This window comes from Nicotiana tabacum, chromosome 7 (genome assembly GCF_000715075.1).
Source record: "Nicotiana tabacum cultivar K326 chromosome 7, ASM71507v2, whole genome shotgun sequence".
Lineage (NCBI taxonomy): Eukaryota > Viridiplantae > Streptophyta > Magnoliopsida > Solanales > Solanaceae > Nicotiana > Nicotiana tabacum.
This window is the reverse complement of record NC_134086.1, coordinates 173,142,309-173,213,274: the sequence shown is the minus strand read 5'-3', so window position 1 is coordinate 173,213,274 and position 70,966 is coordinate 173,142,309. Positions and strand designations below refer to the sequence as shown.

The 70,966-nt window shown below is 35.3% G+C and overlaps 5 protein-coding genes, 1 long non-coding RNA gene and 1 other non-coding gene across 11 annotated transcripts; 5 read left to right on the top strand and 2 right to left on the bottom strand.

The window, feature by feature from the left end:
* Positions 1-1,621: 1,621 nt before the first annotated feature.
* LOC107805877 (pseudouridine kinase) lies at positions 1,622-6,565 on the top strand. 2 transcript variants are annotated; one of them, XM_016629975.2, is made up of 9 exons: positions 1,622-1,775; positions 1,873-1,998; positions 2,839-2,941; positions 3,539-3,586; positions 3,783-3,880; positions 3,967-4,081; positions 4,831-4,913; positions 5,526-6,090; positions 6,257-6,565. In XM_016629975.2, exons 1-9 carry the CDS (start codon positions 1,716-1,718, stop codon positions 6,313-6,315), a joined length of 1,257 nt encoding a protein of 418 aa, XP_016485461.1. In that variant the 5' UTR covers positions 1,622-1,715; the 3' UTR covers positions 6,316-6,565. The 2 variants fall into 2 exon arrangements, with proteins under 2 accessions (XP_016485461.1, XP_016485462.1); XM_016629976.2 differs by having other exon boundaries at positions 1,636-1,775; positions 1,869-1,998.
* Positions 6,566-6,860: 295 nt separating this feature from the next.
* LOC107805873 (uncharacterized) lies at positions 6,861-7,490 on the bottom strand. Its single transcript, XR_012711420.1, has 2 exons — positions 7,365-7,490; positions 6,861-7,184 (listed from the first exon to the last, which is right to left on the bottom strand). It is a non-coding gene; the product is annotated as an uncharacterized LOC107805873 (long non-coding RNA).
* Positions 7,491-13,830: 6,340 nt separating this feature from the next.
* LOC107805872 (deSI-like protein At4g17486) lies at positions 13,831-17,915 on the top strand. Of its 2 annotated transcripts, XM_075218155.1 has the most exons (5): positions 13,831-14,161; positions 14,814-14,896; positions 15,659-15,911; positions 16,750-17,037; positions 17,163-17,915. In XM_075218155.1, the coding sequence occupies exons 3-5, from the start codon at positions 15,701-15,703 to the stop codon at positions 17,411-17,413; spliced, it is 750 nt and encodes a 249-aa protein (XP_075074256.1). In that variant the 5' UTR covers positions 13,831-14,161; positions 14,814-14,896; positions 15,659-15,700; the 3' UTR covers positions 17,414-17,915. The 2 variants fall into 2 exon arrangements, with proteins under 2 accessions (XP_075074256.1, XP_075074255.1); XM_075218154.1 differs by lacking the exon at positions 14,814-14,896 and having other exon boundaries at positions 13,832-14,161.
* Positions 17,916-20,949: 3,034 nt separating this feature from the next.
* On the top strand, positions 20,950-24,739 carry LOC107805876 (putative NAD(P)H dehydrogenase (quinone) FQR1-like 2). 2 transcript variants are annotated; one of them, XM_016629974.2, is made up of 3 exons: positions 20,950-21,639; positions 23,969-24,248; positions 24,420-24,557. In XM_016629974.2, exons 1-2 carry the CDS (start codon positions 21,137-21,139, stop codon positions 24,225-24,227), a joined length of 762 nt encoding a protein of 253 aa, XP_016485460.1. In that variant the 5' UTR covers positions 20,950-21,136; the 3' UTR covers positions 24,228-24,248; positions 24,420-24,557. The 2 variants fall into 2 exon arrangements, with proteins under 2 accessions (XP_016485460.1, XP_075074254.1); XM_075218153.1 differs by having other exon boundaries at positions 23,969-24,739.
* A 449-nt stretch (positions 24,740-25,188) lies between these two features.
* On the top strand, positions 25,189-32,684 carry LOC107805875 (dolichyl-diphosphooligosaccharide--protein glycosyltransferase 48 kDa subunit). Of its 2 annotated transcripts, none has more exons than XM_016629973.2 (13): positions 25,189-25,344; positions 26,328-26,464; positions 26,740-26,865; positions 27,498-27,551; positions 27,651-27,764; positions 28,220-28,275; positions 28,358-28,399; positions 29,662-29,737; positions 29,910-29,981; positions 30,072-30,197; positions 30,281-30,385; positions 31,486-31,569; positions 32,234-32,684. In XM_016629973.2, the coding sequence occupies exons 1-13, from the start codon at positions 25,296-25,298 to the stop codon at positions 32,279-32,281; spliced, it is 1,089 nt and encodes a 362-aa protein (XP_016485459.1). In that variant the 5' UTR covers positions 25,189-25,295; the 3' UTR covers positions 32,282-32,684. The 2 variants fall into 2 exon arrangements, with proteins under 2 accessions (XP_016485459.1, XP_016485458.1); XM_016629972.2 differs by lacking the exon at positions 25,189-25,344 and adding an exon at positions 25,816-26,246.
* A 2,793-nt stretch (positions 32,685-35,477) lies between these two features.
* On the bottom strand, positions 35,478-35,618 carry LOC142162500 (small nucleolar RNA snoR83). The gene has a single exon (XR_012693760.1). It is a non-coding gene; the product is annotated as a small nucleolar RNA snoR83 (small nucleolar RNA).
* Positions 35,619-49,261: 13,643 nt separating this feature from the next.
* LOC107805874 (adenylate isopentenyltransferase 5, chloroplastic-like) lies at positions 49,262-64,433 on the top strand. The gene is made up of 3 exons (XM_016629971.2): positions 49,262-49,478; positions 49,558-49,812; positions 63,905-64,433. Exons 1-3 carry the CDS (start codon positions 49,262-49,264, stop codon positions 64,336-64,338), a joined length of 906 nt encoding a protein of 301 aa, XP_016485457.2. The 3' UTR covers positions 64,339-64,433.
* Positions 64,434-70,966: the final 6,533 nt, after the last annotated feature.

The following is a 70,966-nucleotide window of genomic DNA, read 5'->3' as shown; positions in this document are numbered from 1 at the left end:
TGAAAATTTCTTCATGCAAAGCCCATTTCACTTTAAAAGGCTCGCCAACTGGGCCAAAAAATTATGGTAAATATCAGGGTTGCACAGATAGCCATTTTTGGGGATGCTATTTAGAGATTAGCCAATATTTATTTTGTCTTGAAATTTTAAACTCAAAATCTTAACTTTAGGACAGTTCAGAATAATTTTGTCCCGAAAAATAATGCTGAAAACTAAAATTCAGGACACACTGTCTAATTCTTATTTAGCAGCCATTTGGAGTGACTATCTGGTGGCAATTCTACTAATATATCATGTAGATTGTACAAATATCCACTTTTTAGTCTATGTAATCGAGAAATAGCCATTGTCTCCACGATAATGTTGCATATTTTTCAATTATAGGACCGTGAAGTTACTAGTTGACACTATTTTATTAAATATGCCCAAAAACTGTGCTAATGAAAAAAAATTACAAAAATATGACACCGTAAGAGATGATCTTGAATTTGTATCCCCCACTTGTCCTATAGACAAACCTTCAAGATCTAAAGTCAAAATTTTTGCCTATTTTTTAAACTTGAAGTTTTGCCCATGAGGCAACTGGGGTTAAAATTTTAAGGCAATCCATTTCCAAGGCTATTCTTGTAAATTAACGGTGCTTATCAGGATCTTAGACTTTGAATCCCAATAAAAGGCTCGCCAACTGGGCCGAAAAATCATGGTAATATCAGGGTTGCACAGATAGCTATTTTTAGAGATGCTATTTAGAGATTAGTCAATATTTATTTTATCCTGAAATTTTAAACTCAAAATCATAACTTCAGGACAGTTCAGACTTCAGAATAATTTTGTCCCGAAAAATTAAGCTAAAAAACTAAAATTCAGGACGCACTGTCTAATTCTTATTTAGCAGCTATTTGGAGTGGCTACCTGGTGGCGATTCTACTAATATATCAGGTAGATTGTACAAATATCCACTTTTTAGTCTATGTAATTGAGAAATAGCCATAGTCTCCACGATAATGTTGCATATTTTTCAATTATAGGACAGTAAAGTTACTAGTTGACACTATTTCTATTAAATATGCCCAAAAACTGTGCTAATCGAAAAAAATTGTAGAAATATTACACCGTAAGATGATCTTGAATTTTTATCCCCCACTTGTCCTATAGACAAACCTTCAAGATCTAAAGTCATTTTGCCCATTTTTTAAACTTGAAGGTTTGCCCATGAGGCATCTAGGGTTAAATTTTTAAGGCAATCCACTTTAAAAGCTATTCTTGTAAATTATCCGTGCTTATCAGGATCTTAGACTTTGAAGCGCAATAATAACACTCTATTTCGATAAAATAGCACGGGCCAGCATAAGTTCGAGCATAATATACTAGAGAATGGACCATTTGTATATGAACTTCCAGTATATTATACTGGACCGATATATTATACTGAAACTCTAGTATATTATGCTGGAGTATTTTCCGGATTTTGAACAATATAATCATTCAGATTTATCTTTACATGAAAAATGGATAAATTTCGATTACTTTTGAAACTATGGCTATTTTTGAATGATCATTTGTAAATCTGACTATTTTTGAATTTCTCCCCTCTATTTCTAGTACAATTACAATAGAAGAGAAAAGGGCCCAAAACGCTAATAGATTACAGAAGGCCCAATATCAGACGGGAGTCCGATAATTTTGCGAACCTCAACGGAGATTAACATTTTCAGATGAATCGTTTTCCCGATAAGAATTCACCGGAAAATGAAACCCTTAGTTGCATCCAATCGGTGAGAATGTTTTTACAAAATCTTTATTTGGTCACTTTCAATTACTGTTCAACATATTTTTGGTTCGTAATTCGTACTTCAACTGTGCTCAAGTTAGGGTTCCTGCAAAGAGGGGCAAGCTAGAAACTTAATAGTAGAGCCAGTAGTGATTGGGGGAATGGTGTTGGATGTAAATGCCACATCTTCCATGCCTGCTAATCCAGGGACCTCTACTCCTGGAAAGGTATCAACTTTTTGACTTAATGCTTTTTTCTGGATCATAAATATATTAATGACTAACAATTTACTGCTTTAGTATATAAGTGTAATGCTTGATGATCAGAAATTGTAAAAATTCTTTCATATAATAGAAAAAAGAGGTCATAATTCATTCTAACAAAAAAAAAAGAGAGAGAAAGAGAGATCATAAAGAACACAATGGACAAAACAAATGAAAGACAATTACTTCATATATACTCATATGAGGCAAAAGGAAAGGTTTCTTATTTCTTTTATTGCAAATCAATCATGCGTAAAATAGTCCCTAATTTGTGTCTTTGTGATAGAGTTACATAATGACCATCATATTATCATGAGTTTATTACTTGAAATCTCTCCCTCTATCTTAGAGAAACTAAACTAGCCATCCTTTGGTTTCGATGAACTATAGAGGAATTAATATCTCAAATATGAATGAAAGAAAATGAAGTAGTCAAAGCCTTGGTGGACAAAGTTACCACAGTACATGTGCTGGTGGGAGGTAGCAAGTACCCATAGAATTAGTTGAGGTGCACACAATCTGGCGTGGACACCACGATTATCAAAAGGAAAAAGAGAATGGAGCACATGGGAAACACTCATGAGAGATTTTGTACAACTGTTGTGCCATTGCTTCTTGCTTTAGAAAGATTGTTTGTTAGCTAGGCCGTTTTCAATAAGGCTCACGCTTGGCACTGCTGCACAGAGTATTTAAATTCAAACAGAAGTCCAATCTGTAAAAATAGGTTTACAACTAGTCTTCTTTACCAGCCTCTCTGCAACATGCAAAAAGGTTCATATTTTATTGTGCGACTCTGCTATTCAGGTTATCTTTTCATTGGGTGGTGTGGCAAGGAATGTTGCTGATTGCATCTCAAAGCTTGAAGCAAGACCATTCATGATAAGCGCCGTTGGATTTGACATGGCAGGTGAGTTCTCTATATGGTTAGAGCTGTTCTGCTGCAACTCTTCCCACATTTTATTGAGTAGGTCTTTATTGGTAATAACTGATAAGTTCTTAACAACATGATGCTTACACACTTTTGTCATTCCTCACAAATTGGATTTGTGGTCTACTTTCAGAAGGGTTTTATCCATGTCATCTTTACCAAGAAACCTCAACATTTAGCATGAATAATATAAGCAAGTTATGTCCTCCCCCATCTTATGACTTGAAGTATCCTGTCAATTGAAAGCAAAGGCTGCAAAAGCAAATTAATTTGAATTTCCACCTTCTGAATGTTACAGGCAAATCTATTGCTATTACCTTATTTATATCATCTTCATTCGAGTGCAGTTTTACAGGCATATATGTGGATTAAATGATATAACTTGACATTGCTACTTTAACAATAGGATAGCATCATGTTTTCAGATAGTCTATAAAGAAAGTTTATTTCTAGTTTTTTATCTTTTGGCAATATTATTGTTGAATTTTCCAATTCTCCTGTGAGTACAAGCTTTTCTATCTCATTTTTCTAGAACAGCAAACAATTTAGTTGAGGAGTTTCATCCTCTTTTTATAGGAAATTTGCTACTGGGACATTGGGAATCTGCTGGATTATCCACAGAAGGTAACCTTTTTAACCTTTTACCTCTTTTTCCTCCCCATACCACATTCCCGAGTGCTTGGGAAATAATTTTGCCCACTCTGGACTGGAGCGATGTTTTCTGCATACCATGTAAATAAACAACTAGTCATGTCTTGAAATTGGAGTCTCCTAATGTTGAAAAGATCATCTGCAGAATCTGATCATTCATCCTGATTAGGTATTCAGAGAAATCGCAATATTGAGACTGCTGTTGTTTGCTATATCTTTGATGAGAAAGGTGAAGTGGCAGCTGGCGTAGCTAGGGTAGAATCAATTGTGAGTTGATTTCGAAAGATCAAGCAGTTAAAAGGTAATACTCGCTGTTACCTACTATTGATGTGCGTTTAATGCCTCCAAAACAGGAAAAGTTTCTCACACCAAGGTGGATTGAAAAGTTCAAGTGCAAAATAAGTTCTGCTCCAATATTGATGGTGGATGCAAATTTGACTTCTTCTTCTCTTGAAGCATCTTGTCAAAGTAAATACCTTCCTCTATACATGTGACACAATTTGCATTTCTTTGTTTGGGAGATGCTAAGTTTTTCATTGTATATACGACTATCCATCAAGTCGTGATATGCATAGCAAAACTTAGTGCTTCTCAAGGTATCACATATATGCTCTTCATTGACCAAAAAGAACATATCACACATATGGATAAAGTGGATGCACACGCTTAAGTTGCTTCTTCGAAAATACTCTTGAAGCTTAAAACTGCAAAGCATATTTTCTTCTGCTCGAGCAATCTATCTCTCTACTACCGATCCATTAATGGTTCCCAAGGAATGTATCTATAGTAAAAAATGTACTTAAAGTTACTTCTGGCTGAGTTCCGTACGTGTGTTTAATGTCTATAGGAACTTTGGCCTAAATAAGCGCTGGATTATATATGAAGTTTATCTATATTAGAAAGAAAATTTTGCATAATATTGTTATGATTAATTTGCAAACTTCTTAACTAATCCATTAAAACTTTTACTGGATGTTCATCTGCTCTGAGTATTTGGAGTCTTGTCTTGAATGGTCATCTTCCTCAGTGAGAGTATCTATTGGATAGGTGCAACCAATCCATTCTAACTAGAAAGAACGAAGACCTGCTTACTGCTTGCAGGCTAATATCGCTTGTTTGTAAATGGCATAAGATACTCAGTGTCGCTGTTGTCTTTATCTGCTACTTTTGTAACATGCGTAGATACTTATGAACCATTTCAAATATGTTCCTCTCAGTGGCTGCTCAGTTTAATACTCCAGTCTGGTTTGAGCCTGTATCAGTCGCCAAATCTAGAAGAGTTGCTTCAGTTGTCCAGTATGTGAGTTCTTCAGATCTTGTGTATATGCCTTTTCATCTGGATTTTGAATTTCAGACTTAACAAGAGGAAAGTTTACTGCATCTTTTTATTATTAAAAGTCTGTTTAGAAGAACTAGCTCTGCTGGTATATGAAATTAAATCCTAAACCCTTCAGCTGTACTTTCAGATTTCTACCTTCTGAATGTGTAGATCCATCTGGAGTGTGTTTTCTCAAACAACATGTGTAGACATTTCTGTTAGACCAAAATCTGGATCTTTGTGGATGCTTACATTGGACTTGAGCACAGCAATTTTGAATTTGTTGGAACAAGAATTAGTCATATAGAGGTGATTTCTTTTACATTCTAGAGGCAAAAAACTCTGGAGAAAACTTATTATACTCATGTTCTATTGAAGAATTTGCTAAAATATTCTTTATCATGCTGAATATTAGAACATGAAGCTTCAAACATAAAGGCGACTCATAGCGATTTGGCGTAAAACACTTTTAGCAGAAAATGATGATGTTGAATTGTTCTAGCATTGGGAAGTTCCATGAGTCAGGAAGAGTCTTTTTGAATTTAATTACTATAATATCATTGTTATAGCAACTAAATAATAAGGTTCTTGCAGATAAGTTTTGCATCACCTAATGAAGATGAACTTATTGCCATGGCAAATGCCATATCTGGCAGAGACATATTTCATCCAATTCGGAAAGATCATGGTACTATAAAGCTGTCCACGGAATGTTTGTTCCAAATGCTTAAACCTGCAATATGGCTTTTGCTAGACAAAGGTGTTAAGGTAGTTGTTGTAACGCTTGGATCACATGGGGTATTCTTATGCTCCAATGCAAAGTCCAATCTTGAGAAACTTGCTTTCAAGGAAAACCAACCTCCTCACTTCAGTAAACAGTTATATGAAGTTGTTAATACAGTTTGCCCAAGGAATCAGTTTTTTGGGGCTTCAAAGTGTGGGCCGATCTCAAATCTTGTTGCTGTCCATTTTCCTGCACTTTCTGCATCAGTAGTGAGGCTTACAGGTGCTGGAGATTGCTTAGTTGGTGGGACGATAGCTTCGTTGTGTGCTGGTTTGGATGTCATGCAAAGTGTAGCAGTTGGGATTGCAGCTGCTAAAGTTGCTGTTGAAGTAGAAAGCAATGTCCCTGCAGAGTATTGTTTGGCCAGACTAGCAGGTATAATTCACGTTATGGTTAGGCCTGTATGTGTGACATTATTCACATTCTCCATTGACCTTACATGCAAAAATACAACGCATATTTAAAGGATTGCAGTAAGCTTTATGCTCAGAAGGTCTATTTATGCTAATATTGGCTAACATCAGGTGTTCTTATCTTGCAGATGATGCAAGGTCTGTCTACTCTGGTGCCACGATGCTTCTGTGTCAGTCCAAGTTGTAGTTCACTGAAGTTTGTGAATTCCATTGTTGTAATCTTATCACATGTTGATGCTGTAATCTGAATGAAATAACAAATCTTTGGATTTGTGCCCTCATCTTTTTCTCCCCCTGGATTACTTTGAATTATACTCAATTAAAGCAGATCAAACATTCCAATCGTTCAAGAGCAGCGATGCTTATTTCAAAGAAAAGCCAATGTACAACTATTTTAATTCTTTACATTCCAGTTTCGTCCATTCTTCCAGGAAAAATCTTCTGTTTCTTTTTGTCATTTTCCTATTTATTCGCAACACTACTATTTCCACCCAAGTACAATGTTCAATGAAACATGATAGCAGTTTTCATCTATTTAAAGACTTTTATCTACCAATTGTCCCGGACTTTTACTTAGCATATTAATTCTACAATACCAATTCGCTGTTGAATAGTGAGGTGTGTGCAAGATGGTCTGGACATCACCATTTATTTGTTGGGTGGTTTGTGTTTGTGTGTGGGTGGGGGGGGGGGGTGTTAAAAATCATTAATGACACAAGTCGCCACAGAAAGTTTCATCCAAAAGGATAAATTAAAACCTTCTACAGATTGTAAGAATAGTTTCCCCAGTGTATTTGAAATTCTGTGAACACATCATTCATTTACAGGTGTTGTTTGTTTACTTTTCAATTGCAAGAGTGGGAGTGAATCAGAATCTCCATCATCATCATCATCATCCGAATAGCAATCTGGAGAAGAGTTGAACTCGCTCGATGATTCTGAACTAGTCTGGTACTGTTCTTCATCGTCATCTTCAAGAGATTGTGATTTCCCATCAGGGTTCATTGATTCAAGTTTTGAGATTTCATCCTTGCTATATTTTTGCTTCAATTCTTGCTGCTCCATTAAAAAATATTTACACAATCAATATAGTTTAACATATCATAGCATGTTAACTCAGGCTATCAATTAAGTTTCTTATAAAAATCTGTTCATAACTACCTTATAAGGAGTAAATGTTTTTATATAGTTAGTGTATAGAACTTAAAATCATAAATAAATGAATAGACAGCTGACCAGCAAGTTCTTGTTCTCTCTTTTAAGTCGCATGCAAGATTTTGCACTCTTCTTCAATACACAAGAGAATGTGCAAATTTCCTTCTTCAATTCTTGTATCTTTGCTATTAAAGCATCAACATTCTCCTGCAAGGGTGAAAACAATCGATAAGAAAACAATAACAAGTACTACAAAAGATATGAAAAACTAGTAATTATTTCTGTTTTTTTTCAAGAAAATGAACCAATGTGTCTAAAGTACAGATGATAAGAAAAAAGGAGTTGGGGTCAGATTTTTGAAGGAAATATGGTTAAATTTCAAAGAGAGTTGTGCTTTTGCAAATGTTGATAGAGTTTATGTTCTGTACACTGACAGTGTAATTTTTTATTTTTTTTGGAATATCGAGTTAAATTGACCTATAATATGAGTAATTCACATGAGCATGCACTTACACTTTGGTAAGCTTTTGAAATATCTTCAGCAGCTGATTGATCATCATTCTCACTGTTAAAAAATAAAAAGCCAATTCAGAATTAATTGAGAAAATGTGAGATATTACAAAGAGTGCATAACCAAGGAACTGAATGAATAAATTTAAAAAAAATTCCTATCTGTCTAAAACTGCACCTTTTTGAAGTCTCAGTATTTGCAGGACATGTATCTGTCTTAACACGTTCTGCATCTTCATGACTTCTCTCACTTTCATTCCTCAATTTCAACTTCAGAAATAATTCACTTTGTTCAGATTTTCCAGTTTTCACCGCTGCATCCTTAGAGAGCAAAAAAGGAAACGTTGATAGAGGTTCAAAAATCCTACATCGTGTTTAAGTTTTATGCACTGATGGTAATTTTTTTCTTTGCAGATTAATTCGCCGGCAAAGAAACAAAAAATACAAACTTTGCCAGGTTAATTTATGCGTGATCACTAAACTATACGGAATTATATCAGTAAAGTCACAAGACTAGTTCTGGTACCCGTTATATCAGTAAGCATATAAAATTTTACTACTTTTTACTGATACTCAACGGGTAAAGTTTAGTAACTTTAATAATGGATTTCATTGATACAATATGTAAATTTCAGTAATCACACGTGAAATTAACCTAACTATGCAAGGAAAATTTTTATAATCCCAACTTTGCCACTTGACCCTTGTTTAATGACCATAACAAACTTTTGGTTATATCATGTTCACTGCAATAATAAGATACTAAATTTAACAGATTATGGAAAAGAAACAACTAGAAGAAGAACATTAATTTTTCAAGGAAAAACACAACAGGAATGTAAAATATATTTTTTGAAATTGAAAAGTTAAAGAAACAAAGAAATATATAGCAGCTTTGTAAGAGTAAAAGGGCCGTGAGCTACCGGAATCTTGACGGCGATCATTGTTCAAAATCTCTGCGGAGCTGTATAGTATATATATATATATATATATATATATATATATATATATATATATATATATATATATTATTAATTGGAAAAAATAAACTGCAAAATTTTGTATAAAGTGAACCGAAGAATTAAAGAGCAGAAATTTAAAGGGCTGCATTATATATGGCGTCAAGGGAAGAAGAATTATGATGAAATCTGCGCGGCACAAGGAGTTCTTTTCCAACTCATATTCGATTTCAAATTTTAACCGTTAAATATAATTAGTTGTTTGATCAGTGTAGGATTCTTAAAAAAAAATAGAGTTGAAGGATTCTGATATAGGAGTACTATTTTTTAAGGAGTAAATCCCATTTAATCTCATAATCCTTTGGGATTTGGGAAACTATATTCCTTCCACCTATTGGTTGGAATATAAAAGTACTCCTTTAATCTTGAATTAACGGTCTAAATTAACCTGACATTGCTAGTATTTTCAAAAGGTCAAATATGACCTTCAATCACTGTGGAATATTTAAAGAAATTCAAAATGAAAACAAATTACCAATAGTATTGTAAGAATGTCATGAAGCTTTTCAAGGTTTTACCACAAAACTCATAAGCTAAAGTAAATTTTCAATACTAGTAGTAATCAAGAGCGTATGTATTGTATTAATGACGGGTTCAGTTGAACTCATAATTTTCGATACAAAGTAAAAAAAAATTATGTAAAAATTCATTAAAATTGTAAAAATAGTAGATATGAACCTATAATTTTAAAAATATAATGAGTTTAATGTTAAAAACCTTAAAAGATGAACTCATAAAGTTTAAAATTTTGGATCAGCATCTGACGATAATACAAGCAACTAAAGCATAAGGATCAAGATACATACATAATTTGAAAATTACAAATATAAACCCATGAAGCAACCAAGTCATTGAAGATTAAAAGAAAACTAAAAGACAAACGAGAGGAGTAAAATTCTAATTTATATACATCGGATTGACATTTTAAATCATTCAGGGAAGACCAATATCGTGACGGATGCTCTTAATAGAAAATTCACGGGTGACTTCGCTTATTTGGTAGCATATAAATGACCTTATAGTTTAATTAAATTGAAACTACGAATTGTAGATGATGATATTAGTGATGTGACAATAATTCATAAAAATAGGATCTTTTGATATTTTGATAGTTCCTCAAATGATCATCCCTTTGGCATTTATAAATCTTACTATATGATTAATAAACAGAGACATAATTTCGAGATTGAGTAGAATAAATTTGCCGTATTAGTTTAAAGCATAAAGTTTATGTTAAAGAGAAAAACCTTAAAAAAAACTAAGAATACTAATCCACCCTTTAGTAATTGACCGGTCATACGGACCAGTCCAAGATTCCACGCCTTGAGCTTTATTAATCTGGTCAGGACTCCGTACCTATGGACTAGGGTCAACACAAAAAGACAAAAATAGGAACAAACAAGAGCAAATTAAATTCCATTAATAGACAAAAAATTCCTATTTTTATTTATAGTAGTCCCTTTTTCTGTTCTTTTTTGAATTTGAGCATCTGATTGAGACGCAAAAATTAATACTTCCTCCGTTCATTTCAAGTGAACCTATTTGATTGATCACGAAATTTATTTATTTTTTTTTTTAAATTTGTGTATACAATAAGGGACATATACTTTGTGTCACAATAAAACATTGCATAAAAGTAACTATTTTCAAATATGAAAATGAATCATTCTTTTTATCATGAACCAAAATAAAATAGGTTAACATAAATTAAAACGGAGGGGTATTATCAAGTTAGTGGCCGAACTAAAAATTGCTACAGCTCTTTAATAGTGAAATGTTCTTCCTATTTACAACTTATTTATAATTTCGTAGAGAAAAATATTATTTATCCTTTGATTCATCCGTAGCTGTAGCGCTCAAATGACTAGGTAAGTGTTTCTGTGTTTGTGACAACATTTAATTAATAAATAACAACAATAACAATAACAATAATAATTACCCATTGTATTTTCATAAGTGAGATCTAGAAGGGTGAGATATACGCAATCTTACTCCTACCCTAAACTGGCGGAGAGGTTGTTTATTTAATTAATAAATATACTAATAAAATTATGACATGAGAATAAATATACGTAAATCACATTCCAACATTTCGTTTATCGTACCAACTACTAAACTACATGTATATGGATTGTAATGCGATACAATATATTATTTATTTGAAATTTGGTAAAAAAAATCCGATCCCTGGACTTAGATCTTTCACATTGTAATTAAGGGCGTTGAAGTTATTTGAGGGCTTTATACTGTACACTAAAAATACTCACTTAACTAATATATTACACTAGAACTACATAATGTAACGTTGCATGCGTAGATAAAAAAAGATTTACACCATCATGCACCTTAAAAAGCAGCAACAACAACAACAATAACAACATACCCAATAAAATTTCACTAGTGAGGTTCGGAGAAAGTAGAGTGTATGTAGACCTTACTCCTACCCCGAAAAGGGCAAAGAGACTTTTTCCAGGAGACTCTCGGCTCAACACGAGAGACAATAATATCAGAAAAGAAACAAGAGAAAAGACATGTAACAACAAAAGATACCAGAAAGAAAATAACCACAACAAATAAGTGAAAGGACAATAATTCAAAACTATACAAAACAACAATGTGAATACAACAAAGACCGCTAACAAACCTAAATGAAACTCTATCAGACTACCCGGTACAAAAAGGGAAGAACTCCCGACTATCCCCTAGCCTACCACCCTAATATTCGACCTCCATATGTTCCTATCAATAGTCATGTCCTCGGAAATCTGAAGTTGCGTCATGTCCTGCCTGATCACTTCGCCCCAATACTTCTTAGGCTGCCCTCTGCCTCTTCTCGTACCTGCCAAAGTCAACTGCTCACACCTCCTAACCGGTGCATCTAGGCTTTTCCTCCGCACGTGACCAAACCATCTAAGTCGCGCTTCCCGCATCTTGTCGTCCACGGGAGCCACTCCCACCCTCTCCCGAATATCTTCATTCTGAATCTTATCTAGCCTAGTGTGCCCACACATCCATCTCAACATCCTCATTTCTGCTACTTTCATCTTCTGGATATGTGGATTTTTGACTGGCCAATACTCAACTCCATACAAAACATGGTCGGTCTAACCACCGCTTTATAAAACTTACCTTTGAGTTTCGGTGGCACATTCTTGTCACACAGGACTCCAGACGCTAACCTCCATTTTATCTACCCCACTCCAATACGATGCGTAACATCCCCGCCGATCTCCCCATCTCCCTGGATAATTGACCCTAAAAATTTTCTTTCTTGAGGATGACATATGAGCCAAACCTGACTGCCACATCTGCTTCCCCGTCACGTCGCTGAACTTAGATGCACCTTAAAAAGCAAAGGCAAATAATTCTTTACGCAAACAGTAATTGATAGCCTTTAAAAAATGGATAAGAATTTTTACACTAAATTAAAATATACCGATAGTGTAAAAAAATCTTTAAACTATCGTCCATGTCATATTATGAATACAAAGCACTAAAAGGAGTAGGATACACATGCATCCAACAGTATTTACTACAACCTTTATTAATAAACAACGCCTAAAATTCTTGTTTTGTAGTTACAGAAAAGGACCAAAACTGTTCTTGTATAACTCGAAATAGAACAATTATGCCCTCCTTTTTAAAGTTGGTAGTAGTATTGCCCCTTCTCCACTTACGAATCATTTTTCTAGAATTTTTAAATCCCACAAATTATTATTTTTTAAATCCACCTGCACTTAAATAATATCCACCCCAAATTTCTTTTTCATACCCCACCACTTCACCCCCTCCCCCCCCCCTATTTTACTATACCGATCTATTTCCCATATATGAGGACAAATCTACTCCTGATCGTATAGTATCGAGTTATAAATGATCCAAATTAATATTTGTAAGCGTATCTCTAACAATATTTATGATTTTCTTAGACACATATTTAACAATCAAAGTATCCCAACAGAGTAGCTCAAGCATAAACACAACATTCAACTAAAAGGAATATCTTTAATGAACCATCGAACAACAACACAAGGCTTGAACACAAAACAAAAGTCGAAAAAACAAACCAAACTAACACTTATATTACATAGTATTATTTTCCCACCAACTAACGCTATCATTACATATCAATCTCCCTGAGGCAAAAAAAATACAACAAAGCAGCCCAATTTCACAAATATGAATATCCACATTGGGACCATTTTTTCTCAAATTAGCTATTTTTCAGTATCAATCACATCTTAAGACTCTAAATCAACCACTTTTGTCATCGAAAATATTTTTTTCCAATTTCTAAGCCTCTATTCCTCCACGATCAAATCATAATATTTTCAAGATCAACAACTTTCCTTTGGAAAGTATTCCTTTCACGAATAAGAGCTTCTTTTTTATTCTTTAAACTACATATGAGACTTGCAACTCTCATAGGAAAGTCTTCATCCTGCAATTTCTCATTAGCAACAAGTCCATAGTGGCACCTTCTATTATTTAGATATGCGCCTACATGTATTAATTTGATCATTTATACCCCTGTACTATATAATCATGAGCAAATTTGCCCTCATATATGTGAAACATGGGGTAAAGTAAAAGGGATGGGGGTGGGGGAGTGGTGGGGGTATGAAAAAGACTTGGGGGAATGGATATTTTTAAATGCCACGTGGATTTAAAAAATGAAAAATATAATTTTTGAGATTTAAAAATTCTCTGAAAACTGATTCGTTAGTGGCGAAGGGTAAAGATGATGCCAATTGGTCATGGCAGGGCAATATTACCACAAACTATAAACGGAGGATATAATTGTTCAATTTCGTATAGTACAAGGACTGGTTTGGCCCTTCTCGATTGTAATTATGATAATAATTGGTGATCGCTAAAAAGGAATTGTATTAAAAACTTTAAGTAATAAATAATATTCTAAATGTCAGCAATCTTTTGTGTTAAGCAAATTGATGTCTTTGTCATAATGGAGTTTCTAACTTTTTGTCAAAAGGTACAAAAAAATGATCATGAAAAGAATTTTATCGTAGTCTCACTTCTTGGACCTGTAAAATGGCAGGTCTTAGTATGAAAAATGAAAAAGAATTAAACTTTGGATCCTTTATAAATCAACCTTTCACTTACCTTTTCCTTTTTCACTGAAGGGTTTTGAACAAAACCACAACAGTCCCTTAGACTCTTTTACCTGTCTGATTCCCGCAGCTTTAGTATTTGTCAATCAGTCACTACAGGCTGGAACCGCAGAACAATGTGCATATTTCAAGCTCAAATTCTCCACTTTTTCCCCTGAATATGGCTATCCTTCAAGCTCCACTTTTTTTGCTGTGATGAGTGTCATTTCCAGAAAAGGTATTTGGGTTTATCTGTTTTTTATTTCTATTTTGTGGGGTTCTTGAATTCTCAAGGTATCTTCTTGTTTATTGCATTAATGTATATGGTGAGCTGTTTTTTTTTTTTTTTTTTGGGAAAAAATTGTCGTTTTGGGCTTCTTTTGCAAATCTGATCTACTTGCATCCGAGATTCATCAGCTCAGTATAGTTAAGTTTTCTGTTCAGATCCAACTATGGTTCTTTAACAAAAATTGACAATGAGTAACCCCATCATGCTTGTTTGCCTCGTGGAATTACTGCAAATTGCTGAACGCATGAGCTCCTCCCCCCCCCCCCCCCACACACACACACACAACCACCACCACTATCCAATGAACTCTCTTTGTCACCAAGCTCTTTTTTCTTGTTAAGTTGGTGTTAAATTAGAAATAGTTCTTCACTTATAGTATGGTGCTCTCCTTTCTGATTTTTTTTTATGACTGGTGGTGGTGTCCGGGCCAGCTTATCCCTCTCCTAAAACAGTGTTACAAATTGCTGAATGCAATGTACTTATTAAGCCCTTACCTTTGAGCAGTATTGAGGTGCATAGATTCATCTGACCTATTTGATAATTAAGTCCTTTAGTATAGCTCTGCCTCGAGAATTTTATTTCTCCTTCTCTGAAACTGCAGAGGCTGAATCCTAAACATAGATTTGAAAAGGTTCACGATCTGGTTCTGTGTTTCGGAGTAGGACTTGCTATCCCTCTTTGAAGGTGACTGGTTTCAACTCTATTTATTGTTTTTTGAGTTTCTTGTCCATTATATCCTAAGATATCTCATCTTTAAAGGTAATTCGTTTAGAAGTTAACTTTTCATAGATCTAAGTTCTGTAATATGTCATTTTACTAGTATATGAATTGGACATCTCAAACTGAGTAAAATGCAGCTAGCCTTTAACCAAGTTGAGACTACTACAACAACAACATACCCAGTATAATCCCACAAGTGGGGTATGGGGGCATTCCTCATTGACGTCGGCGACGCATGAGCATGCACGACCATGTCCAAGACGAGCACGACTATCACTTTAACCAACTTGAGACTCAATTACTATATCTTTTGAAAATGCTGTAGTAAACACTTTCAAATATCACATGTGTCATGTTGTCAAGTAGCATGAATAACGATGACCCCAACATTAGAAGTTTGTAAAGAATACGTTAATCAATTAGGAAGTCTTTTGGCACAGCAAACCTTGTTTTTAGTTCCATCAGTTCCACAACCATACCACCAGAATTCATCCTCTGAAGCCTTCAACAAATTTTTCGGTGAACTTGCCCATCTACCTTTTCTATGTCTAATTTGAACCTGATTCACCACTTTATCTTCCCAAGGATCATGAATGCGGGCATATTTTAGCTCCAAAAAAGAAGGAAGAAGATATTTATGGAACATTTGTGTGTCAATTTTGTGGATATGCACATCTTATGTTGGCTGAACTAGAAGTAGTTGACACTTGATTTTCTTTGTTGCAGGTAGAAACTAGGTATTGAAGCATTCCTAGTTTTGCCTTGAACATGAAATCAAAATTAAAGAATGGCTTATGTTCTGTGGTGCCTCTTCATTTACAAGGTGAATCTGCAACACGTTTTTGCATGTTCCCCAAAGTGAAGTCAGCTTGCTGTAGTCCAGGCAACACAGCTGTTTACCTTAATGTATACGACTTGACACCCGTTAATGGCTATTTCTACTGGGCAGGCATAGGTGTCTTCCATACAGGGGTGGAAGGTGAGTTCACGCTTAATTTCTTATATGTATGTTTTTGAAATCAAAACCTTATTCTGGTCTTGCTTCTAGGACATTTATCTGTTCTTGTTTGGAGCATCTATTCTATGTTAATTTCTCGTTGGCCTAAAAACTGTGCTAGAGCCATCCCTGGCAAACTCAGAATCTTAAATGGTTATCAAAATTTAGAGCAACAACAAAAGTATTAGTGATAATGACGAGTGAAAACAACAGAAGTGGTAGCTCACTGCAACTCTCTCTCTTGTGTGTGTGCACGCGCATAGCATGTGTTTATCACATTGATTACACACACTGACAATTAAGATAAACACTGATGAAATAATGGCATGACAATTATAGTGATGATATTACAATAGAATTAAGTTATTGCATGTCATAGAGTCAAAGCTGAAACATACTCCTCTCAATAAAGGGGAAAACATGGTGTTGGATCCATAATTTATGAAAGGCTGAAAAAGTTCAGTGCAACGCTTTAAATTCATTAGTCATTTGATTTTGAGGTGCTTCAGTTTTCAAAAATTCGCTGGAACGTTGGGTTGACCTTGGTCTTTGGCATACATATCATGCTCAAAAACCGACATAGGAAGAATCAATTACTTATTGAAAAAATAATAGAAGACATACATAGGGAGAATGCATCTAGCCATATGTTGTATAGCACTGCAAAAAATTGGAGTATTAGTTATCTAGGAAGTTCAAATTTGATTTGTTTTTTCCTTGAGATGATGAGGCAACAGTATTTTCTGGTACAAATATTTTCTCAAATGCTCTATATAAATGAAATATTATATTTTTTCAAATGCTTTTATCATATGTGCAGTTCATGGTGTTGAATATGCTTTCGGAGCACATGACTATCCAACAAGTGGTGTCTTTGAGCTTGAACCTCGTCAGTGCCCTGGCTTTAAATTCAGAAAGTCGGTGTTCATAGGAACAACATATTTGGATCCTATCCAGCTTAGAGAATTCATTGAGCGCCAATCAGTAAACTACAATGGTGACTCATATCATTTAATTGCCAAGAACTGTAATCATTTCTCCGATGATATCTGTTACAGGTTGACTGGGAAGCGGATACCTAAATGGGTGAACCGGCTAGCAAGAGTAGGTTCGTTGTGCAATTGCATTCTTCCGGAAGCCCTCAAATACTTCTCAATAATCAAATGCTTAATAAAACTATATATTTCTTGTCTTCTAAAGTAAAACGAACTTTTTTTGGGGGTATTCCTATAGGTTCGTTGTGCAATTGCATTCTTCCGGAAGCCCTCAAAACTTCCACGGTACAACATGGCACAAATGTGCAAAACTATGACAGTGAGAAGAGGAAACTAAGAAGCTCTTTCAATTGTTTGTCTTCAATCTCAATGCGTCAAGGTGAGAGAGAAGTATCAATGTCATCGCTGTTCTTGCACTCTCACTATAAAGGCTGCCTTCCACCTTGGGAATCCAAAAAATCTAGAAGCAGGTCTTTGAAGGAAGGATAAGGTCTTTGTTATTCTCTATATGCACATCCATTGTGAATACTAACATAATATTACTACGTATTGCCATCTGTGAGTGTGTTGAATGGCAAAGTCGCACATAGTGCTTGTTGGCTGAGATTTCATTTGGCTTGCCGGTGTTGATTTTTGCCATTCTCTGAGTTCAAATTCTGGTGTTACAAGTTCTGCTATCCAGTTCACATTTTCATCCTGCTGGAAGATCACATCGCTACGTCAGCATCTTGAGTCACAGAAATGTATTTGTTTGTTAGTTCTCAGCCACTTTCTTATTTGATACTGAAAACAGAGAGGTTCTTGTTTTTTCTCGTGTAGAAATGTAGGAGCAATTTGCAAATCTTTTTCTTACTCTTGGATTTTGTAGCTTATTATCACTGCAACATGAACTATACTGGGAAGACACAACTGAGAGACTAGCTTATTTTGAGCTTGAAAAAATTAAGTGGTTACTCTTTCAGTTTCTAGTAAATTGATCATTATAACCTTGTATATCCCTAGTAAATTGGCTATACTTGACTGGGTATATCTCGCCGATGTAGCGAGATTTTGATGCATGTCTAGACAGGGACAACAAGAAGCCCAGTAATTTCCGACAAGTGGGGTCTGGGTCTAAGGTCACATAAGAATTCTAAAATATGTGATCACATAAGATAAAGAAGATTATGTGAAGACTGCAACTACAGCGTCTATGCCCTGTAATGTACAGCTATTTTAAGTGTTTCCAATTATAAGAGGAAAGACATATGGCCAGCTAAAGTTAATTAAAGGACTATCAATTTGATGTAGAACATGTGCTACAAGTTCATCATACTCTAAAACGTTAGCTGTCTTCAAATAAGCGTATCAAAACAAAATATTTGAAATTCTGTTCTATTCAGCATGAGTGATTGCTGATCTTATTATCGCAACCATTTAAGCTGGCAACTGGCAACTTGGTCGTAGGCTCATAATAGGAAATACTTAGTTGTTATCGTTTTCGACCCTTTATGATGCCCTTTCGCTGTAAGAATTCTGAAATATTTGACTCAGTTATATGTAGTTAATTGTTTACTAATAATCATTGCACAGTTGGTCTTGGACCAATTAAGAGAAGAGGATTGCACTGAGTTAACGGACAACTTGGTCCAACTTAAGTCTAATTTGGATATTGATGCATAATTAATTGATCCATTACATTTCAAAAATTAAAAGAATATTCAGTTAACTAAAGATGGATGGAGCCTTGGAAAATACTGACATCCTGCACTATAGTCCTCAAGCGCTCACGAATTCATAATTTAGACGTTTTGAGTTCGACTTTGAGAGAGTATTGTTTTAATTATATAACACTTTTAGGGCTCGTTTGGTACGAGAGATAAGGAACAATTAATCCCGAGATTAAATTTACGAAGAGTTTATCCCATGTTTGGTTGGGAGAAAATTATGATATAATTAATCCCGGGATTACTTATCCCGGAATTGTAGTATTTTTTATCCCCATGAAAAGGTGGAATAACTTATCCGGGGATAACTAATCCCAGGATAATTAATCCTGAGGTAACTTATTTCCAACCAAACGACCCCTTAGAGCATATATATAGAGTTGGGCCTCAAAACAAGTGCCAAATAAGGTAATTATATGTCGGGGTATTATTATTTTACCCCGCGCCATAAATTATTTACATTTGGTAGCGTATCAAATATTTGTATAACCTTTATATATAAAATTACATTCCTACGTCATATAGTAAACTATATTACCCTCCATGCTTAACTTTTAATATAATTACCTTTTATATACCTAATTACCATTTATGTACATTTTAAGGGTTTTAATGGTATTAATTAGTCTCCTAATTTAACTCTACCGTATATTCCCACTCCCCCCAAGTTTCTCTCTCCAAATCTCATCCCCTCACCCACGTATCAAACCATACCCCACGATTTCCTCTTCAATCACCCATTATTTCCTCTTCTAAAACCAGCGAAAATCTGTAACCCCTCCACCATTGACAACCATTAAAAAGCTTTGAAGCTTTGAATTCGAATTTGGGTTTTCAAAAGACATTGTTTGTTTGGATTTGATGTTGTTGCAAGGAATTGAGAATTCTCTCTCTATCTCTCAATCCCAAATTTAAGTAATATAAAGCAAAAGAAAAGAGAGCAGCAATTCCACCGTCGACAGCCATTAAAAAGCTTTGAAGCTTTGAATTCGAATTTGGGCTTTCAAAAATCATTATTTGTTTGGATTGAGTGTTGTTGCAACTAATTGAGAATATTGTTTGGAGTTTATATCTCAATTTTGATGGAGTTTGGTGAAGATTAGACTTGGTTTTGGCTGAATTTCAGATTGAAACTCGAAGAAGAAGAAGAAGAAGAAGAAGTTGTAGTTGTATTTAACTAGGTAGAAATAATGTGTGAAAGTTGTAGATAAATTGTATAATATATAATTAGTTGTATGGAATTTATTTTTTATTATGTATAAATCAGATACAAAATATACAAAAGACATATTGTATAAATTTTGTATAAAAATTGTATTTAAGTTGTTTTTAATTGTGTAGAAATAATGTATAAAAATAAACACGTCGTAATAGCTGTTGGAACTTTGAAAATGAAGTTAGCTATTCTATTCGTATTTGCTAAGTAAATGGTAGTAGAAGATATGATACAATACAACCAAGAGAGGGACCATTATTCATTAATGAAAACTCAAATCCATTCATTTGTCCTCGCGAACTTATGGAGACGTACGCCTAACTCAAAACTACACTAACATTACACATAAGTAACCATAGTTTCTATTAACAAAAATCAGTGTTAATAAAGAAGAGTTTTTTTTTCATTTTTAGCAGCTTCAAAAATTCCTGGGTGAAAAAGGAAAAGAATGTTCTCAAAATTCAGAAAGAAAAAAAGAACGAACAAAGCTGCGGTTGTTTCTAGGAGTTAGCTCCAGACAAAAAAGGAACAACCTCCTAGTAATTTTGTATAAAAAGATAATGGAAGATCTAGAGAGAAAGGGGAGAGAGGAGAAAAAGAAAAAGAAAAATGGTGTAACTAAATTCCTTAACTGAAGACATTAATAATGGATTGTGAGCCTTTTAAGGTGGAATGTATATATTTTACAAACAAAACTTGTGTATGTAGGGTAATTTACTAAACATGAACATTTAGGGTTATATAGTTTACTAAACAAAACTTTTAGTTCTTATGTCATATAGTAACTATATGACATAAGAACTAAAAAATAATATATATATATATATATATATATATATATATATTACTATAATTTTTTTAATAACGGCTATAGAGTAGTATCATTTTCCCTTTTATGTCATAATCAAAGATGCCCAGTACTATGTAGGAATTTGTCACCTGGGAGATAAGTTTCAAAATTCATTTAAATCGTGGAATCCACTTCGAGGTTGACAGCAAGTCAGCACTTGCCATCGAAGCTTCTATCAGAAAATTCTAAATTCAGATATCTAAGAAAATTCCAAAAAACCTCAGGAATTCTAGTCAACTCTACTTGTGATAACCCCAATTGGAAAAATTAACCCAAGATATAATCTCAAATAGCTAAAAGTGCTTACTAAAATCCTCTATTCAAGAATTGCATACAATCTGTTTGGAGAAAAAACTGATAACTTAGTCTATTACAGATGATTCACAAGTCATAATTAGATAAAGGGTTGTGAGTTTGTGACAATTTTTGGTTTCTTGATTATGGGTAAAGGAGGAGGCTGTATGCCAAGCAAGAAGAAGTTTCCTATAAATGAATCAGCAGAGAGACCAGCAAGTCAAACTGAAGGAACTGATGTTACAGGCTCAGAAACAGAGGGGTCCAAGAAATTGAGAATATTTATTGTGTTTTATTCAATGTATGGACATATTGAAAGCTTGGCAAAGAGAATGAAAAAAGGGGTTGATGTGATTGAAGGTGTTGAAGGGGTTCTTTATAGAGTTCCTGAAACATTGACAACAGATGTTTTGGAAAAAATGAAAGTCCCACAAAAAGATGATGAGATTCCAGTAATATATGTGGATGAGCTAGTTGAGGCTGATGGATTCTTGTTTGGATTTCCTACAAGATATGGATGTATGGCAGCTCAAATGAAGGCATTTTTCGACTCGACGGGGAAGTTGTGGAGAGCACAAAAACTTGCTGGAGTGCCTGCAGGTTTCTTTGTGAGTACTGGTACACAAGGAGGTGGCCAGGAGACCACTGCGTAAGTCTAATCTTCTGTCATTCATTTACTTGTGTTTACACTATTGATCATTTCTTTTGTCATTGATGATGTTTGATAACTGTGTGAGCTGAATTTGCAACTTTCAGTTGGATGTTAATGTATTTGGCGAATGTCAAAGGTGTATATGACATATATGTAAAACAAAGAAGAATAGAGTAGTAATTTCTAGTTTGAGACAACAAAAGGTGACACAAAATGATGGATACCCTTCAGATAATTGCTCCACCTTGTTGCCGATGAATAGACAAAAGAAATGGAGAACACAAGCAGCAGGGGCGGATTTAGGGGCGCGGAAGGGGGTTCACCCTTCACCAGAAAATTACACCATATACAAATATGGCAAAATTCGTTTTGTGCCTATATATATATATATATATATATATATTATATTTTGAACCTCCTTACCACAACCCAATCAATTGGAGTGCATACTAATGACTAGTCTTAAAATTCATTTTGCCAGCCCTACAAAATCTGCATGTAGCTTTCCATAGTTCCCGAAGTATTATCGTTAACTAGTAGTGATAATGTTAGAGTACCCCGTGATTTCAATGTTGGCTTGCACGGAATCATTGAAGAGGAAGGCTCTAGAAACCCCAAAAATACAGTTCTGATTAATCCTCCAACAAATGGCTGAAATACTTGAGAAATTTAGTTTATTGATCTTCTAGTAGGCCTATTAAGGCATCAAAATCACTCACCAATTGTCAGTACAGAATCAGTTAGCTAACTTGTTGGCTGCTGTACTAACTATCCATTATAGTGACAGAGATCTGTAGCTCTAGCCACTACTCCATCAGAACATCATCTACCTGTCAATCCAACCATATTAGGTCAGAAATCATTTTGGAGGAATAGGAATCTGATATTTTTGATATAATTGTAGTACCTCCCTTGGACTAATAGGTCTCTTGGCTATTTTATGTTTACAGATGATGACTATACATAATTTTGATGTTGATATGCATGCTAACATAAGATCACAATAACACATGTCTTATATATCAAAATTACTTAAATCTTGAAAGTTATTATTCTCCTAGGGAAATAGCCCTTCTGTGGTTCCTATTAATATAATGTTATTGAAGCATAATTATCATTTCGTAATTTGCAACCTTGGGAAGTCATGGTGCTAGTGGATAAATGAGCTTAAACTCAAAGAGGGAAATTAGATGCTGGTTCTCTTCTTTTGTTCTTTTTCTCGTCTTTTAACCTTTTTCCCTGTTGAATGGAATGGGCACAAATAAAGCCTCATGATTAAAACGGATTTGTACAATTGAGATTGAGGTGTGGCTGATTGATTGAATGATTCTTTTTTCTTTTCCCTTCTCCCCTCTCTCAATTCTGTGTGTTGCAGGTGGGTTAAGACTTGAGAAGATGACTGAAGATGCCGATAGTAGTAGGTTGATGGCGATGACTTCTGGTTGAGTGGCTTCCTGAATTTAGTGTAGAAGGATGGTTGCAGGATCTACAGATGAATTGGATGGTTATTAGTTATTTTATAAAAATGGCTTGCTCGTATATATAACAACAACAACAACAAAAAAAGATCCAGTTTAATCTCATAAATAGGGTTTGGGGAGGCTAGTGTGCACGCAGACCTTACCCCTACCTTATAGAGATAGAGAGGTTGTTTCCGATGGACCCTCGGCTCAAGGAACATTGGAGATAAAGCAACCAAGTAGCAAGGAATAGTAACAACAATGTAATATGTTAATGGACGCGAATTCCACAACATGTAATAATAAAGAACCATGAATAAGAAATTACAAAAATAGTCCTAGTACTACCGGTAAGCCTAGGAGGAACACACTACTATCTGTCAACCTACAACTCTAATCCTCGATCTCCACACTTCCTATCGTGGGTCATATTCTCGGTAAGCTGAAGCAATGACATGTCCTGCCTAATTACCTATCCCCAATACTTCTTAGGCCTACCTCTTCCCTTCCTCATATCCGCCATGGACAACCTCTCGCATCTCTTGACCGGAGCATCTATGTCTCTCCTCTTCACATGCTCGAACCATCTCAGCCTCGATTCCCGCAACTTGCCCTCCACAGATGCCGTGGAATCTTTAAGCATGATATTTTCTCCACAAATTGACATTGTCTATGAAGGACTATAGCTGTACTCTTATGCAATCTCTATTTCCTTATCTTCTGTTCTCTTTTCTTCTTTCTGATGATTAATTTATATTCTTCTTCCAACATCAATCATGCAAGTGAGTTGAGGGACAGAGCTTGGTCGACGACAATCTGCTAAATCCAGTGGTCCATATTCAAATGTTTCTTTTTTCGTATTGCAGCTGGACAGCAATTACTCAATTAGCTCACCATGGGATGGTCTATGTTCCAATAGGATACACATTTGGAGCAGGGATGTTTAGAATGGATTCAATAAGAGGAGGTTCACCATATGGAGCTGGAACTTTCTCAGGAGATGGTAGCAGGGAACCTAGTGAACAGGAGTTGGCGCTGGCCGAGCACCAGGGAAAGTACATGGCAATGACAGTTAGGAGAATGGCTCAGCACCATTCATTACCACCAGATAATCACAGCTGCTGACGCTTTTAGAAACGGGAAAAGGTCCAAATTTACCCCTCCACTATATGAAATATCTTAACTGTACCTTCTGTGAAAGCCATTCATAACCCTTGTCACTAGCATAATGTTTCGTATTTGCCCTTGCTTTTAATATAACTCCAACATAGAGATGGTGAATTTCACGTGTCAAGATTACCTTATGTTATACTTCAGGTTGGAGTTGCTAGAGTCGAGGACAAATACGAGACGATTTGATAACAACGAGGATATGAATGGCTCCAAAGTATAACATAGGAGATAATTAAGATATTCCATATAGTAGAGGTGTTTTTTATCCGTTTCCCTTTACAAACACCCTACATGTAATATTTGTACATTCTTTGAAAACACTTTCTACACTGTATGTATCAAAATCTGTGTGTCTCTGGAAAGTCATGTCGTTTCATTTATTTGTATTTGATCTTTAGATCCTACGTGGGGGTGGAGAGGATGAAAGTTGATGTGCTATAAATACTGAATTATGGTTTCTGATCCATTTGTTGATATGTTTTTGCCTCTTGTTTTGAAGGGGACTAGCGAACTCTTGGTCATTTGAAGGCATTAGGGCATCTAAATGGGCATTGCTTGTTGCTAAAATCTGAAAATAAATCCAATAGTTCTATTCAAAAATTTGACCATTAGAAAATACAAATTGCTTATGATAACGGGAGAAAGAGAAGTGTTTGATGAGCAGAGTATATCTGGCTCATGGATAGTGCCTTGATTGGTTATAAATTAGCTTCAAGACAAAGCACGTTAAATTTTTTTTTAAAAACAAAATCGTTCTATTAGATAAATAAAAAAGTAGGTAATTTTTTTCAATATAATGCTCAAAACCTAAAAATCGAGTGGATAAATCATAATTCATATTTCGTTAATTAATTGGATTAATTTCGGGAGTAGTTACTAACTTTTGCTTTATTGCATTATGTGATGCCATGACGGAGGGCGAACCGATGAGGGCGGGTCAAGCAGGACTGGTAGGCTTCTAGGCTGACAAGCTTATAAAGAAGGGGTGCACATAACACCTTAGGCGAATCCCACATCGGAATGGGAGAGGAAGTGAAGAACTTTATAAGGCATGACACAAATTCACATGGTAAGCGCGCTTTTCAAGGTGGCATAGTTAAAAAAAAATTTGTGTTGACTTAGGCCCAAAGCGAACAATACGTGTCATGAGCTTGTATCGTGACAAATATGGTATCAGAGCTGAATTCATATACAAATATGGATATATTTTTATAAGGCACGACACAAATTCATATACAACTTGCACTTTTGGGGCTTCAGGTAGCGTGACCCAAAAAAAATAAATCAATTATGGTCTTGGGTCGTGACACATCACATTCATTCAACTATTTTTTATATACCAAAAATCACAACTTTCTCTAATACATTTTCATTATTTTTTGCCAGTACTTTCTTCCTATGTTATTTAGTCAAAGTTAAGCGATTTTTTTATTTTAAAAATTATAATTTATTGAGTTTTATTTACTTAGTTAAGATTGAGGGACTTTTTTATTATAAAAAATATTTTAATAAATTTAGTGCAATAAATTGAGTTAATATCGATGTGCCAAACACAGCAGCGCGTTTTACCTGAATTGTGTGTGTAACTTAATTCACTGGACTCAAATACCACGTTGGAAACCAAGGACGAAGACTGAAACTGAAGGCATCTTTAAGCTTCAAATCGGGCAAAACCCTAGCAGTGCATTTTGAAGATGTCTCGAGCACTAGCTTTGCTCGCGCTCCTCAGCTCCTTTCCATTTCTCGCACTCCTTTCCAATGCATTTTCTCCTGAAAACCCCACAGATCGGAGAGTTTTAGTTTTGCTCGATGATTTCTCCATCAAATCTTCACATTCTCTCTACTTCAATTCTCTCCAAACCCGAGGTTACGATCTCGATTTCAAGCTCGCCGATGATCCCAAGATCGCATTACAACGATACGGCCAGTATTTATATGACGCCTTAATTCTCTTTTCTCCAACCATTGATAGTAAGTCTCTATATCAGCATCTCAACGATTAGTGTGTTTGAATAAATGTTTAATTTAATTCTTTTATTTTTTTCGCTTCAGGTTTTGGTGGATCACTTAATGCGGCAGCTATACTGGAGTTTGTTGATGCGGGTCATGATTTGATTCTTGCGGCTGATGCATCTGCTTCTGATCTGATTCGTGAGATTGCTTCTGAGTGTGGAGTTGATTTTGATGAGGTAGCTTACATTTTTTGTTCAATCAATTAGTCACAACTTCACCTCAATCCCGAACTAGTTGTCCGTTTGCCTATTTTCTTCTTTACTATGGTCAAGTGAATTTGATGTGATTCACCATTGGCGACTGCAAATATCTGCTAACTGTGTCTGTATTCCAAAAACAAATTATGGACATAATTTAATTGTTTCCTTATGATAAGTGTACTCATACTTTTGTGAAGTTAAACATGAAATGCTGATTCATGTTCTTCTACACTCTATATTATGCATAATAGGATGTGGCAGCTATGGTCGTCGATCATACAAGCTATGCAGTTTCTGATACAGAAGGGGACCACACCTTGATTGCTGGTGATAATTTCATACAATCTGATGTAATCTTGGGCGGAGAAAAGATCAAGGTAAAACACTATATTTCATCAGAGGATTATTTTTATTAATCATGATATTTGTGTTTTCTCTTCTATTTTAATCCTTAATTGATTCGATCAATAAACTATACAACAACAACAACAACAACTCAGTGTAATCCCACAAGTGGGGTAAATAAACTATATTAGTTCATAATCGTAGCCCATTCATATTTTGAGTGAACATAATCAATAAATAGACTACTAGTTCTTTGTTTTGTGTTAGTAAGAGGGATCCAAAATAGACCGTAGAACCCAATTCAAGTATCACTTTAATGGGCGGAGGAACAGACCAAGCCCAAGTGGGGAAGAAGTATCTAGGTGTCGAACCTTCCAACCGATGTGAGCTTAGGACGATCATACGTGTTATTTACCTTGAACATGATGTGTCCTATAGGCTCGTACCATTTTATCGTTGAATTTCACAATGTGCATTTTTTGAGGCATTTATGGTGCTATTTTGATATATGTTGGGTCATAAATTTTATGCACAAACTTCGCCTGTTTCTTTTTTCCTTTTACATTGGGCATATGTGATTGTATATAGGAGAATATAGCTCTCATGTCCTGCTGTGATAAAAGCAGCATTTTTTTAACTATACTTTTATGTGAAATCAATTCAGGCTCCTGTACTCTTCAAGGGGATTGGTCATTCTATAAATCCAGCCAATAGCTTGGTAAGTTTCTGTGAGTTATTTATTTCTGAACATGAAAAAGGGAAGAAACATTCTGTATAGTTATTTAATGTCAAAAGGGTGCATACATCACGCTTGCAGGTGATGAAAATCCTCTCAGCTTCTCCTTCAGCATATTCAGCTAATCCTAAATCCAAATTATCAGCTCCGCCAACACTCACTGGATCCGCAATCAGTCTCGTTTCAGTCGTGCAGGTGTTTCATCCAATATGTGTGATATTTCAAATCGTGTTCTTTGATTTCTTCCTGTTCAGTCTTCTTTCTTCTCTCTGTTCTTTCAGATTGTTGACCTTGATTCTCAAAAGTTGTCCAATGGGTGCTGTTTAGCTTCTAAAGATAATGAAACCATGCACAATGTGTGCATAAACATGTAACAGAAAAAGAATCACAAATTGCTTTTTTAAAATTAAAAAAAAAAATAACAGTAGGAGATGGAAAGGTGTAGGCAATAGGTGTCGGACCATCTCATTGATGTATGTAATGCACTGCATACCTTGCTGACAATCTTCGCCTCATAATGCTCCCCCCAACCCCACCCTCACCCTCGGTCCATCTTCCTTCTTCCTTTTTGTAGCTGAACATTAATGATGTTGTTTAAGATACAATCAACAACTTGTAAATAAATTAGTGATAATTGTGTCCATTTGCAGGCAAGAAATAATGCTCGAATTCTTATATCTGGCTCCTTGAGCATGTTTGGCAATCGGTAAGTGCCTTTTGAGGCTTTGGGTGGAGTATATCTACTCTGAATTGCTTGAACTGAGAAACTCTTCTTTTCTTATGAGCAGATTCTTCAGATCTGGGGTGCAAAAGGCTGGAAGCACAATCAAGTAAGCAATTGTAGATATTCTGTTGCTTTTGTTTGTTGAAATGATAATACCCTGAGTGTGATGGGTGTTGAGGCCTCAGCATCAATTGGCTTAAAAGAAGGAAAAAGAAACAAAAACTAAAAGCCATACTATTAGGTGAATTTCTCTAAGACTTTGTGTTCCAGTTGAAGCAGGTGCTAAGAACATCATTAATATGGCAGTAAGATATCCATCATCTAGGAAAAGGTTTCCCAACTATTGGTGTCCTGAATTGGATCAGTATTTGGCTTTTTATATTAGGAGGTCCATCACTGTTTAAATTGGTAGAAAGTGATAAGAACAATAACTAGGATGTACTTGTTGTAGATTTAGACATTTTGTTGTTGATAAAGATGACCTCGGGTTGGAATGGGAAAACCTCAAACTGGTGGCACAGGGAAACATGTGGTTCACCTTGCATTTGGATTATGTTTTGAGTTTGCATGTGTCTCATAAAGTATTTGACAACCTAAACCATGTTCACATTTGATCTTGTTGAATACATGCTTTCTCGTTTGGTAGAAGTCACTTGTGTGTAGCTTTTGCCTAACTTGATCTTTGTTGGATTAACTTTCTTACTGAGCTTTTCTTATACTAGAAGTTAGATACTTTATTGTGTATAGTGGGCATTATGTACTTATAATCGCCCAGTATTTTGACTGCTAAACATATTTGCTGGAATAGTAACAGTTCCATCTTGCATTTTGTTCTAATAAATTAATTAATGACTGGGGAATTCATTTGGATTCATATTGTCCACTTTGTTGTCAAGCGACTGCCTTGGTATTTAGCACTCCGTTGCTCTAACTTGATTTTAAGAAGTGATTTAGCCTAAAGGTCCCTTTGGCCCAAAAACCATTGTCTTTATTGTGATGCATCTTGGAGAAGCATGTGAAAATGATCTAAAGATTCCTCAAATACAAAACTTGAGGGCAGCTCAATTTAGAAATTGACTGTCCTTTCCAAATTGGGTGCCTTGGTCCTATAAAGGCTATATGAGTGCAACCTGCTAGTGTTGCTCAATTTTGCATGATTATGTGGACTGGAAGAAGTAAGTCAGTATAAAGGGATAATAATAAAATTAAAGGTTGCTTTGATATGTAATGTCTTGTTATTTGATTTCCTTGTTTTTCACTTAATGCTAGAGAAGCAACAGCTTGAAGCCAATGCGCCTTTTACTGTCCGTTTCTACGTTTTCTATGCTTCTGACGTGATAGACCATAAATTTTCTCCCATGATCACAGCCATGATAAATCTGGCAATGAGCAGTTTGTGACTGAGACTAGCAAGTGGGTCTTCCATGAAAGAGGTCATCTCAAGGTGCAGCATCAGAACTAATTTCTTAATTCACATTCACGCCTTCTCCATTTTTATCTTTACCTTGTAGTCATGTAAAAGGAATGCTAGTCAATTGGCTGCATTTTCAGCATTCATATTTGCCGTTTTCAGTATATGAATTGGTATTTATGTCTATACAAATTTTCATATATAGGCTGTGAATGTAAGACATCACAAAGTTGAGGAGGCAGAGGAACCTTCTATATACAGAATCAATGATGACCTGGTACAGCTACACCATAAGTTTGTTCTAATTTGTCACTCTTATATAATGTATACTTTTGGATGTGTGCTGAAACCGAAATTTTAATTGAAGGAATATTCTGTTGAGATTTATGAATGGTCTGGAACAAGTTGGGAACCTTATGTCGCAGATGATGTTCAAGTTCAGTTTTACATGATGAGCCCCTATGTTCTGAAAACCCTGTCAACCAATCAGAAGGTACTCTTAAGTGCTCCAGAATTGACATGGTAAGATAGTTGTTCCATCACTTAGATTAGCATTGCTAATTCCACTTCCTACAGGGTGTCTATTATACATCGTTCAAGGTTCCAGATGTTTATGGAGTATTCCAGTTTAAGGTTGAGTACGAGAAATTAGGATTCACAAGCTTGAGCCTTGCAAAACAGGTACTCCCTTTTAAAATCTGCAGGCACTATCTCTTATAGGGGCATCTATAAGTTTAGAATAGTCATATTGCAAGCATTTTATTTGCTTGAAGAGGTAGGATGTGGTCATTATTTTCATACTTAATAGATATTGGTGAAGAGTTGATATATATGATGAATTAGTCATTCTGGACATAGCTATAATTAGGACACTTTCTTTCCACATATTTGGTGAGATAATTACTAAAATTCTCTTATAATTACAAAGTGATACTTAACTTTTGGTTCTCTCTTAGACTAGGTATTTTGTATGCTTCCTTTTACCAATGATATTTGTAGAAGCAGCATGCAAATTATTATGAAGACATTCCTTTTTATTTTTGATAAGTTTATCATGAAAATATTCATGTATCTGCAGCTTGTTTGGATGGTTGTGTTTGATGAATACAATGTTTGGATAGATTATATCATTTGACGTCGTTTCATGATATCACATACCAGCAATATGAAGAATAAACTTGCAATATTATAAAAAAAAATTATGATACGGGGTAAAATTATTATATGAAAATATAGGATAAATGATAAAATAAAATTATTTAATTATAATGAAGGGTGATATTGAGAGAAAAAGACAAGGTAACGACGCGACCACATCAAATCGGTCGTTACATAAGGTGGCACATTTCGTCGTTACGTAACGACGGATTTTACGATATGATACAATAAAATTTAAGTAACAATCAAAACAAACATCGTATTTAAAGTAACAATACAATACGATACAATAGGTAACAACCATCCAAACAAGTTGTTATGTTTTATTGCGCTAGTTCTTTGACATTGTTGGATGAAACAATGCATATATTTGTCCCTCAGTGCCCTGCTGTTCATAAGAGATACTACTTGTCTCAGAGGTTGATTTATAAAAGCCCAGTTAGGCCTTAATTGACAGCTATTTCATATTGCTTGAGCTTTGAAGTGCAAGATTAACAGCTTCTGCACTTAGTTTCGGTTAGCTACGTCATCCTTCGGTTTAATGATATGTAACAAAAGAAGATTATTGCACGGCACTTTGTATACTCGTTTGCATTAATGCCCTGGCGAAAACTTACTTGCAGATTCCTGTTCGCCCCTTCAGACACAACGAATATGAGAGATTTATAACAACTGCCTTTCCTTATTATGGAGCATCCTTCTCTATGGTACATTATCTCCCTCCCTCCCTCCCTCTTTGCTATGTATTATGGAAAAAATAGTTATAACCCATGCTTTTCTGTTTAGACAAATTTCTCCTGAAGTTGCTGAGACTTGAAAATAAGAAGCCATGTCATCTGGTTTAAGTAGGGCATGTAACCAAATTTATAACAACTAAAACAATTGTATATATGATGGTGAGTTCAACCTGATTTTGTTAGGAATATTAATCAGAAATTTGTTGCAGTAGGTGTCCTACTGTGAAAATATATTTTGAATAGTTTTACTAGTTAACTTTACAAGTTTTATTTAGAGATGCAGAAAAATGTGAATTTGATAGTATTGCTTCTAAAACAGTTTGCCGAGTGCTTGATGGGTAATTTTTTTGTCCGCTGTGTGGTATTTGGATAAGGTGACCTAAGTGAAGTACCCACGTACTATGTGAGAAGGTTTTCCCTTTCTGATTTTATGATCTTATTAATCCTGAAGATTCAGTGTTAATCTCTTTCTATCATGGGCTATTAAGATACTTTCGTTCTAATTATTAACATAAAAGTGCTATTACGACACTTTGGTGGTTCTGATGATATTAAAAAATTTATGCTATTAAGATATTTTGATTGTTTCAATCCACAAGAATGTTTTATATGATTTCTATTTTCTGTATGACAGATGGGTGGTTTCTTCCTCTTCTCCTTGGTATATCTCTACCACAAGTAGATGCAAGATGGCTGGAACTAAGAGTACTTGAAGAATCAAGTGCAGATTTTGTTCTAACCTCCAAGATAGAAATAGATGATGTCTCAAGCCTGTAGTATTTTTCGAAACAAAAAAGGTGTAGTTTTACGTTTCTTAGCAGTAAAACTTTTAGTTTAATAATTTTATATGCGTCCAAATACATTTTCTTGGCTCCTTTTTCCTGTTTCTTTGGATCTATGATGATTTACCATTGTGTCATAATTGCCATGAAGTTATCTCCATTATACATGCACAGTTGCTGGTTAGGGAGTTATTCATGCAGTAAAACTAGCATAGCTAATGCCATGCTTGATAGCTTTTTAGTTGCTTTGTACTTGTGAGTCAATTTATATATTATTTTAAAGAATTCAAGTCAAGCCTTTAATTCAGTGCATCCTCTTAAAGTTTAAGTTCATAGTGGGATATAGAAATTTATCGTCAAATTAAGGGATATGCCCCTCTGTTTATTAGAAAAGTCCCCCTCCTCTTAGGATCATGTGAGAGTAATAGAACAAACTAGTCCGTTTAGCCTATCTTCATGTCCCCCCAAAGTTATTTTCCATTAAAGACCTTGACTGCAATGAGGCAGTTTGCAGCTTTAGGAGTTGCAAAACCTGGTCTTAGCCCTCCACCTTCGGCACAAGACAGGTAGTTTATTTGAATCCTTACAATTTAACCTTAAAGCCATCACCACTACATAATCAAAGGAAAATCAATTTTCCAGCCATGTCTGTTCTGCTCCGTCATGTCTTCCACACTCATTTCTTCTTGCCATTTTCAAGTCATAGATTCAATACCATCCTCTTCCTCACGCCGTCCAATTCTTTCTTTTAGATCCAAACTCATTTTTTCAAACATTTTCTCGTCAATTCCCAAAAAACTATTTCTGCCATTTTCAGCAATTCTCAATCAACTTTTGAGCCACATTTTTGCTATTTTTTCAGCCATAGGTTCTACCAACTTGGAAGAAGAAATGTTCTTACAATTGTTTTCAAGACCTTGAACATTTTGTGTACCAGAGTTTTATGGTATACGTTGTTTTTTCTTGTTGTTGAGGAGACAGAGGTCTTCGTCGATTGAGACATTTTTTTCGCTGGCGAATCTGATGAATGTGAGTATTGTTCTATACTGTTCCCAGTGATAGTGGGGATTCTTGGCTTCTTGCCCAGATTTCTCGAAAAGAAAACAAATTGGGTTTTAGTTTCTTTATTGGTGGTGATGGTGGAATACCTAGGTTTGGCATGTTTTTCATTCCTTTCCTTTACAGATTTGGGCTCATGCTGCATTGCAATTTTTTAGTGCGACTCTAGAGAGAGAGAGTGAAAGGGGGAAGGAGATTAAAAAAAATTGAAGAAATTAGTTGCTGGAAAAATTCACTTGTTACTCCATATTTTCGATGAAGAGGGGTGAGGTAAGAGAGGAAGAAAAGAAAAAAAATTAATGAGAAGGGTGAGAAGTTTGTTTCGGACCATTTTACCCACTCGAAAAATGTGAGAAACACTTACCTTGCTAAGTCAGTTTTTTGTGTCTAAATGACACACTAATAAATAGGGGTGTTCATAAAAATCTGAAAACCCGAACCAAACCGACCAAAAAAAAAGATACTTTTTGTTTTGATTTGTTTTAAAATTTAAAAACCGATCAAATTTGGTTTGACTTTGATTTTAATTAAAAAAAACCGAACCAAACCGAATATAGAAGTAGATATTTTAAATTTATTATTACACCTATATATATATGTATATTTTTATACAAAGTTTTAAAAAATTTATAGTAAATATTAATCGTTTGCACTTTTAGTACAGTTCTTTACCTTTATATTCTAATTTAATTGATAATTTTCTTTTGTTAAGTGTAAGAATCTATTTCATGTTAAAAATAATATATTTTTAATTGAGTTCTTAAATTATTCATCACTATTTGATTCAATTATCATCAATATACCTTGGTAAATAATATATTTCTCAAAGGGCAATTGATTTAATAGTGTTCCGTTGAAAATGTGATCGTCGAAAAAAACCAACGAATCCAGAAAAAAACCGACTTACTTGTTTGGTTTGGTTCTAATATTTGAAAAACCGACTTGGTTGATTTGGTTTTTTTTTAAAGAAAACCGATCCAAACCGAACCATGAACACCCTTACTAATAACTTAATTAAAGTGTTCAAATGAAATATACTTAGGCCCTTTGGGCCATAAATTTTTTGCAAAAAATATTTGACAAAAGTTGTTTGTTTTTATAATTTATCCATATTTTGGCAAATTTGAAAACAAAATTTCCAAATCGCAAAACTAACTATACGAGTTCTCTAACAATTTAAAAAATCACCCAAACTTTTGTATCTTATAAAAAAGTTCACCATCTATTATGGCCCAACTAATCCACTAGCTAGTTACTATCATTTTTTTACTCTTTTTACTAATAAATCTTATAATATTATTACAATGTGACAAATTGTAATAGCTAATAATTATGATATTAGCAATTTATATTAAAATATCAAGTTAAATTTTTAGGATAGTGTATTATGTAGTTTATTATGATTATTTTGTGCCAAATTTATCTACGTTCAAGACTATAATTTGTGATAATAATAACTATATTTGTGATAATAATAACAATGAATGACATCAACGAAGGTTCTACATGTACACAGGATTAACAAGTTTGTTTGTTTGGTATTATTGGATATTTTTTATTGTTTTTAAAACTTATGGGTATAAGTCACATTTCATACTTTTTGAAAAGAAAAAAAAAGTTAAATATGTTTTAAAAAATGAACAAATTTTCACCTTCGAACCAAATTAAATCCAAATCAGGTTTTAAAACAAATTTAAAAATTTATTGTAAAATGCTAACTTAAAATAGAGTATCTAATGTATTTTGCCGTTTCTTCTCAACAAAAGTAAGCCACTAGCAACAAAGTAATGCTAAATGTATCTATCTATCTATCCAAAATACATCTATATGAATTTCTTTCTTAAGTAATTCTAAATACATTGATGTATGTGAATTTCTCTCTTATTAAGAAAAGTAAGATAGATGTTCAGTCTGTTTACGCCTTTCAGATAGTTAAGCATTTACTCGGCATTGCAAACAACGGATTTAGACGAGGAACCAAAAAACAATCTCAAACAGAAATAGAATGAGGAAAAAAAGGAGCAGAAAAGAGATAAAATATATATGGGAATGGTTACTAGTAAACGCCTTCTTGAAAAAAGAGAAAAGGCGTTATCAGCGAAACCTCCATTTTGTGAGTTTGATTTAGGCCTCCCATGAATCAAATAAGCACTGATCAAATCTCAGCTTAATTGGGATTATGAAGGCCATTTACACTAATGCAGATCAAATCAAGAACTATAAACAAAAATAATGGACAAAACAGAAAATGCGGACATGAAACCTTAGCTGCTGTCTGTCGAGACCTTACGGCTAGTAATGGGTAATGTGCAGCGAGCTATGCTTTATATAGTTATCAAATGAGAAATACTACCAGAACCCTAACGCCGATTTCATTTTGACCCTTTAATTTGTTCATATTCACTTTTCGCCCCGGTTGTTTCAACTATTTCTGTATTGACTATTATATATACATTCATACTCCCTTCAAACGTTTTATCCGAGCCAATTTGGTACAAACTATGTATCCAAATAAAGAAAGAACCATGTAATTAAGTTTTGAGGATGAAGACTCATATTAACGTACTTAATACCAAAATAAAAATTACTTTACGCGATAAATTATGCAACAATTTCATAAAATATTTTTGTACTATATTTGTTTCAAATATTGTGATTTGATTGGACGTGAAATTTAAAGAATATTTTTTAAACTTATGATCTTCAAAAAGCCATGAGAATTTTTTAGGGTACTAGTCTTAGGCGCGTGTACCCATATTGATGAGTATATAATATTAAAAATTATACAAATATTTTAAATTATAAAATAAAAATATAACTTCCTGAAAATGATAAATATTGGTCGAAAGAGGACTTTCTACTTAGTAAGTAACTATTTCTAATTGTTTTTATTTTATTTTATAGATTTTAAAGTCCTACAAAATTGGACTTTCTACGTCAAGGAAAGAACATTTTTTCATATTTTTAGAATAGACGCTTTGTGCATCTATCTCATAGTATATATTTGGCATATAATTGTTATTTGTCATTTTGAAAGTATTTATTAAATTTGATGTTGAGCTAAAAAAAATCATTATTGTGAAAATTAGGTTGTTTATATCAAATTATAGTATTTATTAGAATATATATTTATATTTTGGTACATTAATTTTATAGAAGGCGCGTATGATTAAAGGATAATAGATATTTTATTATATCCCCAGAGATCAATCATAATTTTTCACGCAAAGTGTTTTTTTATTTCTTATTTTTTACTAAGATAACTAAATTACATAAATTTATGGGTTTAATTTTTATGATCGATTATAAATCTAAAATTAAGAATAAGAAAATTAGTGAATTGCTGATCGACTTTAGGTATAATTTTTATTTTCTCTTTCTCTAAATTTTATGTTTTACTTTTACTAAAATAGAATTAATTGGTTATAACTCTGTACCAAAGAGTAATTCAAACATATAACACGTAATAACTATTTTTTACTTATTCTATGCGGAATGTTTTATTTTCTGTATTATTTTTTTTTATAAATTATTATGTTACATAATTCAAAAAAGCAAAAATTGCATAAATATTTAAGAAAGAATTTAATGTATAAAATTTAGTTGATATAAAAACTTCTAAATATTAGGAGAAAACTTAAATTCTGGAAAAAAGTCTTGTCTACTGATAAAAGAAACAAATTAATAGTTTTGCTAGCTTGTTTGACTTAGAAATTAATAAGATTAGCAATCAACATTTTGTCTTAATTTAATAATAAACTCTGAATATAAAAATAGAAATTGGAAGTGCATTTCTCTGATCGTGCCTTTTCAATTTCAAATCACAAATATTGACTACCATATTTGTAAGTAGAGATATGTTGAATTTGAATTTCTAAATACAAAAACTTTTACTTGTTTCAAATAAGGAAAAAAATATTAACCAAATTTTAGTTAAAATTAAAATCCTAAGTATCTAGGAGATAATTAAATGGTTATTCCTAAATATTAGGGAATTCAATTATGATTCCTAAATACTAGGAAATTAATATAAATGATTATTTTGTCTAATGTGAACTCTATTTTTAAAGGGCAAAAAAGACGAACGATATTTCGTTAAGGGCCTTCGTGCTTTTAATAAGTAACTAGTTTTAGGATACGTGCGTTGTACGTGTAGAAAAGTCAGCCAATATTTCGCGTTAAAATCTTGTGCTTTTATAATTATATAAATTAATAAAGTAGATGTAATTGTAGATGCATATCGAGTCTCTTGAAATATGTATTTTTTTTATAATAAATCTTATGATTACAATATTAATTATGTAATGTTTCCAAATTTACTATTAAAATGTTGCCATACGTAGTATCTTACAGTAACTATGAATATTAATTAGGCTAAGCTAATTTATATTAACAAAAAATTACGAACTTACAAACAATGATTATCTACAAAGAAGGTATTCTGATTTTCTTTTAAAATTATTCTGGAACACATGCATTTTAATTTTTAAGCTCAACACATAAGTTATTATTCTTTTCTTTTCACTCCCCAATTGGTTGGCTTGGTCAACATTGCTCAACCAAGGTGGAAATTAGGAGATATGTCATAACTGTTGGACTTTATACTTGGAATTAATTTTTGTCTGCACAAACAAAGTAATTACGAAAATTATAATTAGCAATTAGTATTCATGTGATAGAAAATCAATAGATAAAAATAACAACGAGGAAGTCTAAGAAATAAGAAAAAGAACACGAGATAAGAGAAATTGAAAGTTTGAACCCCGTTGATCTTGATATTTGTGAATCAAGTAGTTCGTCTCAATTGATTTATAGGCTAGAATCATAAAAGCCAAAGGAAGGTGAAACTAAAAATTATACTTAAAACAATTATAACGAGAAATACCTCCTAATCATGATATTTGTGAAACAGGTAGTTTGTGTCACTCATTTTTATTATTAAAGAGACAAAAAAGGTGAAAATAAAAATTATACTCAAAACAATTGAAAAAATAAATTCGCAAAATAAGAGTATTCACGTGTAAAAAAATTTCAAGAATGTACTCTAGCATAACTTTGCCTTCTCTACCCTTCTTTAGGCTCCTGCAGCGTAGACATATTGAGAAAACAACTTGCACCAGGTATATTATATGTACATCATAAGCAAGTACTTGAATCTAGTCATAGACAATAACACAGGTAACATAAACTCGAAATCTAACGTAAAACATCATCGTTTATCGTGTTAACCTGCAAAACATAACAAGAATTAAGATTTTAATGATTCGAAAATTTCATTATATAAGAATCATTAGTATGCAGTATGAATAGTGTTAGAATGTAGACGCATTACTTGCAAAAAAATGTCTAATTGAAAAATCATACTTCTATTGGAGCCCGAAAAGTACAATCTGATCCCTTAAATAGTATCAGAAAGGTTTGTAAATATAGTAGGTCTCTTAAATTTTGATATTAAATCCTAATTCGGACTCTAAAAGTATGTGTAAATATAGTAACTCTCTTAAATTTTGATATTAGATCCTAATTCGGACTCTAAAAGTATGTAACGTAGTATTGGCTTTAAAGTGTTAATTTGCTTGGGCTCTACAAATAAAGAAAGAATCTACCTATAATAAAATCTTATTTGATTCTAAAGTCCTAAATTTTAGAACTTCTAGATGAATGAGGAAAGATTTGATAAATAAACTTTTAGTTGATTTTAAAGTTCTAAATATTAAAAAATTATTTAAATGACAAATTTATCTAATGTAAAATCTACTTTAAAAGAGATAAAAAAAAAAGGCGAACGACATTTTGTTAAGGACTTTCGTATTTTTAATATAGTATAGATACAGGTTACTCACTTGAAAGAAATAAAAATTTAATATATTTGTCTGAGTGTCAATTTTGTAATGATTGAGGAAAAAGCACGATATGTTGAAATCAACTTCAAAGAGCAATAACTTTACTGTAGGCATCCAAATTAATAAGTAAAATCATCAAATAATTTCAAGTATATGTCTTTTTGGAGTCTTAAATTGTATTCAAATAAGGAAAGAATATAAGCAAAATCTTACTCCATACTAAATATTAAAATTTTGAAGACCTAAATAGTAGAAAATAATTAACATCCAAAATTTAGGAAAATAATTTAAATTACAATTTTATCCAATATAAAATATATTTTTAAAGGATAAAAAAGATAAACGACATTTCGCTAAGGGCCTTCGTGCTTTTAATATAGTATAGATAAAAGCATGTCATTTAGGAGAAAATAGAGAGTTTATTATTAAATTGCTTCCAAATATAATATAGATATATCATGTATTTTTTTGAAATGAATAGATAAAAAAATAGTGTCATTCTTCCCCAATTTATGCGGCACTGTTCGAATTTCGAAAGTCAAACTTCTTAATTTGATCGTGAATTCGAACATAAAATCTTTAAAATTTTAAAATAAGATTTATATATTTTAAAAAAACATAAAAAATCAAAATACCTAAAAGACATATGAAAAATCACAATAAAAAAAATTAGGCTGACAGTATCTAATTGGGGAATTAATTAAAAAACCAAAGATTAAAACAAGAGGAACACCAGATTATAGATTAAACACGTGATGTTAAGAGAAAAGGAAAGAAGATAGAGCCAGGTAGTATCATGATTCATGAACAAGGTATAAAAAATGAAGAAGAAAGTATCATCTTACAAACAAAGTAAATATTGGAGTTGTAAAATCACTAGATACAACATGGTAAATCTACAATTGATTGTTACATAGGTTAGGCGCTTCACTAAATGACTATTAGGTCCTTCCCGACCCCCCCCCCCCCTAATTATATTTATTAGGTCATCCATTGGTTAGGCGTTTCACTAAATCGTCGCTTCATTTAGTAAATTGAATTGAAACACAATTGAGCAGTATCAAGACATCTCACCCAATTCTTCTGCGATTCGGTAACAAAATGACGAAGGTATTCCTCCAGTATGCCATTGAACCGCTCTGTCTGACCATCAGATTACAAATGGAAACTTGAATTGTGACTCAACTTGGATGCAAGACACATAAAAAGTTGAGTCCAAAAGTTGCTAGTGACGCGAGAGCCATGATCACTAACGATGTCTTTAGGTAGGCCCCAATATTTGACAACATGAGAGAAGAATAGTTGACCTGTATCTTCTGTTGATATATATATGTTAAATATATTTTAATATTTAATTATTTTATTTGCCTAAAACCTCGCTAATTGATCTTCACAATGCTTAATTACATAAAAAGCACTATGAATTAATAATAGTAGACGATAATTATGCAATTTAAATACTATTTACACTCTAATTTAGCCGCACTTTATCAATGTTTGAATGTTAAAAGATAACAAAATGCTCTAATTAAGAGTTTTACGTTTTGCAGGAGCCACTCCGAGCTAGGAGGAAGCTAAAGAGTGTTTTGGAGTCAATATGGAGCGTGGAAGGCCAATCGGAGGATAGCACGGGCGAAAAGGAGAAAGAAAAGCAAGTGTCAGATCTGCGGTCCAATCCGCGGTCGCGGACAAAACCATGGGCAAAATCCGCGGTCAGATCCGCGACCACGGACCAGCTGATGGAAGCCAATAATATGTAATTTCCAGGGCGACTAACCTAAACCTATATGAAGCCTAATTCGTCAAAAAAAGAGGAGGAGCTATTTTTAGAGAGATTTTGAAGGCAAGAACACGGAAGGAAGACAGAGAATTTCCTTAGAGTTTTCATCTTCTTCTTTTTAATTCCATTGTTAATTATGACTTTCTATAGTAAATTGTTATCTATTAGTATGAGTAGCTAAACCATTATCTACGGTTGATGGAACTAATTGTTGGATGAAGTCTTGACTCTGTTTTGATATAATTGAGTCGGTTTTACTCTATGACTGTTCAACTACGTGTTGTCTTGTGATTAATTGAAAGGGCCCTTGATTAATAGTGTCTAGCTATCTTGTGTTGCTTGAGAAAGAACACTCGGTTAGATTGTTGTTGAACAACACCACTTTCGGGTAAGTTAAAGAGATTAATTACTTGAATTTAAAAGCAAGGTTAGAGATAACGAAGCTTTGGTGGGATAATTCTGAGTTGCATAAATTGTTAGCTAGAGTAGTTCGAGAGAATGCTTCTAGTAAATTATTGTAATTGATCGAGAGATAATTGCGGTAACTCACAACTCATATTTCTTATAGAGTGTTACGACGAGATTATAGCTAACGTGTCAGTAATTAATCCGATAATTGGGGAAATCAATAACCCTAGACCATTTTACCATTGAATTCAACTTTATTCTTGATTATTGCTAGGTTTATTGTCATTTTTCCTTAGTTAACTAAATTCTACTCATTATCCATTAAAAAATCTTGCATCCGGGAATTGTTCGAGGTTATTATTAGCAGTGTTAAAAGTTGTAGTAAATAGGTTAGTTTCCTGTGGGATTCGACTCCGGACTTGAACCGGATTATATATTTGCCGACCGCTTAATCCTTTTTATAAGGCATAGTTAGACTTTAACATAATAACTGCGTACTTATGTCACAATGGAAGAAATGCTAATTGCATTACTTTATTTTCTTGGTTTTAATCTTTTATTTTTAGAATTGGATTTCAAGTTAGTAATTTCTATTTTATCCTTCTTCGTTTTGAATCCAAAATAGGAGAGTTGAATAAATTAAAAATTCAAAGGAGGTTCATGACCGAGGGGAAAAATGTCGGAGTAACGGTAATTTTGGAAAGTACGAATTGTGTCCAAAAAAATGTTGACAAGATATATGTAAGATTTAATTTAATATACTTGAAGAATCTATGCGTTAATTGACTGATAGATTCTATTCCTAATTTCACGTTTTCTATCAGTGAGAGTAAAACGATTCTTCAAGAAAACGTGAAATTAGGAATAGAAGAGACTAGCTAGCTTTTGGTTCAAAATTTTCAAAAAGAGTTTCAAACCGAAAATTATTTCAAAAATTTTAAACAAATGTCCTGCACCTAGATGCCTAATCCTAATGTCGTTGTTAAATATTTGGGTATTTAGGGAGATAATGTCATAAAAATCGAAGGGAGTGAATTAAAATACATATTCCTTTCTCACATAACTAAAACAGCAAATTAGGATATAAATTTAGGAGCAAGAAAAAAAGGAAAGGAAGGGCATTAATGTCACTCAGATTACATATTCTAGATAAGGATTAAAGCGGAGAATATCATGTTATTGTTATAAAACAAAGACCGTAAAGTAAAGACAAGTATAGAGAGAAACTGATATATTATTCGAACTCAAACTGATGTACATAATAAATTGAAATCTCTTCTATTTATAGAAGAAAGGAAGCTGCTCTGTAAGCTGCTACTATAAGCTGCTATTACAAGCTGCAGTGTAAGCTACTACAAGCTGCTGTGTAAGCTGCTACAAGCTGCTGTGTAAGCTGCTGTTGTACCAGATATGGATAATCTTCTACTGAGAGCAATATTTATCCATAACGGAGTACTGAATGGATAAGCTTATTATATCCGGTATGGATAATCTTCTACCGGGGGTAATGTTTATCCATAACCGGGTACTGAAAAGATAAGCTTATTATACCCGGTATGGATAAACTTCTACTGGGGGTAATGTTTATCCATAACCGGGTACCGAAGTGATAAGCTTATTATATCTGGTATGGATAATCTTCTACCGGGGTTAATGTTTATCCATAACCAGGTATCGAAGTGATAAGCTTCTTCAGGAAGCTTATTTCCAATAGAGTACTTAAATAGATAAACATATTTACGGTGGACTCCCATATGGATAAGCTTCTTCAGGAAGTTTATTTATAACGGAGTACTAAATGAACATCCATAATATAATATATTTATAACACTCCCCCTTGGATGTTCATTAAAAGATAATGTGCCTCATTAAAACCTTACTAGGAAAAACCACGTGGGAAAAAATTCTAGTGAAGGAAAAAGAGTACACATATTTAGTAATACGCATTGCTGGCTGCCTCATTAAAAACCTTATAAGGAAAACCCTGTGGGAAAAACCTTAGTAAGGGAAAAAGAGTACAACGCGCATTTTACTCCCCCTGAAGAAAACCTTATTTCAAATATTTGAATCTCCGCATTCCAATCTTGTACACCATATTCTCAAAAATTGATGTTGGTAAAGACAATCTGCTGGATTGTCACTTGAACTAATTTGATTCACATCAATGTCACAATTTTCCTGAAGATCATGTATGTAGAATAATTCTGGTGAAATGTTCTTCGTTCTATCTCCTTTTATAAATCCTCCTTTTAATAGTGTTATGCATGAAACATTGTCTTCGTATAATATTGTGGGTCTTTTATCACATTCCAACCCACATGTTTCTCGAATGAATCACTGATCTCAATCATATGCATTCCCTGCTTGCCGGTTTGAAATCGAACTTTATGGGTATCGGATAAATAACCTGCATTACCAATATGATCTGCACCACTTTTGTTAGCATTAGCAAGATAAATAAGTGCACCATCTACACCGAGATAGAGTATTTCAGGACCAAGGAGTTCCTCGTCCTCTTCTGGAGGTCGGAACAAATCCTTATTTACTTCAAGTGATCGAACAACCATTGGTGTACTCAATGGGTGCGCTTTGTCCATGTAAAAGCGTTTTAAGACCCTTTCTGTATAGGCAGATTGATGGATAAAGATCCCATCTGCTAAATATTCAATTTGCAGACCAAGACAAAGTTTTATCTTTCCAAGATCTTTCATCTCAAATTCTTTCTTAAGATATTCAATTGCCTTTTGAAGCTCTTCTGGAGTTCCAATAAGATTTATGTCATCAACATAAACAGCAAGTATAACAAATTCTGATGCCATTTTCTTTATAAAAATACATGGACAAATAACATCATTTATGTAACCTTCTTTCAGCAAATATTCACTAAGGCAATTATACCACATGCGCCCATATTGCTTTAAACCGTACAAAGATCTTTATAATATGATCGAGTACATTTCTCAAGACTTTGAATTATATGCTTCGGGCATTTTCAATCCTTCAAGGATCTTCATATAGATTTAGCCAAATAAGTCATATAGGTTAAGACTTGTATCTAAATGGTACGACATCTTCAAGTGTCTGGACTGCTAGTCCGATCCTCACAATCGTTTACAATATTGTGCACTATATTGTATTAAATGTATCGTCGACGATCATTTTGTGTCAGTTCCGAAGCGACATAACTTGTGGAGATCTCATCACTTTCTTTATTTTCAGGTACCTGAACTTTTTCGGGAGTTTCATGAAATGTTATGTCGTGGACTCTTCTAGAGCTTATTTCCTCCTCATTATGATCATTTTGATCATTAGCTCCTACTATTTTTCAAGGATTGTTACCTTTGGAACCGATTGGTCTACCACGCTTCATGCGTACAGTAAACTCTATCCTTCAGGGACTTTAATTTTAATAGGAGCATTTGCAGCTGAAATATGATATTTAATTTTAGATCAGCAAATGCTTCTGACATTCGACTTGAATTATCTTCTAAGTGAGGATCATGATAATTCGATTCATATAGCATATTTTTCAACTGCTTATTCCATCCCCCAAATATTAGAAAACCTAACATATATCCCCAATCATCTTTGGGAAACATATCTTTGTATATTATGGTAGAGAAATTAATCATATACCACACAACAAAAGATAGTAAAAATATTTGGTTTCTGATCCTAAACCAATTGTGAAGGGAGGACTTATCATATATTGTTGATCTGGTGCATACAAGTGCTGCTATATGCAATTTAGAAAATCTTAGACCAACACATGAAGCTTTGTTCTCATAAGCAATGGATTAGACATTAATAGGAGGTATTCAATGCTAAACTAGCTTGGATATAAACCAGCATTATCAAGATGAACTGTCTTGATTTCATAATCTGAAAATTATGCTCTTAATCGAGAAAAGCAATTCCAAATGCCAAACTGCAGGTTGACAATAATTACACATGTAACCATCTCATATATGCACCTATAAGTGGTTCACATGATAGGTGAACGAGCCCATATTCACCTTTTATATATTTCAGAATTAGGGGTCTTAGTCCCAACTTTAGCTGGTATAATCAATTCATTATGAGAACAAGCAACACATGAGAATTCCTGAAGAATCTTCTAGTTCTTTAGTATATGCTTATCTGAATTCTCAAATAGCTCATTTAAAAATGGCAAATGAAAACTTCAAGTTTATCATGTCATGTGCTATCTCTTAATAAACTTCTGGTTTACTATGGCATAAACTTTTGCTTTAGTAAACTTCTGGTTTACTGTGATACATGATATAGTACAAATTAAAGAATAAGGCAGGTAACTTCTCACATACATATTATTTTACCCCCTATGATTGTGGAAACATGAAGATTATCAATCTTCCAATCATTTGTAGTCTCAATATGATAGCCATTTGTATTAGTAAACTTCAGGTTTACTACAACATATGTTTTGACCATAATCATATAATATGAATGACATATTTGTATATAAGCTCTTCGAGAGCCTTAATTTATTATCCACAATCTAATATTTATCTGGCACTACTGGTGTCATGTATTCTTTAGGCAAACATTTAGCTCTTCAGGAGTTATTGATACATTTTGTACTATCAAATATTGCTCAGACACTGCTGGTGTCATGAGAGAAAATCACAATCAAATAAACAATGTAAAACAATTGTTTAAGCACACGAAAACTCTTCTTCATAATATTTTTCCACTTCAGGAGGTAATTTCAACTGTGTTACTTCTTCAGGAGCAAATTTAAAATACGAAATATTGAGTATATATTCTCTCAATTATATTAACTCTTCTGGAGGTGAATTGTAATGTATTCACATCAAGAGCGCGTTCATATTTACCCGACTTATTAGTATTGTCACATTCACTTCAGGGAATGGATTAATATTATCAAAAGTTCTCATCCTTCAGGAAATCGAACATAATTATCTGAATGCGCATTAATCACATCAAATTGTGATGCCTCAACCTCTTTTAAAATATTTACTACTTCAGGAGCAAATCGAGGCGTGCATTTAATATAGAGAATATTTATGTAGCTTATCTTCAATTGTAACCATAGAAAGCCTAAATTATTACCACTTCTGGTGGTTAACAAAATATAATTACAATGAGATATATGAAATATAACTACTTCTGGTGGTTGTATATTTCTTGCAAACTCTGCTAGAGTTTAAGTTGATCTAATAATATTATCCATATTCTTTAAAATGACATAAATAAGATATATTATAGTAAACATCATTATCAAATCATAATTTTTCTTTATGTACAACAATTACATAACCATACTATCTATTACAAATAACAAAAATTAAAATATTTACATTTCTACAGATTCACCACCGATTACATGACTTGTTTATCCTTCTGGGAGTGCAAAGTAATCAGCTACATCCAAATGCATGAAGTCTAAATTATCTTCAAAAATAAAATTTGCTTCAGCATTTTTCTCTGTCTTCTTCAGGGAGGCTTGATAAAGCTCAACCAGGTGCTTTGGCGTACGACAAGTACGTGACCGGTGCCCTTTTCCTCCACATCTATAGCATGCATTTTCTACATTTGGCGCTTGCACCGCTTCATGCTTTTGTTCCTTCCTTTTCCACAGCTGGTGGTGAGGAGGCTTCTTTGGTGCATTATTATTACCATGATTGGGGTTTCTTCCCCGACCACGACCATGACCACGACCGGGGCCATGACCTCTTCCACGTTTAGCTTGGTGGAAGTTCGTCTCATTCACTTCAGGGAATGGACAAGAACCAATAGGTCGGCTTTCATGATTTTTCATTAATAGCCCATTATGTTGCTCTGCTATAAGAAGATGTGAGATAAGTTCAGAATACTTTTTAAATCCCATCTCTCGATATTGCTGCTGCAGGAGCATATTCGAGGCATGAAAAGTGGTGAAAGTTTTCTCCAACATATCATGATCAGTAATATTATCACCACATAATTTTAATCGGGAAATAATTCTGAACATAGCAGAATTATACTCTGATAGATTTAAAATCTTGTAGCCTTAGATGAGTCCAATCATAACGTGCCTGTGGAAGAACGACCATCTTCAGGTGGTCATATCTATCTTTCAAATTATTCCACAATATGACTGGATCTTTAATAGTGAGATATTCCATTTTCAGGCCCTCATCAAGGTGATGGCGTAGGAATATCATTTCTTTGGCACGGTCTTGGTTCGATGCCTGATTATTATCCATGATGGTGTCTGCCAGACCCATCGCATCAAGATGAATTTCAGCATCAAGCACCCAAGACATGTAGTTTTTGCCTGATATATCCAGGGCTACAAATTCAAGTTTAGAAAGATTTGACATTATTTAGGAAAAGAAAGTTCTTACCTCAGATACTTTCAAAATATTTGCTCGAGATGGTAGAGCTTCGTGCTGATAACGTGTTATAAAACAAAGACTGTAAAGTAAAGACAAGTATAGAGAGAAACTGATATATTATTCGAACTCAAACTGATGTACATAATGAACTGAAATCTCTTCTATTTATAGAAGAAAGGAAGCTGCTCTGTAAGCTGCTACTACAAGCTGCTGTGTAAGCTGCTACTACAAGCTGCAGTGTAAGCTACTATAAGCTGCTGTGTAAGCTGCTACTACAAGCTGCTGTGTAAGCTGCTGCTGTACCAGATATGGATAATCTTCTACTGAGAGCAATATTTATCCATAACGGAGTACTGAATGGATAAGCTTATTATATCCGGTATGGATAATTTTCTACCGGGGGTAATGTTTATCCATACCCGAGTGCTGAAAAGATAAGCTTATTATACTCGGTATGGATAAACTTCTACTGGGAGTAATGTTTATCCATAACCGGGTACCGAAGTGATAAGCTTATTATATCTGGTATGGATAATCTTCTACCGGGGTTAATGTTTATTTATAACCGGGTATCGAAGTGATAAGCTTCTTCAGGAAGCTTATTTCCAATAGAGTACTTAAATAGATAAACATATTTACGGTGGACTTCCATATGGATAAGCTTCTTCAGGAAGTTTATTTACAACGAAGTACTAAATGAACATCCATCATTAATGTCATTCATATACATTTTCTACATAAGGATGAAAATTAAAGTGGATAAAGTCATGTTATGACCATGTATCACATTTTCAAGGAATAATCTTCAAATCTAGAAAATCCTAAAATATTTCAACCATTAATTAGTCCACACCCAAATCTTAGTATAAAAAGTTGAATATAATTTCTTTCCCTTAACCACGTTCAAGCAAAACATATTTACATAGTATATATCTTGCTTCAACAAGATACACAATCAACATACACTACTAGTACTTGCGTTTTCACAAGGTTTCTACCTCTTATATGGTATTCAATAATAGATATATTAATTCTCTTTTTATGTGAAATCTATTGTTTATTTACTGTCCTACTATATATGTCATTTTATCAATTACCATAGTATTCTCTTCATTTATGCAAGAAAAATTATACTACTACTAATTATCATGCTTCACTTTATTTGAAGTTGACTCATGAACAGTATAGATATATAGAAATCGCGGGTTCGACAAAAACCATTGATTCTTGTTCAAAAATACTTATATATGTCAAAAATAAATATAATTATAATTAATTAAATATATACTCTCTTTTTAAATTCGCATTTTAACTTAGAACTAATGGTATTTAAATTTTGAATTTGTTACCTTGCATGACTAGTTTTAATTAGATTATCTAATGTTTTAATCTAATATCTATATTTTGTATATTTTTTAATTGTAGAAGATGAACACCTTCATTAATAACGGATTGAACAAAAAGAAAGTGGTGTTCATAATAGGAGCTACTGGAACTGGAAAATCTCGTCTCTCAGTTGACCTCGCCACTCATTTTCCAGGAGAAATCATCAACTCCGACAAAATGCAAGGGTATAAGGGACTTGATATTGTTACAAACAAAATTACAGACCTTGAGAAACAAGGCGTACCGCACCATATGCTAGGTAAATACTTATATGCACCTCAGTATTTACACGAAACGATCAATATTAATTAACTTTAATTTTATATATTATTTCCTAGGTGAAATTGATCCGGAAGCTGACTTCACGGCTGAGGATTTCTGTTATCAAGTTGTTTACCACATAGAATTTGTATTGAATTCTGGCCATATTCCTATAATTGTTGGAGGATCTAATACTTACATTGAGGCACTTGTGGAGAATCCTGTGTTCAAGTTTAAATCTAAGTACAACTGTTGCTTCCTTTGGGTTGATGTTGCTCTGCCTGTTTTACACTCTTCTGTTTCCAAAAGGGTTGATCACATAGTCCATGCAGGTCTGTTTATAATTCTCTTCAATTTTTTTTTGTAGTGGTTAATCGTAATTTATAAATAGTTGTCGTTTAAGAGATTTGACATGACAAAGTGAAAAAATTATCAAAATTGTTCCCTTGCCGGGATGTTATTATCATTATTGTTCCCTTGTCGGAATGTTATTGTCATATTATTATTCCCTTGCCGGGATATTTGTTTTGATATTATTGTTCCCTTGCCGGGATCCTTTTATGATTGGTGTTGATAAAAGAAATGGGAGCGGGTTGCACGCCTGCAACGGTAATATGTGAAATGGGAGCAGGTTGCATGCCTGCAACGGTAATATATGAAATAGGATCGGGTTGCACGCCTGCAACGGTAATATGTGAAATGGGAGCGGGTTGCACGCCTGCAATGGTAATATAAGAAATGGGAGCGGGTTGCACGCCTACAACAGTATTATATGAAATGGGATTGGGTTACACGCCTGCAACGATATTACGTGTGTACCTGTTCTTCTATTTCCTTAATTTTGCTGGTAATTGATTTATGACATTCCTTATGTTTCTCTATTGTCGTTCCGTTGTTACCTGTTGGCTGTTACTCCCCACAACATGTTTTCCCACCCAACTTAGTTGTAATTATCGGCTTCTATTTCCGTTGTATATGATTTAACTACACAGGTTTATTTGGTAGTCTGGTCCTAGCCTCGTCACTACTTCGCCGAGGTTAGGCTACGCACTTACCAGCACATGAGGTCGGTTGTGCTGATACTACACTCTGCGCTGTGTGCAGATACTGATACCGGAGCGCTTGGACCGCCGTGAGGGTGCTGTCTTCAGTCCACACAGGCAATCCGAGGTAGTCCTGCAGACGTCCGCGGGCCTTGGCGTCTCCTCCTATCTTTTCTCTTTTTGTTTTTACTTATTCAGAGATAGACTTATGTAATTCATTCAGACTTTGTTTGTAGTATTCTTAGACTGTCTGTGAAGCTGTGACTCCAGTTTTGGGTAGTACTGTACTTCAACTTATGTAGCAGTATTTGGTTGGAATATATTAAGTTTTGGCTTCCGCATTTTCGATTGTTTAATCTTATTCCGTTGTTTAACTACTTAGTATTTTACATTGTTTAATATGTTTAAATAAAAAAAGGGAGATAAATTTGCAATATTCGGCTTGCCTAGCTTCCACGAGTAGGCGCCATCACAACTCCTGAACGTGGGAAATCCGGGTCGTGACAAGTTGATATCAGAGCTCTAGGTTACATGGGTCTCACAGTTCAAAGACAAGCTTAGTAGAGTCTGAGGGATCGGTACGGAGACGTCTGTATTTATCCCTAGAGGCTACAGAGTTAGGAAAAACTTCACATTTATTCCTTCCCGTCGTTCGGTTTGGTTTCTCAATGCTAATCGAATTTCTACTCTATTCTTTTGTAGATGGCGAGAACACGCGCTTCCTCATCCACTGACCAGCAGCTCGAGCCCCCAGCAGCGACTCCTATGAGGGGCAGAGGGCGAGGCCGAGGTAGGGCAGAGCTCAGCCCAGAGTAGCAGCACCAGCGGTGGAGCCTCAGGTGGACTTTGATGATGAGGTTCCAGACCAGACAGTTCTAGTGGGCCCAGCTCAGGTCCCAGAGGGGTTTATTGCTACCCTAGTACTCCAGGATGCTCTGGTCCCGTCTAGTGGGCCTTATGGAGAGCAGATTATCTAGACAGCTGTCATGAGATTCTCAGGAACATGGGGATCGTGGAGACCAATAGGGTCGATTTTTCTACTTTTCGCTTGTCGGGATCCGCCAAGACTTGGTGGAGAGATTATTGCTTGGCTAGACCAGCCGAATCACCAGCTTTGACTTAGAAGCAGTTTACTTAGCTATTTCTGGAGAAGTTTCTCCCAACACTCAGAGAGAGGCCTACCGGAGGCAGTTTGAGCGTCTCCAGCAGGGTTCTATGACCGTTACTCAGTATGAGACCAGATTCATCAACTTGGCACGTCATGCTCTTATCATACTTCCCACACACAGAGAGAGAGAGAGAGAGAGAGAGAGAGAGAGAGGGTGATGAGGTTTATTGAGGGACTTATTCAGCCGATTCGACTTTAGATGTCTAGGGAGACAGGGAGTGAGATTTCTTTTCAGGAGGCGGCCAATGTGGCCAGGAGAGTGGAGATAGTTCTGTTGTAGGGAGGTGGTTAGGGGTCCGACAAGAGGCCTCGTCATTCAAGCAGATTCATTGGCGCCTCGTCATTCAAGCAGGGATTCGTATGGTAGAGGCCATCCTCCTAGGCCTTTTTAGTCAGCACTTCAGGTTTCTCATGGTGCTTCAGATGGCCGTGGTTCTCATATGCAGTATTCTGATCAGCAGTCCTATAGTGCACCACTAGCTCCTATCAGTACACTGTCGCTTCAGAGTTTTTAGAGTCGTCAGCCCCAACAACCGAGGGTTTGTTTTACTTGTGGCGGCACGAGGCACATTGCTAGATATTGTCCTCAAGCATCGAACAACTCTCAGCATTCGGGTTTCCATGCCATGGTTTAGGCACCGAGTGTTCCACAGCCCGCCCCGGGGTAGGGGTAGAGGTGCTAGAGGTGGAGGTAGAGGTGTTAGAGGTGGAGCTCAGACCGCTAGAGGTGGAGGCCAGCCAACTGCAAGCTATCCCAGAGATGTAGTCCAGGGTGGTGGGGCCCAGCCCCGATGTTATGCTCTTCTATCCAGGCCTGAGGCTGAGGCTTCCGATGCAATTATCACAGGTACTGTTCTGGTTTGTAGCAGAGATGATTCAGTTTTATTTGATCCAGGGTCTACATACTCCTATGTGTCATATTATTTTGCACCATATCTGATCATGCCTAGTGATTCTTAGAGTGTTCCTGTATATGTGTCTACACCGGTGAGTGATTCTATTGTGGTAGATCGAGTCCATCGTTCACGTATAGTTGTGATTGGGGGTCTTGAGACTCGTGTAGATTTGTTACTTCTGGACATGGTTGATTTTGATGTCATATTGGGGATGGACTGGTTATCACGCTATCTTGGACTGTCATGCCAAGACTGTGACCTTAGCCTTGTCGGGTTTGCCTCGTACAGAGTGGAGAGGGACTCCTGGTCATTCTACCCCTAGTGTTATCTCTTATATGAAGGCTCGGCATATGGTCGAGAAGGGGTGTTTGGCCTATTTGGCAAATGTTCATGATTATAGTGTCGAGGTTCCTTCTATTGATTTTATGCCTGTTGTTCGTGAGTTCCCTGAGGTATTTCCTTCATACCTGCCGGGTATGCCACCTGACAGGGATATTGACTTTTACATTGATTTGGCTCCGGGCACTCAGCCCATTTCGATCCCGTCGTATTGTAAGGCCCCGCCTGAGTTGAAAGAGTTGAAGGAGAAGTTGCAAGACTTGCTTGAAAAAGGTTTTATTAGACCTAGTGTTTCGCCTTGGGGTGCGCCGATGTTGTTTTTTCAGAAGAAGGATTGATCGATGCAAATGTGTATAGATTACCGGCAGTTGAACAAGGTTACAACAATCAAGAATAAGTATCCATTGTCGAGGATTGACAATTTGTTTGACCAACTTCAGGGTGCCAAGGTTTTTTCGAAGATTGACTTGAGATCTGACTACCATCAGTTGAGGATTAGGGCATCCGATGTCCCTAAGACAACTTTTCGCACTTGGTACGGGCATTATGAGTTCTTGGTGATGTCATTCGGGTTGACAAATGCCCCAAAAGCTTTTATGGATTTGATGAACCGAGTGTTCAGGCCTTACTTGAATTCGTTCGTGATAGTCTTTATTGATGATATTTTGATCTATTCCCGCAGTCGGGAAGAACACGAGCAACATTTTAGAGTGGTTCTTCAGATTTTGAGGGATAGTCAGTTGTATGCCAAGTTTTCAAAGTGTGAGTTCTGGTTGAGTTCAGTTGCATTCTTGGGTCATGTTATATCAGCAAAGGGTATTTAGGTTGATCCGAAGAAGAGGCAGCGAAGAACTAGCCTAGACCAGCATCAGCTACAGAGATATGGAGTTTTTTGGGGTTGGTAGGCTATTATCGTCGGTTTATGGAGGGGTTTTCATCTATTGCCGCCCCGATGACCAGGTTGATCCAGAAGGGTTCCTAGTTCAGGTGGTCGGATGAGTGTGAGGCGAGCTTTCAGAAGCTTAATACAGCTTTGACTATGGCACCGGTGTTGGTTTTGCCCATAGGTTCAGGGCCATATACAGTTTATTGTGATGCATCTCGTATTGGACTTGGAGCGGTGTTGATGCAGGATGGTAAGGTCATTGCTTATGTTTCGTATTAGTTGAAGATTCATGAGAAGAATTATCCGATCCATGATTTGGAGTTAGCATCCATTGTTCACGCATTGAAGATTTAGAGGCATTATTTGTATGGCGTGTCATGTGAGGTGTTCACGGATCACAAGAGTCTGCAATACTTGTTCAAGCAGAAGGAGTTGAATTTGAGGCAGAGAAGGTGGTTGGAGCTATTAAAGGACTATGATATCACCATCTTATACCATCTGGGAAAGGACAATGTGGTGGCCGATGCTTTGAGTAGGAAGTCAACCAGTATGGGCAGTCTTTCTTATATTCCGGTCGGTAAGAGACCGCTTGCCTTGGATGTTCAGGCTTTGGCCAATCAGTTCGTGAGGTTGGATGTTTCTGAGCCCAGCCATGTGTTAGCTTGCACAGTCGCTCGTTCTTATTTATTAGAGCGTATCCAAGATCGATAGTATGATGACCCCCATTTGTGTGTCCTTAGAGACATGGTGCAGCACTGGGGTGCTAAGCATGTTACCTTAGGAGATGATGGAGTTTTGAGATTGCAGGGTCGAGTTTGTATTCCTAATGTGGATGAACTCCGAGAGTTGATTTTAGAGGAGGCCTATAGTTCCCGGTACTCTATTCATCCAGGCGCCGCGAAGATGTATCAAGATTTGCGGCAGCATTATTGGTGGAAGAGGATGAAGAAGGATATCGTTGCATATGTGGCTCGGTGTTTGAATTGTCAGCAGGTTAAGTACGAGCATCAGAGGCTTAGTGGTTTGTTTCAAAGGATTGAGCTTCCCGAGTGGAAGTGGGAGCGGATCACTATGGATTTCGTTGTTGGACTCCCACAGACTCAGAGGAAGTTCAACGTAGTGTGGGTTATTGTTGATAGGCTGACCAAGTCAGCGCATTTCGTTCCTGTGGCAGTCTCTTATTCTTTTGAGAGGTTGCCTGAGATTTATATCTGGGAGATTGCTCGTCTTCATGGTGTGCCAGTGTCTATCATTTCGGACTGAGGTTCGCAGTTTACCTCACGTTTCTGGAGGGCAGTTCAGCGAGAGTTAAGCACGCAGGTTAAGTTGAACATAATGTTCCATTCTCAGACGGACAGGCAGTCTAAACGGACTATTCAGATTTTGGAGGATATGCTCCGAGCTTGTGTCATTGACTTTAGAGGCTCGTGGGATCAGTTTTTGCCTTTAGCAGAGTTTACCTACAACAACAACTACCAGTCGAGTATCCAGATGGCTCCTTGTAAGGCTTTGTATGGTAGGAGGTATCGGTCGCCGGTTGGATGGTTCGAGCCGGGCGAGGCTCGGTTGTTGGGTATGGATCTGGTTCAGGATGACTTGGACAAGGTCAGGATTATTCAGGATAGGCTTCGTACAGCTCAGTCCAGGAAAAAGAGTTATGCCGACCGTAAGGTTCGTGATTTGGCTTTCATGGTCGGTGAGTGGGTATTGGTTCGAGTGTCGCCTATGAAAGGCGTGACGAGATTTTGAAAGAAGGGTAAGCTTAGCCCTAGGTTCATTGGCCCATTTTAGTTTCTTGATCAAGTGGGAGAGGTGATTTACAGACTTGCGTTGCCGCCGAGCTTATCAGCCGTGCATCTAGTATTTCATGTGTCCATGCTTCAGAAGTATCACAACGATCCATCCCACGTGTTAGATTTCAGCACTGTCCAGTTGGACAAGGACTTGTCCTATGAGGAGGAGTCGGTAGCTATTCTAGACCGGCAGGTTCGTCAGTTGAGATAAAAGAGTTTTCCTTCTGTTCAGTGGAGAGGTCAGCCTGCTGAGGCATCGACCTGGGAGTCCGAGTTCGACATGCGGAGTCGTTATCCCTATCTTTTCCTCGACTCAGGTACTTCTTTCTTATGTCCGTTCGAGGATGAACAGTTGTTTTAGAGGTGGAGAATGTGATGACCCAAAAGGTCATCACTTGTTTTAGAAATAAATTCTGCGTTCTGAGGCCTTAAAAACCTCTTTCAACATCCTCTCAATTTGCGTACACAGTCCGGGCGCGTAGGCGGAAAGCCATTATGTGAAAATCTATGAAAAATGATGAATTTTGATTTTAAAATGAATTTAAGTTGACTTTGGTCAACATTTTGAGTAAACAGACCCGGACCCGTGATTTGATAGTCCCTGACGGTCGGTAGGAAAATATGAGACTTGGGCGTATGCCCAGAATCGAATTCCGAGGTCCCAAGCACGAGAAATAAATTTTTAAAGAAAATTGTTTTCTAGAATTATTTATGAGTTTTGGAAATGAAATGTGTTTAAAATTTGATGGTATCGGGCCCGTATTATGATTTTGAAGCCCGATACAGGTCTTATATGTGGTTTAAGTCGAGTTTGTAAAATTTGAAAAGAAACGGACTTGAAATGACGTGAATCAAACCGTATTTGAGAAAAATTGGAAAATTTGAAGTTCTTAAGTGATTTCATGATTTTGATGCTAAATTCATAGTTTTTGATGTTATTTTGGCGATTTGATCGCATGAGTAAGTCCGCAGGGTATTTTTGAGGTAGTGTGCATGTTTGGTTTGGAGCCCCGAGGGATCGGGTGAGTTTCGGATAGGCGTCAGAGTGTTTTTGGACTTAGAAATACGGTATTTCTGTTGTTGCTGGTGTCTGAGTTTTTAACTCTATGCGATCACGTGGTAACCCTGGCGAACGTAGAGCACAAATTGGGAGGAGGCAGGTTTTCACTATGCTAACGCATAGACCTGGGTGCGAATGTGGAGCTTTGGGAATTTACTCTACGCGAATGCACCGGGTCAGTCGCGAATGCACAAAGTAGGAAGGGGCCTGGGGGCTGGGTAGTTTTAACCCTATGCGAACGCTGCCCCTAGCTCGCGAACGCGTAGGTCAGGAGAGTCAAACCTATGTGATTGCATAAGCTTGTTCGCGATCGCGTAGTTTATTTTTGACCAGTTATTTAAAACAGTAACAGAAACGGGATTTAACAAAAATTTCATAACTTCTTCTTCCAAACTCCAAATTGGGCAATTTTTGAAAGAGAACTTCACCACAAATCCATAGGTATGTAATCTTAGACTCATTTTCTTCAATTTCCATTAACAACTATTAGATTTATAGGCCTAAATCATGTTCTTAAGGGTAAAAAATTAGGGATTTGGGTAGAGTTAGGGCTTTTTGTATAATCAGCCGATTTAGACCTCGTTTTGGGTCAGATTTTGGAACTAATTACATATTCGGGCTCATGGGTGAATGGGTGATCGGGTTTTGGTCCGAACCTCGTATTTTGACCATGCGGGCCCGAGATCGATTTAATCACAGGTACATTGCATTAACTTTCTGGGTTTTATTTTACGATTTTTGGGTTTTATAATATTTCTCTATTCTTTTCGAAAATACGAAGTTCAAATGAAATCTTTTAAATCCTATATTCTTCAATTTCACTCCTTTCAAAACATTTAATAAGCAAACTCAATTTTGCTACCTCTCAAGGCAAGCAATAAATATAAATCAATAACAATATCAACAAGGCATGATGTAAGTCTAAAACTACTCGGACATAGGCATAACTAGTAGCTATGTACGGACTCTCGTCACCTCGTGGTTCACCTATGGGGTTAATTCCCTCTTACAAGGTTAGAAAGGAGACTTACCTCGCTTCGAAATTCCATAACCGGCTTCCAAGCCCTTTCAATCAACTCAAATCAATGCTCAACGCTCCCACAACTAGTCAATAAATGAGAAAATTCATAAACGTATGCTCTAATACTCACACCAATTTAATTTAGATAAATTTTCAACTCCGCTCGAAAAGTTGACAAAATAGCCCTCGGGCCCACGTGCCCGGATTTCGAAATTTTTTGAAGATAAACTTTACCCATAACCTCACGAGCTCAAATATATAATTTACTCTCAATTTCATGCCCAAAATCGTGGTCAAAATCTAAAAATATCAAATTTTAGGTTTTCTACCAAAATCCCACAATTTTCACTAATTTCTATGTTCAAATCTATATATAATCATGTATTTAACTCAAAACTAGCATAAACCACTTACCTCATGCTTGGTGATGAAAATGGCACTCCCAAGTTGCTTCAAAAATCGGCTCCAATGAAAGATTTGAGATGAAATGAGCCAAAAACCCGTCTTTTAAACAAACACACTGCCCAGCGATTCTTCGCACCTGCGGTCACTTGATCGCTTCTGCGGTTCCGCAGGTGCGTACATTATACCGCTTCTGCGGTTCAGGGCTCCAGCTCATTTCCGCTTCTGCGCCTTCTCTTCCGCAGGTGCGGTTTCGCTTCTACGGCGAGATGACTGCATCAGCGGTCCCATCACTCCCAGCCAAAATCGCATTTGTGACCCTCACGACAGCTTCTGCGGCTCCGCACCTGCGGCCAAAACTTCGCAGGTGCGTTTGCGCCAGGTGACAGCAGCCCTCAGTCTTTCTTCCAAGTCTAACTCGATCCGTTTACCATCTGTATCCCACCCGAGGCCCTCGGGACCTTAACCAAATATACTAACACGTCCCAAATCACATTACGAACTTAGTCGAGCGTTCAAATCACATCAAATAATGCCAAAACCATGAATGCACTCCAATTCAAGCTTAATGAACTTTAGAACTTCAAACTTTTACATTCAATGCCAAAACCTATCAAATCACGTCCGATTGACCTCAAATTTTGCACACAAGTCATATTCGACATTACAGACCTAATTCAACTTCCAGAATCGAATTCCAACCCCGATATCAAAAAGTCCACTTCCGGTCCAACTTCTTAAAACCTTTAAATTTTTAACTTTAGTCAAATGACTCCCAAAATGACCTACGGACCTCTGGATCCACTTCCGATCACTCCCCCAATACCAAAATCATCATACGGAGCTATTTTCAGACTCGAAATTCCAAACGGACATCGATAACACCGAAAGGCACTTCAACCCAAACTATTGAAATTCTTCCAAAAATGCTAGCTTCCACCATGGGCGCCGAAAACTCTCCCGGGTCATCCAAAACCCGATCCGGAGATACGCCCAAGTCCAAAATCATCATACAAACCTCCAGAAACCTTCAAATCTCGATTTCAAGGTCGTTTACTCAAAATTCCAACCTTAACCAATTCTTCCAACTTAAAGTTTTCGAAATGAAAATTCTCTTTCCAAATTGACTCCGAACTTCCCGAATTTCAATTCCGACCACGCGTACAAGTCATAATACTTGAAATGAAGCTGCTCATGGCTTCAAACTGCTGAACGACGCGCTAGAGTTCAAAACGGCCGGTCGGATTGTTACGATTAAGTTATCTAATTGTCTATTTGATATATTCAGGCATCATTTCTCAACCTTTTTATATCAAACTTACACTAATTTTGAGAAATAAATTTATAAATAGTTGAAAATATAATAAAGTGCTAGAAATATCACATTTGGAAAAAAACTGTTACGTTCTCCACATTAGTAGTCTTAAATAATCGAAACGAAGAAAGCACTCGATATTAACATGAAGGCGGCGTCTTTGCCTGGAAAATCTACTTAATATGTCTATGCATATTGTAGGCAAAAACTTTAAAAGTGAGGTCTCGTGTTCGATTCTGCGTACCATGCTTGTGTGTGTTTTAATTTTCTGTAACTTTCTCTGCCATAAAATAGACGTCGTCTTACCTGACAAGGAAAACTAATTCAATGTGACGATAAACAGTTTTCTTCTGAAATTGAATTATTTCAAAAAACTTAAAATTCTAACTATAAATTTTTTAGGTTTTCTCTGCAATTTGCAATATCTATTCATCAAATATAAAAGGTAACTCTGAAAAGATTACTCTTTCTCTGCAATTTGCAATTTTTAGGGATTTCTAAGTTCTCTTGGTATCCTCCCCCCCCCCCCCCCCTTTTTTTTTTCTTTCTAGCCGGGATTTCATGATGATTCTATTATTTTCTTTGTGGGTTAAATTCTATAAAATTATTTAAGGTTTATCTCTATGAAGCTGGATGGTTATTTTGTGTCTTATATAGAAAGAAGAAAAAAAATATTTTCTCCGCCCTATTTTATGTGTATGTGTTAGTACTATTTAGGGAGTTTAAATAGTTTTTCAGTAATTACGACTTTGTCAAACTCTTTTTAAATAATTTGAATATTTAATTATGTTAACTCATAGTGCTTTTTATGCAATTAAGCATTGTAAAGATCAAGTAGCGAGGTTTTGATAGAATAATAACTGATACTTATGTCGTACTCCATCGGTAATATATAAATGTAAAAGGACACTAAAAGCATGAAGTTTCATTATAGATTTGATCTCATATGTATCCTCTTAGTCACGAAAATATTCATGCATGATGTAGACTTATATCTGGGATATGATTAACACTAATCTGCAGTTTACACCACTGGATCATAAAAGTGGTTGATCCGCCGTCTTCCAGATAGAAAATTTTACTCTCACAGATAGAAAATGTGAAAATAGGAATAGTAGCTTTTGGAGTCAATTTCTCAGTCACTTTACTTTATTTTGTAACCGGAAAGTCATCATACTTTGCACATTGTAACTCAAAAGTCACTCAATACATTTAGAGCATATTTTTCACATTGTTTTTAACTCAATCATTTAAAAAATATTTTAAAAAGACACCCATTTAAACCGTGACTCAACTCGCTCTTTGACCCGATCCACTTTCTCTTATTTTTGTTACAAAAAATGTAAATATTACTTTGCTGTTTAATTATCTTGGTTTTCATGGTTTAAGCAAAGTATTAAATCAGTTTGACTATAAATAGTCTTCTAGTAACATTATCTTTACTACAAGCAATGCGCGTTCTTGTTCTAAAACATCAAGAATATTGTCTTTTAATATATTATTATATTAATATTTCTCAATCAAAATTCAAGCATAAATAACTTTTTTCAGTTTTCCTTCCTCCTTTTTATTTTCTTCCACTTCAATGCTGCTAATTTTCTTGTTTCACTGTCAAATTTAACTCCTCGAGTTTGTTAATATTATTTTCTTATTCTCTATTTAATACTCTTAAACCAATGTATACGTTCAGTATAACTATATTGAGAACGAATATAATATACTACAACAAAGTAATATTTATGTTTTTTATAACAGAAACAAAAGAAAATAGGCCGGGTCATGGAACAGTCGAGTTTGATTTAAATGTTTTTTTTTAAATGGTTGGGCTGAAAAGAAATATGAAAATAATGTTTAATAATGCCTTAAAAGTGTTGAGTGACTTTTGAGTTACAATGTGAAAAGTATAATGACTTTCGAGTTACAAAACAAAGTAAAATGACTTTCATAGATAATTTCTATTAGTGCAGTGACCATATGAGTAATGGATTCGTAGCTTTTGGTTCAAATTTTTTTAAAAAAACTGTCAAACCGAAAATTATTTCAAAAACATTAAACAAATGCCCTGCACCTAAATGCCGACTCCTAATGTCGTTGTTAAATATTTGGGTATTTAGGGTGATAATCTATACTATATTAAAAACACGAAGGCCTTTAGCGAAATATCGTTCGCCTTTTTTACCCTTTAAAAATAGGTTATATATTGGATATAATCGTAATTTAGTTATTCTCCTAATATTTAAGATTTTAAAATAATCTAAAATTATAGTTATTAAATATTACCTTATTCGAACTACATATGTCTACCTAATTATTAGGAATTCAAAATCAAATAGAAAATTAATTATAAATCTTTTGCTTATTTGAATTATATAAAGTAATTATGACTTTTTTCATATATGTCTTAGATAAAGTGCATATAAACGTACGTTGGAAATCTGCTAATAAAACTGTAGATCTTATTTTAAATCTTCAAAAATTGAAGATTAGAATTTGGAAGCTTTTGCAAAGACTTAAGATATAACAACATATGAGCTCAATCTAATGAAACAGTTAAAAGAGAAAAAGAAAACATAATTAAAGAAGGTATAAATCGATATTCTTTATTGAGTCAGTTATATAAAATCAATATTTTTTTAAATATAAATTACACTTTTACTTTATAATTCAAATATCGTTTATATGGTTTTGTAAAAGCTTTATACTCATTTAGATAGGTTACACGCGCAACGCGCGTACCATAAGACTAGTATCATAAAAATCGAAGGGAATGAATTAAAATACATACCCCTTTCTCACATAACTAGAATAGCAAATTAGGAGATAAAACTAGGAGCAAGATAAAAAGGAAAGGAAGATCATTAATGTCATTCATATACATTTTCTACATAAGGATGAAAATTAAAGTGGATAAAGTCATGTTATGACCATGTATCACATTTTCAAGGAATAATCTTCAAATCTAGAAAATCCTAAAATATTTCAACCATTAATTAGTCCACACCCAAATCTTAGTATAAAAAGCTGAATATAATTTCTTTCTTTAACCACATTCAAGCAAAACATATTTACATATATAGTATATATCTTGCTTCAAAAGGATACACATCAACATACACTAGTACTTGCGTTTTCACAAGGTTTTTACCTCTTATATAATATTCTATAATAGATATATTAATTCTCTTTCTATGTGAAATCAATTGTTTATTTACTTTGATGCCGTAAATATGTAGTGTCCTACTATATATGTCATTTTATCATGATCATAGTATTCTCTTCATTTATGCAAGAAAAATTATACTACTACTAATTATTATGCTTCACTTAATTTGAAGTGGCCTCATGAACATTGGCAGATATATAGAAACGTGGGTTCGACAGCAATCGTTGTTTCTTTTTCAAATATATATATGTAGTTTAACTATAATATTTTAATCTAACATCTATATTTTGAATTTTTTTACATATGTAGAAGCATGAACTCCTTCATCAATAACGTGGTGTTCATAATGGGAGCTACCGGAACTGGAAAATCTCGTCTCTCAGTTGACCTCGCTACTTATTTTCCAGGAGAAATCATTAACTCTGACAAAATGCAAGTGTAGTAGGGACTTGACATTGTTACAAACAAAATCACAGACGCTGAGAAACAAGGTGTACCGCACCATTTGCTAGGTAAAAACTTATCTTCAACTCAGTATTTACACCAAACTAATAAATAGTAATTTAACTTCAATTTTCTGCATTATTTGCTAGGTGAAATTGAGCCCGAAGCTGACTTCACGGCTGAAGATTTCTGTTATCAAGCTGTTTACTACATAGAATATGTGTTGAATTCTGGCCATATTCCTATAATTCCTAGAATATGTGTTCAAGTTTAAATCTAACTACAATTGTTGCTTCCTTTGGTTTGATGTTGCTCTGCCTGTTTTACGCTCTTCTGTTTCCAAAAGAGTTGATCACATGGTCCATGCAGGTCAGTTTATAATTCTCTTCGTTTTATATATATGATGTTCATTTTGGTGTTCATTAACACATTTACCTTTTGTATAGGTTACTAAAAAAATAAGAATTAGCGACGCACAAATTAATCTGTAGCTAAATAGAAAAATATGTCGCTAATTCTATTTAGAGACGAATTATTAATGATTTAGCGACAAATTAACAATGGAGTTTATAGCTAATTCCATTTTTTGTAGTTGTTAATCGTAATTTATAAATAGTTGTCTTTTAAGAGATTTGACATTTACAATGTGAAAAAATTGCTATTATATCAAAAATCTAATAAAATTTGAGACGTTCTAAACTTTTTTCTTTTCGTCATCTAATCTCACCTGCAATTATCTCATATATGAAAAAGTATTGACTACATGCATGCATGGAACGTGCACAATCATTGTTTAAACGTATTAGTGCCATGGTTAATTATATATGCATTAATTTAGTTTATTTTAATTTTTCTGTTTTTAATCAAATAATTATTGAATTAATTATGGTGCAGGGTTAGTGGATGAGGTACGAGGAATATTTGTTTCTGAGGCAGATTATACCAAAGGAATCCGACGATCCATTGGTGTTCCAGAAATGGATAGGTATTTAAGAGAGGAAAACAAATCAAATATTGATGAAGCAGCTAAACAGGTACTCGTTGAATCAGCCAGTGAAGAAATTAAGCTGAATACGTGCAAATTAGTGTGTTGCCAACTTGAGAAAATTCGACGTCTGAGGAACGAGAAAATGTGGCCAATTAACCAAATTGATGCGACCAATGTGCACAAAAAATCTGGAAAAGAAGCTGATGATGTTTGGAATGAAATGGTGAAACCTTGCTTGGAAATTGTTGAAGAATTTCTCAAAGATGATGAGAAGAATGTTGAGGCAGAAACCAACATTAGAACTATGTTTCCATTTAAGAAGCTGCAAGTTGCTATCTAAGATTTTCATTAATGTGATGTTGTAATTAGTGGTTTTTATTTCTTTTATTTACTAGTGGCTAAGTAAAGGGAAGGGTAAAGGAAAGGAGGAGTTGAGAGAGGGTTTAATTTTGTATATGTTTACCTTATTCTCGATCTTCTCAAACTACGCAAAGATCTGATGTCACGACCCCGGTTCACCCTCCGTGAACCATCGTGACGACACATAGTCTTTACGATTAGGTAAGCCTAAACTTGCGGAAGATAACCAAAACTTGCGGAAGTAAAACAATTTTAAAATAGAAATAAGGCGATAACAGTGTTAAATGTGCTGCTCGGTGTACACCATATTTATATAGTCTCAAAACCAATATCTAATTTCAAGACCCGAAAACCCACGAATCACAAGCTAAGAGAAGGAAAAGAAAGAATGAATAAGAAAGGAAAAGGGAAAAGAAAAATGAAAAGAGAGAAGAAAGAGAAAGAAAAGAAAAAAGCAAAAGAGAAAAAGAGAAAAAAAAAGTAGAAGAACAACAGAAGAAAAAAAAAGAGAAAGAAAAGAAAGAGAAAAGAAAAATCACAACAACGAAGTAATTTCTATGACATGAACTACGTTCGACCTGATTCCTTTTAAGGATACGTAGGCAACTTCATGGTTCGGTCTCATCGAAACAAAAATCCAAAAATCCCCAAGCAAGAAACTGGGGCAGAAGTCGTGTTTGTTGTGAGAAACCTGATTCCGAAAGTTGTAACTTTAACCTATTTGAATTATTTTGAGCCTTTTATATCCTTTCCTTCTAACCCTGTCCAAAAGCCCACATTACGGTCCAAAGAAAGACCTTCTGATCAGTCTTTGAGAAATGCCAAGTCGAGCAAGTAAGGCGACAAGAGAGAGTCTTGTTGGTGAAAACCTTCACAGACACCGTAAGGCGACGGGAGATGAGAGAAATAAAAAGGAGAGAGTCTTATTGGTGAAAACCCTCACGGGCACCGTAAGGCGAAAGTGAGTTGAGAGATGAACGAATGAAAGAGGTTTGCTGGTAAAAGCCTTTCAAGGCACCGCAGGACGAACAAAGTCAAGGTTTGGTTAAAACAATCAGGTCATGGAAATTCTGGGGCAACGAAGTATGGCAACTGAAAGTTGATTGGTTGGACAAATTGGGCCGATTAATCCGAAATGCATGTCATGATCATTGGTACCAGTTATTCCACTCAGATAAGTTTCTTTTTCTTTTCCTTTTGTAGCAGTCATCTGATTTTGGATTCTTCTTATCCTTAACCCGCAAAGTTATTGCATTTTATTTTCTTTTGGGTATTTATCTAAAGATGTTTCAATATCAGTCTTGTCAAAATCAAGTGAAAAGGATTTCAAAGCTCACTACCGACTTCCAAAAATTGTAAAGCACGGAGTGGTCAAAGCACACTAAGGATAACATGATGTAAGAGAGGGTACAAGGAATCGCCGGAAGCTTCATCGGTGGAATGGATTGGTAATGGCATGGGAGATGCAAAGGTTCAGACAAAAAGGTCAGGGGTAAAACAACAACATGGGTATAGAACACTCGGTTCATCAAAGGTTATGGGGTTTGAAAGTCAGTCAGAAAGTTAAAGTGGTTCAGGGCCAGTTCGGAGAAGCCAGTCAGAACAAAACATTGCAGCAAAAAGATCTTCAGCAAGAATGCCATCAGCTAACCACTGCTTTAAATTGACAAAATTTTCTTTGATTCAAACAGTGGCAGAAAATTCGTTTGATCCGGAGAAGCTCTCCGTAGGGGAAAAGAGCAAGCACCAAAACAGGTTTGACCGTAAAATTTCAGGACCCTCCTGGAAAATGGGACCTAGTTTAAAGTTCAGAAATAGCATAATCTAGCATAAATGTATCCCAAAGGAATATAAGTTGGTTTAGAAGTTTGCATGCTTGAGATAAGAATCAATTAAGAGTTTTCAGGACCCTCCTGAATAATGGGACTTAGCTTTAAAATTTCGATTTAATAACAACATTTAGCATAAAGTCTGTTGTCGGGTAGTATAATTCAGCCATAAAAGTTGTCACTCTTAAGATAAAATTGGACTTTTTGATTTTCAGGACCCTCTTGGATAAGGGGGAGTAGTTTAAAGATTCTCTTGGATAGCAAGATTTAGCAGAAGTCACACCTGTAGAAGATATAATTTAGATTTAAAATTGTCGTTTAGTTAAGAGTTGTCAGGACCCCCTGAATAATGAGACCTAGCTTTCAAATCCTTAGTAATACTTGGTAATATGACTTAGTTTTACAATCACATCTGTCCCCAGCCACCAAACTGGGGCAGAAAATTTTCTTTATTTTTGTCTATTTTGTTGAAATCAGGTACCTGCTTGGAGAACAGGGAGAAGACATTCAAGTTGAAGTCAGGAGCCCGCCTGGAGAACAGGGAATACTTTCAAGTCAACAATCAGGATCCCGCCTGGAGAACAAGGGTGTACAATTTAAGTTTTAGTTTTCAAATTCTTTGCTTTGTTTATGTTGATGTCAGGAGCCCGCCTGGAGAGTAGGGAATACATTTCAAGTTAGCAGTCAGGAGTCCGCCTGGAGAGCAGGGAATACATTTCAAGTTAGCAGTCAAGAGCCCGCCTGGAGAGCAGGGAATACATTTCAAGTCAGCAGTCAGGAGCCCGCCTGAAGAGCAGGGAATACATTCAAGTTCAGTAGTCAGGAGCCCGCTTGGAGAGCTAGGAACACATTTTCAGTCTGCAATCAGGAGCCCACCTGGAGAACAAGGGAGTACAATTCAAGTTTTAGCTTTCAAGTTCTTGCTGATATGCGGATCCCGCCCGGATAGCGTAGGAATACGTTCACATTTTGAAGTCAGGAGCCCGCCTGGATAGCATGAGAATATGTATCAAGTTCAGCGGTCAGGCAACCACCTGAAGAAGGGGAAGACATCTCAGCCTACAATTCATGGGGACAACAAATGGATATCACCTAGAGAATAGAGGATAACAAGGCAACAAGAAACACGAGAGCAAGTTTGAAGACCTAGATAGGATTTTGTAAAACATAGATCATAGTCTAGCTTCTTTTATTTTTGACATGGTGTAATAAGGGGTTCAGTAAGCAGTAGCAATAGCAACAACAACAGTGAAAGCCCAGCTTCATGGTAGTCCCAGCTACCAAACGTTCCTGAACTACACTGACCTGATTTCTTTTTTAGCCAAGGATATGTAGGCAACCTCAGAAGCAGGGTGCGGTCAGCTCTTTCAAAAATGCTTCCCACGGAGTATTCAAACGGGCAAAAATCGCTCGTATCCGCTCACTTATCTTTGCACGAAAACTCTTCGTGTTTTCGGGCAAAGAGGGGCAGCTGTGAGTACGTGATTTTTGCCCTATATGTTTTACTCCAACAAATTCAAAACAAAATAATTTCTTTCAGTGTTTGCAATTTTGTTGGATTTCGTGGCATTTTCTGTTAATTGTTTGCATTTGTCTGTGCACGTTTTATGTTATTTAATTCATGAAAAATACAAAAATATATGTTGCATCTGCATTTAGAATTTAATTTTATATTTTAGATTGATTAGCAAATTAGTTTGTTTTAGGAAAAAATGAAAATCACAAAAATAATTCCTTTTGCATTTTACTTTTTAATTTTGAATTGTATAATTTTTCTTTAAATTTAGGATTTAATTAGTTATTGTAAATAACATGATGAGTGATTAATCTAATTGGGTAGGATAATTTAGTTTAAAAATTATTATTAATTAAGCTAGGATTTATTGTAATTTTGGAAAAAAGAAAAAAAAGAAAAAAGAATTGTGAAAATGAAAAGGAAAAGAAAGAATAAGAAGACTAAATCTGGGCTCAAGCCCAATCCAACCGTCCCAGCCCAAACGGATAATCACCCAATACCCGGCCCAAACCCATGTTTTGACCCGGTCGGTTTCCCCCCCAGTACCATACGACGTCGTTTCATTAAGATTGATCTGGGCTGTTGATATTGCCTAATCCAACGGATCAGAACCGGAGGGGGGAGGGGGGTGGTTAATATATATATGTCCAAACGCTACCCTACCTTCCCTCATTTCATCGTTCCAACACCCCATCCTCAGAAACCTACCCCCAAACCCTAGTAGCCACCCCAAAATCCCACCACCGTCCTATGGCGGCGCCACCTCCGATGACCACCATATTCACACCTTAAACTCCTCATTCCTTCCACAATCCCACTCCATAACCAACTTCGTTCGAACACACTCAGAATCCCTCGAATCTGAGGTTGAAGTCACAAACCCTAGCGCCGCCCTCATTTCCTCCGGTGCCGCTGTTCACCACCAAATTGACACCATAGAATCGCCATGACCCCCTGGTACCAAATCCACACTCCGTTCCCCTCGAATTTTGCTAGAACATCTCGAATCTTAAGTCTAAGGTTCGAGCCTCAGAAGCTAAAGCTAAAGCTGCGCATGCAATGGTGTTTTCCCAGTTCTTATGAGTGTTCTGGGCCAGTTCTACCACAGAATGGTATTATTCGGTAAAGAACAAGTAGTTGACGATGTTCAGGGTTTAAATCGTAAAGTCAGTCGAAGGGTCGAGCCCGAGTTGGTGAGTTTCTTTCTTTCCTTTCGTTTATGCTTGTGATTCCTTCATATTTCTTTCCTCTTCTCTTCTTCTCTTTCCCTCCGGCTAATTAAAATAAAATTGAACGAGTTTTCTAGCTGAGATCGAGTACTGTCCATTTTGTTCCGTCTCAGTTTTCCGTTCCAAGTTGGTTCTGTGATTTTTTGTTTGGTCGGTCTAGTTCTTTTGTTGACAGCACGATTAATTTCTGATTTTATTTTGTTTGTTTAGCGCTGTTAGTTTAATTAGGATTATATGACAATTTAGTCCCTTAACTTAGGTTTAAGTTTTCTGAAAGTTGTTTTAGTTATTCCAAAGAAGTTCGAATGGATTTCTTTTGAGCCCAAGTCTGATTTGATCATTGGATCATATGACCCATGACCCAGTTAAGGTCTCAGGGGTAATAAACATGGTTGTTAAGGGTAATATGGGTAGTATAGGTAGGAGAATCTTATATAACTGAACTAGGAAGCTTCCTAGAAGTTAGGGTAGGGTCTATTTTGAAATTCTGAGGTTTACACTAGGGATTTCTAAGCTAAAATGAAAATTTTAGAAGGTTTTAAGTGCAAATTTTGAACTCTTTGAGGATGCCCTAGTAGCTTGCCTATAAATGCATTGTTACTTGGGGCTCAATTCAGATTTTAACGGATAAAAAATACAGAAAATACAAACGACTGAGCTCTTTTTACTGCTTCATTGAACTTCTTCAGAAATCTTTGATTTGGTTCAATTTTTGAAATAATATGGACTTATATGAGTGTGGAATGGGAGGAATTTGGTCTTCGGAAGTTGGTTTTTGAAATTAGCCTTAGTACTGTTCGATTGGGAGCTGTTTTGGACTGCTTCATATCATTTTTGGTTAAATTGGGCTGTTAGTATTGAATCCTGCCATATTGCTGCTGCTGTTTATTGCTTCTCACCTTTCTTTTCCTCTTTGCAAATTCCAGGTACATGCTCTAAAACCTGTATAATGTGAATTGCTTGACTTGAAAGGTGAAATAGAAATGGAGTTGATGAGCTTGGCCTTAGTTTGTTAGTCATTAGTTCATCTCTTTCTGTTTTCTTCCTCTGAATCTCTAGTCTCTGAATATGAAGAAAAGGTTCTTGTATTTAATAGGGGGTTTGGTACCTTACTTGCTTTGATAGCTATGTAATGTGAAACTTAAAGCTGGATTTTCTAACATTATGCTAGATTTGGACTGTCAGGAGTACATTGAGTCCATAGTACTAATCAATTATGTGTGTATTGATTATGGACTGGGGCTACTAGCTTAACCAATTAAATTTGTTTGGTTTGAATGTATGTTTCATGGCTTTGGCAAATGTAAGGATTTGATATTGAATGTGAGAAAACAGAGTGTGCTTCCAGTTTCTCCTATTTGATCGGTTGAGCCCTTTGTGAACTTAACAAGAGTTTTGAATTAGTTTGTTTGTTTATGAGATATTCATTCTTTAAGTATAACAGCATGGACGCATCATTATGCTTTGTCGTGAAAATTTGCAGCATGTTTCCATCAAATATATAGGCTTTATTCCCACGAATTGACTAATGTTTCAGTTTTAGATTCTGCATACTATCATAATAAGGTGCGAACATAAGGCTAAAGAGAATCAGTGCTTGATAGTGTAAATGCAGAATTTGTATTAGCCCATCCCTCGCAGTGATGGCTTCTGTTTAATTTGGTTTAGCTGTCTTCGCTTATCATGGGCTTGTTCTTGAGCCCAAAGTTTTATTGTTGCTAATGTTTACTAATAAGGGTGGCCCAGCTTCTGAACTTCTAACGCCTTTCCCCCTTCCCTAATAGTCGAACACCTAGGCCTTAAATCGTGTTAGTTCAATTATTTGTGGTAATTAATTTGAGGCAAGCTACAATTAGACGCTTAGTAACAAATGGCTCTTGTGTTAATTTCATAATATAGATGTAAAATAACATATAATCATAGAGAAACCTTTAGGGTCATTTAAAAATACTATCGTGGTTGTGGACACGTTCGCGTGACATGATTACGGTTTCTAAAAAAATAAATTTGAATAAGCGTTCGCGCAACTTCGAA

Bases quoted from the DNA above. Each gene is read 5' to 3' on its own strand.
- LOC107805877 (XM_016629975.2), top strand. From the start codon at position 1,716: ATGAATCGTTTTCCCGATAAGAATTCACCGGAAAATGAAACCCTTAGT. The intron at 2,942-3,538 runs GTGAGTTCTCTA...CTCTTTTTATAG, and splicing joins CGTTGGATTTGACATGGCAG to GAAATTTGCTACTGGGACAT. The intron at 4,914-5,525 runs GTGAGTTCTTCA...AGGTTCTTGCAG, and splicing joins TTGCTTCAGTTGTCCAGTAT to ATAAGTTTTGCATCACCTAA.
- LOC107805872 (XM_075218155.1), top strand. From the start codon at position 15,701: ATGAAATCAAAATTAAAGAATGGCTTATGTTCTGTGGTGCCTCTTCAT. The intron at 15,912-16,749 runs GTGAGTTCACGC...TCATATGTGCAG, and splicing joins CTTCCATACAGGGGTGGAAG to TTCATGGTGTTGAATATGCT. The intron at 17,038-17,162 runs GTTCGTTGTGCA...GTATTCCTATAG, and splicing joins GAACCGGCTAGCAAGAGTAG to GTTCGTTGTGCAATTGCATT.
- LOC107805876 (XM_075218153.1), top strand. From the start codon at position 21,137: ATGGGTAAAGGAGGAGGCTGTATGCCAAGCAAGAAGAAGTTTCCTATA. The intron at 21,640-23,968 runs GTAAGTCTAATC...TTCGTATTGCAG, and splicing joins GGTGGCCAGGAGACCACTGC to CTGGACAGCAATTACTCAAT.
- LOC107805875 (XM_016629972.2), top strand. From the start codon at position 25,970: ATGTCTCGAGCACTAGCTTTGCTCGCGCTCCTCAGCTCCTTTCCATTT. The intron at 26,247-26,327 runs GTAAGTCTCTAT...TTTTCGCTTCAG, and splicing joins CTTTTCTCCAACCATTGATA to GTTTTGGTGGATCACTTAAT. The intron at 26,465-26,739 runs GTAGCTTACATT...TATGCATAATAG, and splicing joins GTGGAGTTGATTTTGATGAG to GATGTGGCAGCTATGGTCGT.
- LOC107805874 (XM_016629971.2), top strand. From the start codon at position 49,262: ATGAACACCTTCATTAATAACGGATTGAACAAAAAGAAAGTGGTGTTC. The intron at 49,479-49,557 runs GTAAATACTTAT...ATTATTTCCTAG, and splicing joins CGTACCGCACCATATGCTAG to GTGAAATTGATCCGGAAGCT. The intron at 49,813-63,904 runs GTCTGTTTATAA...ATTATGGTGCAG, and splicing joins TGATCACATAGTCCATGCAG to GGTTAGTGGATGAGGTACGA.